The sequence below is a fragment of the Abramis brama genome (assembly GCF_963993115.1).
Source record: "Abramis brama genome assembly, chromosome: 8".
Taxonomy (NCBI): domain Eukaryota; kingdom Metazoa; phylum Chordata; class Actinopteri; order Cypriniformes; family Leuciscidae; genus Abramis; species Abramis brama.
Window position 1 is genome coordinate 11,782,264 of NC_139970.1, and position 72,056 is coordinate 11,854,319.

The window sequence follows — 72,056 nt, forward strand, 5'->3', positions numbered from 1 at the left end:
AGAGATGTTGATGTATCGGCTTAAAATATGCTTATTCTATTCTGTGTGTGGATGGAGCTTAACTTGCATCAGTTTAAAGAATGTATTTCCTTGCCTTTTATTATGATCGGACAGTATAGTATCAAGAAGGTTTGACGACCCGGGACTTGAACTCGGGTCGCCCAAAGCTAAAATAAAATTGGGAGGGCACTGACCACTAGGCTATTGAAGCTTTAATCTACAGCAATTTGATAAATATTAGAACCTCATTGTGTACGAAACATAGAGGGAACAGAATCCAATGGCAAATAGTTCAGCTGACGAAATCCGTTCCCCCACCCCAATGATGAGAGATGTTGATGTATCGGCTTAAAAAATGCTTATTCTATTCTGTGTGTGGATGGAGCTTAACTTGCATCAGTTTAAATAATGTATTTTCTGGCCTTTTATTATGATCAGACAGTATAGTATCAAGAAGGTTTGACGACCCGGGACTTGAACTCGGGTCGCCCAAAGCTAAAATAAAATTGTGAGGGCACTGACCACTAGGCTATTGAAGCTTTGATCTACAGCAATTTGATAAATATTAGAACCTCATTGTGTACGAAACATAGGGGGAACAGAATCCGACGGCAAAAAAACAGCTGTCGAAATCCATTCCCCCACCCCAATGATGAGAGATGTTGATGTATCGGCTTAAAATATGCTTATTCTATTCTGTGTGTGGATGGAGCTTAAACAGCATCAATTTGATAAATATTAGAACCTCAGTTTGTCAGAAATATGGGGGGAACAGAATCCGACGGCAAAAAAACAGCTGTCGAAATCCGTTCCCCCACCCCAATGATGAGAGATGTTGATGTATCGGCTTAAAATATGCTTATTCTATTTCGTGTGTGGATGGAGCTTAACTTGCATCAGTTTAAAGAATGTATTTCCTTGCCTTTTATTATAATTGGACAGTATAGTATCAAGAAGGTTTGACGACCCGGGACTTGAACTCGGGTCGCCCAAAGCTAAAATAAAATTAGGAGGGCATTGACCACTAGGTTATTGAAGCTTAAGTCTACAGCAATTTGATAAATATTAGAACCTCATTGTGTACGAAACATAGGGGGAACAGAATCCGATGGCAAATAGTTCAGCTGACGAAATCCGTTCCCCCACCCCAATGATGAGAGATGTTGATGTATCGGCTTGGATGGAGCTTAACTTGCATCAGTTTAAAGAATTTATTTTCTGGCCTTTTATTATGATCGGACAGTATAGTATCAAGAAAGTTTGATGACCCGGGACTTGAACTCGGTTCGCCCAAAGCTAAAATAAAAATTTGAGGGCACTGACCACTAGGCTGTTGAAGACAGCAATTTGCTACAATTTGATAAATATTAGAACCTCATTGTGTACGAAACATAGGGGGAACAGAATCCGACGGCAAAAGAACAGCTGTCGCAATCCGTTCCCCCACCGCAATGATGAGAGATGTTGATGTATCGGCTTAAAATATGCTTATTCTATTTTGTGTGTGGATGGAGCTTAACTTGCATCAGTTTAAAGAATGTATTTCCTTGCCTTTTATTATAATCGGACAGTATAGTATCAAGAAAGTTTGATGACCCGGGACTTGAACTTGGGTCGCCCAAAGCTGAAATAAAATTGTGAGGGCACTGACCACTAGGCTATTGAAGATAATGATTTACTGCAATTTGATAAATATTAGAACCTCATTGTGTACGAAACATAGGGGGAACAGAATCCGACGGCAAATAGTTCAGCTGTCGAAATCCGTTCCCCCACCCCAATGATGAGAGATGTTGATGTATCGGCTTAAAATATGCTTATTCTATTTCGTGTGTGGATGGAGCTTAACTTGCATCAGTTTAAAGAATGTATTTTCTGGCCTTTTATTATGATCGAACAGTATAGTATCAAGAAAGTTTGATGACCCGGGACTTGAACTCGGATCGCCCAAAGCTAAAATAAAAATTTGAGGGCACTGACCACTAGGCTATTGAAGACACTAATTTGCTGCAAGTTGATAAATATTAGAACCTCATTGTGTACGAAACATAGGGGGAACAGAATCCGACGGCAAAAAAACAGCTGTCGAAATCCGTTCCCCCACCGCAATGATGAGAGATGTTGATGTATCGGCTTAAAATATGCTTATTCTATTTTGTGTGTGGATGGAGCTTAACTTGCATCAGTTTAAAGAATGTATTTCCTTGCCTTTTATTATAATCGGACAGTATAGTATCAAGAAAGTTTGATGACCCGGGACTTGAACTTGGGTCGCCCAAAGCTGAAATAAAATTGTGAGGGCACTGACCACTAGGCTATTGAAGATAATGATTTACTGCAATTTGATAAATATTAGAACCTCATTGTGTACGAAACATAGGGGGAACAGAATCCGACGGCAAATAGTTCAGCTGTCGAAATCCGTTCCCCCACCCCAATGATGAGAGATGTTGATGTATCGGCTTAAAATATGCTTATTCTATTTCGTGTGTGGATGGAGCTTAACTTGCATCAGTTTAAAGAATGTATTTCCTTGCCTTTTATTATAATTGGACAGTATAGTATCAAGAAGGTTTGACGACCCGGGACTTGAACTCAGGTCGCCCAAAGCTAAAATAAAATTAGGAGGGCATTGACCACTAGGCTATTGAAGCTTAAGTCTACAGCAATTTGATAAATATTAGAACCTCATTGTGTACGAAACATAGGGGGAACAGAATCCGATGGCAAATAGTTCAGCTGACGATGTCCGTTCCCCCACCCCAATGATGAGAGATGTTGATGTATCGGCTTGAATGGAGCTTAACTTGCATCAGTTTACAGAATTTATTTTCTGGCCTTTTATTATGATCGGACAGTATAGTATCAAGAAAGTTTGATGACCCGGGACTTGAACTCGGTTCGCCCAAAGCTAAAATAAAAATTTGAGGGCACTGACCACTAGGCTATTGAAGATAATGATTTTTTGCAATTTGATAAATATTAGAACCTCATTGTGTACGAAACATAGGGGGAACAGAATCCGACGGCAAATAGTTCAGCTGTCGAAATACGTTCCCCCACCCCAATGATGAGAGATGTTGATATATCGGCTTAAAATATGTTTATTCTATTTCGTGTGTGGATGGAGCTTAACTTGCATCAGTTTAAAGAATGTATTTTCTGGCCTTTTATTATGATCGGACAGTATAGTATCAAGAAAGTTTGATGACCCGGGACTTGAACTCGGATCGCCCAAAGCTAAAATAAAAATTTGAGGGCACTGACCACTAGGCTATTGAAGACACTGATTTGCTGCAAGTTGATAAATATTAGAACCTCATTGTGTACGAAACATAGGGGAAACAGAATCCGACGGCAAAAAAACAGCTGTCGAAATCCGTTCCCCCACCCCAATGATGAGAGATGTTGATGTATCGGCTTAAAATATGCTTATTCTATTCTGTGTGTGGATGGAGCTTAAACAGCATCAATTTGATAAATATTAGAACCTCAGTTTGTCAGAAATATGGGGGGAACAGAATCCGACGGCAAAAAAACAGCTGTCGAAATCCGTTCCCCCACCCCAATGATGAGAGATGTTGATGTATCGGCTTAAAATATGCTTATTCTATTCTGTGTGTGGATGGAGCTTAACTTGCATCAGTTTAAAGAATGTTTTTCCTTGCCTTTTATTATGATCGGACAGTATAGTATCAAGAAGGTTTGACGACCCGGGACTTGAACTCGGGTCGCCCAAAGCTAAAATAAAATTGGGAGGGCACTGACCACTAGGCTATTGAAGCTTTAATCTACAGCAATTTGATAAATATTAGAACCTCATTGTGTACGAAACATAGGGGGAACAGAATCCGACGGCAAAAAAACAGCTGTCGAAATCCGTTCCCCCACCCCAATGATGAGAGATGTTGATGTATCGGCTTAAAATATGCTTATTCTATTCTGTGTGTGGATGGAGCTTAAACAGCATCAATTTGATAAATATTAGAACCTCAGTTTGTCAGAAATATGGGGGGAACAGAATCCGACGGCAAAAAAACAGCTGTCGAAATCCGTTCCCCCACCCCAATGATGAGAGATGTTGATGTATCGGCTTAAAATATGCTTATTCTATTCTGTGTGTGGATGGAGCTTAACTTGCATCAGTTTAAAGAATGTTTTTCCTTGCCTTTTATTATGATCGGACAGTATAGTATCAAGAAGGTTTGACGACCCGGGACTTGAACTCGGGTCGCCCAAAGCTAAAATAAAATTGGGAGGGCACTGACCACTAGGCTATTGAAGCTTTAATCTACAGCAATTTGATAAATATTAGAACCTCATTGTGTACGAAACATAGGGGGAACAGAATCCGATGGCAAATAGTTCAGCTGACGAAATCCGTTCCCCCACCCCAATGATGAGAGATGTTGATGTATCGGCTTAAAAAATGCTTATTCTATTCTGTGTGTGGATGGAGCTTAACTTGCATCAGTTTAAATAATGTATTTTCTGGCCTTTTATTATGATCAGACAGTATAGTATCAAGAAGGTTTGACGACCCGGGACTTGAACTCGGGTCGCCCAAAGCTAAAATAAAATTGTGAGGGCACTGACCACTAGGCTATTGAAGCTTTGATCTGCAGCAATTTGATAAATATTAGAACCTCATTGTGTACGAAACATAGGGGGAACAGAATCCGACGGCAAATAGTTCAGCTGTCGAAATCCGTTCCCCCACCCCAATGATGAGAGATGTTGATGTATCGGCTTAAAATATGCTTATTCTATTCTGTGTGTGGATGGAGCTTAACTTGCATCAGTTTAAAGAATGTATTTTCTGGCCTTTTATTATGATCGAACAGTATAGTATCAAGAAAGTTTGATGACCCGGGACTTGAACTCGGATCGCCCAAAGCTAAAATAAAATTGTGAGGGCACTGACCACTAGGCTATTGAAGCTTTGATCTACAGCAATTTGATAAATATTAGAACCTCATTGTGTACGAAACATAGGGGGAACAGAATCCGACGGCAAATAGTTCAGCTGTCGAAATACGTTCCCCCACCCCAATGATGAGAGATGTTGATGTATCGGCTTAAAATATGCTTATTCTATTCTGTGTGTGGATGGAGCTTAAACAGCATCAATTTCATAAATATTAGAACCTCAGTTTGTCAGAAATATGGGGGGAACAGAATCCGACGGCAAAAAAACAGCTGTCGAAATCCGTTCCCCCACCCCAATGATGAGAGATGTTGATGTATAAGCTTAAAATATGCTTATTCTATTTCGTGTGTGGATGGAGCTTAACTTGCATCAGTTTAAAGAATGTATTTCCTTGCCTTTTATTATAATCGGACAGTATAGTATCAAGAAAGTTTGATGACCCGGGACTTGAACTTGGGTCGCCCAAAGCTGAAATAAAATTGTGAGGGCACTGACCACTAGGCTATTGAAGATAATGATTTGCTGCAATTTGATAAATATTAGAACCTCATTGTGTACGAAACATAGGGGGAACAGAATCCGACGGCAAATAGTTCAGCTGTCGAAATCCGTTCCCCCACCCCAATGATGAGAGATGTTGATGTATCGGCTTAAAATATGCTTATTCTATTCTATGTGTGGATGGAGCTTAACTTGCATCAGTTTAAAGAATGTATTTTCTGGCCTTTTATTATGATCGGACAGTATAGTATCAAGAAAGTTTGATGACCCGGGACTTGAACTCGGTTCGCCCAAAGCTAAAATAAAAATTTGAGGGCACTGACCACTAGGCTATTGAAAAAAGTGATTTGCTGCAAGTTGATAAATATTAGAACCTCAGTTTGTCAGAAATATGGGGGGAACAGAATCCGACGGCAAAAAAACAGCTGTCGAAATCCGTTCCCCCACCCCAATGATGAGAGATGTTGATGTATCGGCTTAAAATATGCTTATTCTATTCTGTGTGTGGATGGAGCTTAACTTGCATCAGTTTAAAGAATGTATTTCCTTGCCTTTTATTATGATCGGACAGTATAGTATCAAGAAGGTTTGACGACCCGGGACTTGAACTCGGGTCGCCCAAAGCTAAAATAAAATTGGGAGGGCACTGACCACTAGGCTATTGAAGCTTTAATCTACAGCAATTTGATAAATATTAGAACCTCATTGTGTACGAAACATAGGGGGAACAGAATCCGATGGCAAATAGTTCAGCTGACGAAATCCATTCCCCCACCCCAATGATGAGAGATGTTGATGTATCGGCTTAAAAAATGCTTATTCTATTCTGTGTGTGGATGGAGCTTAAACAGCATCAATTTCATAAATATTAGAACCTCAGTTTGTCAGAAATATGGGTGGAACAGAATCCGACGGCAAAAAAACAGCTGTCGAAATCCGTTCCCCCACCGCAATGATGAGAGATGTTGATGTATCGGCTTAAAATATGCTTATTCTATTTTGTGTGTGGATGGAGCTTAACTTGCATCAGTTTACAGAATTTATTTTCTGGCCTTTTATTATGATCGGACAGTATAGTATCAAGAAAGTTTGATGACCCGGGACTTGAACTTGGGTCGCCCAAAGCTGAAATAAAATTGGGAGGGCACTGACCACTAGGCTATTGAAGCTTTAATCTACAGCAATTTGATAAATATTAGAACCTCATTGTGTACGAAACATAGGGGGAACAGAATCCGACGGCAAATAGTTCAGCTGTCGAAATCCGTTCCCCCACCCCAATGATGAGAGATGTTGATGTATCGGCTTAAAATATGCTTATTCTGCTTCGTGTGTGGATGGAGCTTAACTTGCATCAGTGTAAATAATGTATTTTCTGGCCTTTTATTATGATCGGACAGTATAGTATCAAGAAAGTTTGATGACCCGGGACTTGAACTCGGGTCGCCCAAAGCTGAAATAAAATTTTGAGGGCACTGACCACTAGGCTATTGAAGACAGTGAGTTGCTGCAAGTTGATAAATATTAGAACCTCATTGTGTACGAAACATAGGGGGAACAGAATCCGATGGCAAATAGTTCAGCTGTCAAAATCCGTTCCCCCACCCCAATGATGAGAGATGTTGATGTATCGGCTTAAAAAATGCTTATTCTATTCTGTGTGTGGATGGAGCTTAACTTGCATCAGTTTAAAGAATGTATTTCCTTGCCTTTTATTATAATCGGACAGTATAGTATCAAGAAAGTTTGATGACCCGGGACTTGAACTCGGGTCGCCCAAAGCTGAAATAAAATTTTGAGGGCACTGACCACTAGGCTATTGAAGATAATGATTTGCTGCAATTTGATAAATATTAGAACCTCATTGTGTACGAAACATAGGGGGAACAGAATCCGACGGCAAATAGTTCAGCTGTCGAAATCCGTTCCCCCACCCCAATGATGAGAGATGTTGATGTATCGGCTTAAAATATGCTTATTCTATTCTGTGTGTGGATGGAGCTTAAACAGCATCAATTTGATAAATATTAGAACCTCAGTTTGTCAGAAATATGGGGGGAACAGAATCCGACGGCAAAAAAACAGCTGTCGAAATCCGTTCCCCCACCCCAATGATGAGAGATGTTGATGTATCGGCTTAAAATATGCTTATTCTATTCTGTGTGTGGATGGAGCTTAAACAGCATCAATTTGATAAATATTAGAACCTCAGTTTGTCAGAAATATGGGGGGAACAGAATCCGACGGCAAAAAAACAGCTGTCGAAATCCGTTCCCCCACCCCAATGATGAGAGATGTTGATGTATCGGCTTAAAATATGCTTATTCTATTTCGTGTGTGGATGGAGCTTAACTTGCATCAGTTTAAAGAATGTATTTCCTTGCCTTTTATTATAATCGGACAGTATAGTATCAAGAAAGTTTGATGACCCGGGACTTGAACTCGGGTCGCCCAAAGCTGAAATAAAATTGTGAGGGCACTGACCACTAGGCTATTGAAGATAATGATTTGCTGCAAGTTGATAAATATTAGAACCTCATTGTGTACGAAACATAGGGGGAACAGAATCCGACGGCAAATAGTTCAGCTGACGAAATCCGTTCCCCCACCCCAATGATGAGAGATGTTGATGTATCGGCTTAAAATATGCTTATTCTGTTCTGTGTGTGGATGGAGCTTAACTTGCATCAGTTTAAAGAATGTATTTTCTGGCATTTTATTATGATCGGACAGTATAGTATCAAGAAAGTTTGATGACCCGGGACTTGAACTCGGATCGCCCAAAGCTAAAATAAAAATTTGAGGGCACTGACCACTAGGCTATTGAAAAAAGTGATTTGCTGCAAGTTGATAAATATTAGAACCTCAGTTTGTCAGAAATATGGGGGGAACAGAATCCGACGGCAAAAAAACAGCTGTCGAAATCCGTTCCCCCACCCCAATGATGAGAGATGTTGATGTATCGGCTTAAAATATGCTTATTCTATTCTGTGTGTGGATGGAGCTTAACTTGCATCAGTTTAAAGAATGTTTTTCCTTGCCTTTTATTATGATCGGACAGTATAGTATCAAGAAGGTTTGACGACCCGGGACTTGAACTCGGGTCGCCCAAAGCTAAAATAAAATTGGGAGGGCACTGACCACTAGGCTATTGAAGCTTTAATCTACAGCAATTTGATAAATATTAGAACCTCATTGTGTACGAAACATAGAGGGAACAGAATCCAATGGCAAATAGTTCAGCTGACGAAATCCGTTCCCCCACCCCAATGATGAGAGATGTTGATGTATCGGCTTAAAAAATGCTTATTCTATTCTGTGTGTGGATGGAGCTTAACTTGCATCAGTTTAAATAATGTATTTTCTGGCCTTTTATTATGATCAGACAGTATAGTATCAAGAAGGTTTGACGACCCGGGACTTGAACTCGGGTCGCCCAAAGCTAAAATAAAATTGTGAGGGCACTGACCACTAGGCTATTGAAGCTTTGATCTACAGCAATTTGATAAATATTAGAACCTCATTGTGTACGAAACATAGGGGGAACAGAATCCGACGGCAAATAGTTCAGCTGTCGAAATACGTTCCCCCACCCCAATGATGAGAGATGTTGATGTATCGGCTTAAAATATGCTTATTCTATTCTGTGTGTGGATGGAGCTTAAACAGCATCAATTTCATAAATATTAGAACCTCAGTTTGTCAGAAATATGGGGGGAACAGAATCCGACGGCAAAAAAACAGCTGTCGAAATCCGTTCCCCCACCCCAATGATGAGAGATGTTGATGTATAAGCTTAAAATATGCTTATTCTATTTCGTGTGTGGATGGAGCTTAACTTGCATCAGTTTAAAGAATGTATTTCCTTGCCTTTTATTATAATCGGACAGTATAGTATCAAGAAAGTTTGATGACCCGGGACTTGAACTTGGGTCGCCCAAAGCTGAAATAAAATTGTGAGGGCACTGACCACTAGGCTATTGAAGATAATGATTTGCTGCAATTTGATAAATATTAGAACCTCATTGTGTACGAAACATAGGGGGAACAGAATCCGACGGCAAATAGTTCAGCTGTCGAAATCCGTTCCCCCACCCCAATGATGAGAGATGTTGATGTATCGGCTTAAAATATGCTTATTCTATTCTATGTGTGGATGGAGCTTAACTTGCATCAGTTTAAAGAATGTATTTTCTGGCCTTTTATTATGATCGGACAGTATAGTATCAAGAAAGTTTGATGACCCGGGACTTGAACTCGGTTCGCCCAAAGCTAAAATAAAAATTTGAGGGCACTGACCACTAGGCTATTGAAAAAAGTGATTTGCTGCAAGTTGATAAATATTAGAACCTCAGTTTGTCAGAAATATGGGGGGAACAGAATCCGACGGCAAAAAAACAGCTGTCGAAATCCGTTCCCCCACCCCAATGATGAGAGATGTTGATGTATCGGCTTAAAATATGCTTATTCTATTCTGTGTGTGGATGGAGCTTAACTTGCATCAGTTTAAAGAATGTATTTCCTTGCCTTTTATTATGATCGGACAGTATAGTATCAAGAAGGTTTGACGACCCGGGACTTGAACTCGGGTCGCCCAAAGCTAAAATAAAATTGGGAGGGCACTGACCACTAGGCTATTGAAGCTTTAATCTACAGCAATTTGATAAATATTAGAACCTCATTTTGTACGAAACATAGGGGGAACAGAATCCGATGGCAAATAGTTCAGCTGACGAAATCCGTTCCCCCACCCCAATGATGAGAGATGTTGATGTATCGGCTTAAAAAATGCTTATTCTATTTTGTGTGTGGATGGAGCTTAAACAGCATCAATTTCATAAATATTAGAACCTCAGTTTGTCAGAAATATGGGTGGAACAGAATCCGACGGCAAAAAAACAGCTGTCGAAATCCGTTCCCCCACCCCAATGATGAGAGATGTTGATGTATCGGCTTAAAATATGCTTATTCTATTTCGTGTGTGGATGGAGCTTAACTTGCATCAGTTTACACAATTTATTTTCTGGCCTTTTATTATGATCGGACAGTATAGTATCAAGAAAGTTTGATGACCCGGGACTTGAACTCGGGTCGCCCAAAGCTGAAATAAAATTTTGAGGGCACTGACCACTAGGCTATTGAAGACAGTGAGTTGCTGCAAGTTGATAAATATTAGAACCTCATTGTGTACGAAACATAGGGGGAACAGAATCCGATGGCAAATAGTTCAGCTGTCAAAATCCGTTCCCCCACCCCAATGATGAGAGATGTTGATGTATCGGCTTAAAATATGCTTGTTCTATTCTGTGTGTGGATGGAGCTTAAACAGCATCAATTTGATGAATATTAGAATCTCAGTTTGTCAGAAATATGGGGGGAACAGAATCCGATGGCAAATAGTTCAGCTGTCGAAATCCGTTCCCCCACCCCAATGATGAGAGATGTTGATGTATCGGCTTAAAAAATGCTTATTCTATTCTGTGTGTGGATGGAGCTTAACTTGCATCAGTTTAAAGAATGTATTTCCTTGCCTTTTATTATAATCGGACAGTATAGTATCAAGAAAGTTTGATGACCCGGGACTTGAACTTGGGTCGCCCAAAGCTGAAATAAAATTGTGAGGGCACTGACCACTAGGCTATTGAAGATAATGATTTGCTGCAATTTGATAAATATTAGAACCTCATTGTGTACGAAACATAGGGGGAACAGAATCCGACGGCAAATAGTTCAGCTGTCGAAATCCGTTCCCCCACCCCAATGATGAGAGATGTTGATGTATCGGCTTAAAATATGCTTATTCTATTCTGTGTGTGGATGGAGCTTAAACAGCATCAATTTGATAAATATTAGAACCTCAGTTTATCAGAAATATGGGGGGAACAGAATCCGACGGCATAAAAACAGCGGTCGAAATCCATTCCCCCACCCCAATGATGAGAGATGTTGATGTATCGGCTTAAAATATGCTTATTCTATTTCGTGTGTGGATGGAGCTTAACTTGCATCAGTTTAAAGAATGTATTTCCTTGCCTTTTATTATAATCGGACAGTATAGTATCAAGAAAGTTTGATGACCCGGGACTTGAACTCGGGTCGCCCAAAGCTGAAATAAAATTGTGAGGGCACTGACCACTAGGCTATTGAAGATAATGTTTGCTGCAAGTTGATAAATATTAGAACCTCATTGTGTACGAAACATAGGGGGAACAGAATCCGACGGCAAATAGTTCAGCTGACGAAATCCGTTCCCCCACCCCAATGATGAGAGATGTTGATGTATCGGCTTAAAATATGCTTATTCTGCTTCGTGTGTGGATGGAGCTTAACTTGCATCAGTGTAAATAATGTATTTTCTGGCCTTTTATTATGATCGGACAGTATAGTATCAAGAAAGTTTGATGACCCGGGACTTGAACTCGGGTCGGCCAAAGCTGAAATAAAATTTTGAGGGCACTGACCACTAGGCTATTGAAGACAGTGAGTTGCTGCAAGTTGATAAATATTAGAACCTCATTGTGTACGAAACATAGGGGGAACAGAATCCGATGGCAAATAGTTCAGCTGTCAAAATCCGTTCCCCCACCCCAATGATGAGAGATGTTGATGTATCGGCTTAAAATATGCTTGTTCTATTCTGTGTGTGGATGGAGCTTAAACAGCATCAATTTGATGAATATTAGAATCTCAGTTTGTCAGAAATATGGGGGGAACAGAATCCGATGGCAAATAGTTCAGCTGTCGAAATCCGTTCCCCCACCCCAATGATGAGAGATGTTGATGTATCGGCTTAAAAAATGCTTATTCTATTCTGTGTGTGGATGGAGCTTAACTTGCATCAGTTTAAAGAATGTATTTCCTTGCCTTTTATTATAATCGGACAGTATAGTATCAAGAAAGTTTGATGACCCGGGACTTGAACTTGGGTCGCCCAAAGCTGAAATAAAATTGTGAGGGCACTGACCACTAGGCTATTGAAGATAATGATTTGCTGCAATTTGATAAATATTAGAACCTCATTGTGTACGAAACATAGGGGGAACAGAATCCGATGGCAAATAGTTCAGCTGACGAAATCCGTTCCCCCACCCCAATGATGAGAGATGTTGATGTATCGGCTTAAAATATGCTTATTCTATTCTATGTGTGGATGGAGCTTAACTTGCATCAGTTTAAAGAATGTATTTTCTGGCCTTTTATTATGATCGAACAGTATAGTATCAAGACAGTTTGATGACCCGGGACTTGAACTCGGATCGCCCAAAGCTGAAATAAAATTGTGAGGGCACTGACCACTAGGCTATTGAAGACAGTGATTTGCTGCAAGTTGATAAATATTAGAACCTCATTGTGTACGAAACATAGGGGGAACAGAATCCGACGGCAAAAAAACAGCTGTCGAAATCCGTTCCCCCACCCCAATGATGAGAGATGTTGATGTATCGGCTTAAAATATGCTTATTCTATTTCATGTGTGGATGGAGCTTAACTTGCATCAGTTTAAAGAATGTATTTCCTTGCCTTTTATTATAATCGGACAGTATAGTATCAAGAAAGTTTGATGACCCGGGACTTGAACTCGGGTCGCCCAAAGCTGAAATAAAATTGTGAGGGCACTGACCACTAGGCTATTGAAGATAATGATTTGCTGCAAGTTGATAAATATTAGAACCTCATTGTGTACGAAACATAGGGGGAACAGAATCCGACGGCAAATAGTTCAGCTGACGAAATCCGTTCCCCCACCCCAATGATGAGAGATGTTGATGTATCGGCTTAAAATATGCTTATTCTGTTCTGTGTGTGGATGGAGCTTAACTTGCATCAGTTTAAATAATGTATTTTCTGGCCTTTTATTATGATCGGACAGTATAGTATCAAGAAAGTTTGATGACCCGGGACTTGAACTCGGGTCAGTCAAAGCTAAAAAAAAATTTGTGAGTGCACTGACCACTATAGTCGGGGAGCCAAAGTCTCAAAAGCTCAATAAAATGGGTTGAACCTGACATGGTCTGCCATACTTTTTATTCGTGTTTTTTCTGTTAACTTTGACCTTAAGAACCAATAATTGGAGGGTCTGCTCTGCCGGAAATATCGCAAAAAATTTTTTTTGCCCATTTTAGTGTATGCACTCCTTATTTTTTATCAGAAAAATGTACAAAAATATTTTTTTCCTCAAATCCTCAGTGGGTTGGGTAGGCTGTCAATAAATGCATTCCAGATACACAGAACACATGTGCTGACAACATCCACTGAAAAAATAACTCTTAAAACACATTTCTACATGATTTTGCATCAATTTAATGCAAAAAAATAGGCATTTTCTCACTTTTTTTCCAATATTTTCATCTTTACTTTATTGGCAATAAACTTTTCACCCAAGTTTTGACATCAGTCAATATGTCATTCTTTTCACCAAACAGAATTCTCATTCCACAGAAAAAATCATAAAAATCCAACCAAAATCAATGGATCTGTGATTATTTATTATGATGCTCAGAACCTCAGTGGAATTTTAGGTTACTCTCAAAATTCCGAAAGACATACTGGATATTTAACTGGATATATAGTTTTTAATGTCCACATTATTAAGCATCATGGCCCAGGCATCTTTTTAATTTCAATATAACCCTGTTCTCCAAATGGAAATGTGTCACACAAGGAATATAATACAGCAAAATGACTTTCATTATTTTATTGCCTCAGATGACAACTATTACAACTTTAACAGAACAAAATAATTTAACATAACTTAATTAACAGGTCCCTGTGAGGTGGGATAATCAGGAGGGTGGCACACTGAAGATACTGCTCTGGGGACAGACCTTCACCCTCACCACCTGAGGAGACAGCAAACAAGACCGGCAGGCTGGGTTTTACAGCAGCACATTAAAAGATGCACCCCTCGGCGCATCTTGCCAAAGGTGTAATAGGAAGGCATCTTCAGTTGGTGGAAGGCAACGCATGTCTCCTTTGATGCTCACAAAGAGATGGGCTCGCAGTGCATCTAGAGTACCACCAAAGTCACTCTGTCAAAGAGTGACACCATATATCGCCGTGCTGCTGTTATAACCTCTTCCTGAACATCCAGGCTTACCTCAGGGTCACTGTACCTGCACAGCGGCAGAAGGTCTGTCAGGTGTTTAATAGGAGTTGTGTAGGTGGTAAAGACCAATTTTTTGTGTGAACAAAGAAAACATCATGATCATGCGTAATAAATCATAATTCATGATGATGTACTCATCTTAGTTAATGTTTTAATTAAGGTGTTGTTCATCCATGAAGTCATGAATGAAAAACGTTGAACTCATGTTAGTTCCTGATGATTCATGAGATATTAATGCATGAATGAATGCATATTTCATGCATGAATTTATACATGAATTCATGCATGAATTTATACATGAATTCATGATAATTCATGTACCCTTACCGTAAAGTGTTACCATGCTTCCTTTATTTTCCAGCAGGATTTGCACCTGCCCACACTGCCAAAAGAACCAAAACCTGATTCAATGACCATGGTATCACTGTGTAATTACTGTGTGATTTCATGTAATATTCAAATTTTTTGAAATCCTGTTTTCGTGGGTTTTATGAGCTGGAAGCCTAAATTATATACAAATAAACAACTAAATACTTGAAATCGTTTAAGTTGTGGGCCCTGAATCTATAATCTATGGAAGTTTAACCTTTTGAATGGAATTATGGAAATAAATAAACTTTTCCATGATATTCGAATTTTTTGGAAAGGGTCTGTATATCCCGAACGTCGTCAAGGAAAATGGTTAATTATTGCCGTGTTTCAGGTTGTACCAACTTCCAAAAGTTATTAAAAACCAGGACGAGGAATGCCAGAAGTTATCAGAGGAAAGGAGGTTGGCAAAGCTCAACCAAGATCTAACTCACGTGGGAAAAATCTGGACAACATCCGGATTTGGTCGGCACATTTCTTGTCAGATATTGTGAAATGTTGATTGCAGCGGCTCATAATAAATTTTCTAGTGTAATGATAATATTTTTAATAGTAAATAGTAAAAACAACTATTACAGACCAGTCCAATCTTATTTATGGTACAATACCCATCACAATCTTTGCACATCAAGAAATCAATTGGTAATATTCCCCCCAAAATAGTATATTTCTGGCGCACACAACCATCATAAATCCATCATGGTTTTCTCAGAAATGTGAAGCTGAACAATAATAATTAGAAATGTTTCTCGAGCATCAAATCATCATATCAGAATGATTTCTGAAGGATCATGTAACACTGAAAACTGGAGTAATGATGCTGAAAATTCAGCTTTGATCACAGGAATAAATTGCATTTTAAAACATATTCAAATCGAAAACCGTTCTTTTAAATTGCAAAAGTATATTACTGTTTTTACTGTATTTTTGGTCCAATAAATGCAGTATTAGTGAGCAGAAGAGACTTCTTTCAGACACATTAACCCCAACCCTTTGAACATTATAGTGTACATCAATCATCACAAAGCATTTTGAATTTCATTTCTAAATGAGATTTTTTTTATGTTGATTTATGGAAGTTTGGGTCTGGATGTAAAGATAAAAGATATTTATATGAACTTAAGCATGAAGTTAAAAAAAAAAACCTAAATGGTGAATTGAGAACATGTGAGAACATTTCGAAAGCCTATTGGTGGCTTGTCTGCAAATCTTGTACCTCTGTGTGTATTGTGTAAATAAAACTGCCATAAGATGCATATTTACTGACATGTCAAAGTCTTTTTTCATTCAGAATTGTGTATTTTTAGCCTGGGTTTCCCCATGCTGCCTTGCGCGCAGTGCGATTTTATTCACGCCTCAGCGAGGGGACCAATCACAGAACGGGGAGGGAGCAGCAAGACAATGACGACGTCTATGCGACACAGAAGCAGTCTGTTTATATCTATGGATCCAACATGGCAGCAGACGTGAAGTTACCTTTCGATGCAGCCTTAGATAGTGATAGTGACCCATCGTCTTCTTCCTCGTCGAATTTCTGTCGCTCTACATACGTCATCTGGTATAATTGAAACGATTGGCTATGAGTTACGTACAGGCGCATTTGATAGCCCAATAAACGGCTCTGGGCATTCGTAAACCACGCCTCAAATACGAGAAAATGAGCATGTGGTTCCCAGACCACGTCTCAATGAGAAGAGGTCTGATGTTAGCCAGGCTAGTGTATTTTCACAATTCTTTTCAATTTGTTTCAGGTCATACACTGAACAAATCTGAAAAACGTATCCTCTGCCGAGATAATCCATCCACCTCACAGGTGTGGCATATCAAGATGCTGATTAGACAGCATGTTATTGCACAGGTGTGCCTTAGGCTGGCTATCAATATCACAATTCATTGGAGTGTGTGTGTGTGTGTGTGTGTATATATGTGTGTGTGTGTGTGTGTGTGTGTGCGTGTGTGTGTGTGTGTGTGTGTGCGTGTGTGTGTGAAAAAATCACAGCTTCATCGGAATGTTACGAAACTTAGTGACTTTTATGGCATTAGATATTGAGGATAAAAAAATTGAGGTCATGATCCGAGCAGGCTAAGTGGTCATAAAAAAAACAGTTCCTTTTGTGCTCTTCAGTCAAAAATGACCGACCATAGGAAATGAATGGGAAATTGACAAAAACACAAATATTCTGAGAATTTTTGTGTACAATCTACAAATCGTGCTCAACAATGAAGGGGTGACACTCTTAAACATCAAGAGTGCAAAACAGACACACCCACTCACACACACACACATACAAACACACACACACACACACACACACACACACACACACACACACACACACAGCAGCTCATTTGCATTTAAAGGGACACATAAAAACGGCGCGTTTTTGCTCACCCTCAAAAGTGACAACTTTAACATGCTATATAAAAATATCTGTGGGGTATTTTGAGCTAAAACGTCACATACACACTCTGGGGACATCAGATACTTATTTTACATCTTGTGAAAAGGCCATTATACCACGCCTTTAAGCTGTTTTCCTCATGGGGACCCAAAAATGGTTGTAGAAGGAAAAGGATTTCCGATACTGTCATCTTTGTAGGGACATTTCGTTAAAACTAAATATAAAAAAGTGTATAAAATATAAAAGTGAAACTCCTCCAATGCCAATCTGTGTGTGGGCACGAGTAGCCAGTTGTGTAATTCTTATTTTTATTAATGATTCTTATTCTTGCGGTACCATGACTTGAATAACTGCACTAATGACTTGAAAGATAATAGTTAATTATGTGATGTAATAGTGTTGTCCAGTTATGTCCTCTTCAGTGTCTGTTTAGCACCAAAAACACTCATATATCACCAGTAGATGGCGATGAGTGAGTGAGTCAATATATCACTGACAACCAAGGATGGACAAATAAACCATCATAAATAGCGTTTAACAAATGTAAACAAAATGTAAACAGTGTGAAAGATGTGCCATTTTTCTGCCTGTGATATTGTTTTCATTTAATTTGTATCTATTTTGTCTATTATTGTTTGTCACTGTTTTATATTTGTTATTGTTGCATAATAATAAATCCATATTAATAATAAAAAATACATCCAAATTAATAACAAGTCCAAACGAAAAAGCCCATTTACAATTTTCTTTAACGTTTATTACAAATATACATGCAGCATTTCAATTCAACAGATACAAATGTTAAATAAAATATAAACACGTTAAACAAAATAAACACGTTCTGAGTTTCTGTCAGGTTGGTGTTGGACTTCTGGCTTCGGGTCAAGTCTCGAGCTCGGAGCTCTCAGCAAGCATGTTATTTCCTATCCAAAACAAAGAGTATATGAACAAGTCAACTCATGAATGTTTTTTTAGAGCTAGAACAGAATTGAATTCTGTTTGGTTTACTGATTCTGTTATTTTCCTGTTTACTACAGGGATGCTGCATTAAAACAATCTGTATAGTATCAAGCGCTATATAAATGAAGGTGATTTGACTATAACAAGAACATTCCCAGCTAGCAAAAAGTCGTCTATTAGACGTTGAATAGACGTAAATCTTCAACGTCTAATTACGGTCCACTGAAGGTTGAAAATGAAAATTGAAAACATTGAAAACAGGTCAATCTTCAACGTTTACTCGATGCCTATTGACAATTGTCAATTCTCAAGTCCCAACACATCAACATGCCAAATAACATTTTAGATTAACATATGAATGAAACAAAGCTTTAAAGAGAGAATAGCTTTATTATACTTAAAACAGCACATTTTAAATAAAATATAGTGCAATAAAACACGGATTTCACATTCCAAGAGTCAACACAAAACACAACTCAGAAAATTGACACTACAAATGTTCACACACCAGCTCTCCCGGGAGCATGTTCATGTGTCTCAGCCATAGCAGCCCTGATTTCAACTTCTGTGGCAGTTTTACTCCACTTCATTACTGCAGCTGCAAAAGAAAATATATTAGATGGTGCATGAATAAACCACGTCTTACATCATTAAGGCTCCCACTACACACTGTATTTACATTTAATCAATTAACAATTGCATGGATTTGCATACCTTCCCAAAAGAAATACAATTGGTAAGCTAAATTAGATATATATATATAAACATGATTACCTTTTACCACAGAGTAAAAAATGGTATCCTGGAAGGCTTGTTTCGCACTGCTACCCCGCGCCCCTTCATGTTGAAAGAAGCCATTAGGCTGTTGGTGAAAAGCCTGAGAATACATGCACAAAATCATAGGGTGAGGTCCACGCCTACATTCTACAAATATTCCTTTATGCTTGCATTATTCCTAATGAATCATCTCTTTCCGCATTTTTGATTTTCTATGTGCTAAGAGGAGGGCAAACAGAGCAGGCAATGAGTAAAAATGTAACTGCATAATTACATTCTATATTCTGAGCATGTGACAGTTGTTTAATACCTGTCCATCACTTTATGGACGCAGTCTTTATCGTTCCTCCCTCCCACCATTGAGAGCTGGGACACCTGTACATGACACATGAAAAGACACTCAATACATTATGAATAAACCCATGGTGTTGGTAATATACTGATTGTTGCCAGATTGAGCTTAAATGGGAACTGGTCATGTTGACTCATCCATACATGTTGAGTCCATGCAAAATATTATGGGACAGTAGTACACCTCTAATACAAAGGCATGAAAATACGCCTTCACTGTGTGTCCCTCAATTACACATTCTATAAAGCTGTGCATGTTAACAGATGCACTAGAAAAGAATAATTTTGTCCAATATAGATCATTTAGACTTTTTGGAGACTGGGGGGGTCTAGTCTAATTGACATAGTTTAGTCCAATTTCTGTATAAATCTTACCCTTTGTTCCCAGAGGTTGCGGTCCTTGAGATGTGCCTCTTCTTGAGCAAACTCTTCTAAGGTTTCTAGCAACATGGACAGCAGAATTCAGGGGCTCATAGTGCCTCCCGACTCTTTTTATCTCATCTAGAATTTCAACTAGCTTTCCAAGCACTGACTTCTGGCTTTCTGTGGAAGAAAATACATTCATTTATTTTTGTCAAGTATTTTATAAATCTTACTTTATGATTATTAAAGAATGATACAAAATAATAAATATTGACCATGGACGTACTAGCTTGAGACATGGGGAATAAGCCTCTCTCGGACTGTGATGGCCTTCGAACTCCACGCTGAGGTGTGAGAGAACACCTAGATCCTGAAGAAAAATAACAATAAAAACAGCGTTGAAGCTCATTGAAATAGTTGTTAATTCTCCTACCTCACTTATTGACATTATTGCAGGAGCAGCTGTCTTTAAAAACTATGAAGAATGCAACTAATCATGGACTCACTGCCCTACCTTTTCTGCTCCCGGACTGTGATGGCCTTCGAACTCCACGCTGAGGTGTGCGAGAACCTCTAGATCCTGAAAAAAACAAACAAAAAAAGCGTTGAAGCTCATTGAAAAGTAATATTACAATAATTGAGGTTGGAGAATTGACAACTATGAAGAATGCAACTGATCATGGACATGAAGAAATTTACTAGCCAATGGCGATTCTATTGCCAAGGTGTGTGTAGAGGGTTGTAAAAAAATGTTTACTGACTTACTGGCTGACTCTGGACTAAATGCTTCTGATGATTCAGACCTTGTGGGTGAACGGTGAAGCGTTGGACGAGAACATCCAGAAACTGGATACGCGCAACTGGAAACAGGAAGGTTGAAAGACTTTGTTTTGAGCCCAGACTTAAAAATACTTTATATTCCATTTGCATTGTGAGCAAGTAAAGTAGAATAAATAAAAACATGAAATTACTGTCTGAAGATGCAGGACTCTCTGGTTGTCTAATGGCGGTGTTAGCCAGTTCTGGGGGTGCAGGTAACTGGAGCAGCATTGCATTTTGTCCTGTGGTTGTTAAAAGAAATTCCAAAACCAGAAGCATCAGCAACTTAAATGACAGAAAAACTCATATTGCCAACCATTCCCTGAAGCTTGATGACTGAATTACACCACTGGACCAGCCCAGCCATTTTACTCACCCCTATTTGAAAATTAATTTGAAAATCTCACTACAAATAATCCAGAATTGAAGACAAAAGATTATAATCCTCCTCTGCCTGTTAAACTTCCTCACACCTGAAACTGATCGAGTGAATCTCCTCAACTTCTCCAATCTGGTGTAGATGACGATCAAACCATTGATGTTCTAACATCTGCTCTAAGCTGGGGCGTTTAGTTGGATCCCGGGCTAGACACTGTCTAATCAGATCCCTGCAGTCTGTACACATTTTAATAAGGAGAGAGCTGGTTAGTCATGACCATGTGACCTGACATTTTCGCTATACGTTGAGCTATATCTAAAAATTCTGACACACTTCAACCTTTAACTTTCTGTACAAATCGTTTGCTTTATGTGTGTGTTTATCAATTTTATCATCATTATTCACTCACATTCGGATAAGTTGCTGTTCTGAAATATAACTTTGGCTTGTGTGATTTCCGTTCTATTAAGAAAAGGGAGACATGCATTCGACAACTTGTACAGCAACACTCCTAGAGACCAGACATTTGCTGGGACGGCGTGGAATCGAGGTTCTGTCAAGACTTCAGGTGGGCAGTATTTCAGAACTCCTGTAAGAAAGACATTTGCACATCGTTGAGCTTTTTTTTTAAAGCATCATCAAATAATTAGTACCTTCAGGTTTCCTCACCCCTGTATATGTTGCTCTCGTAGCCTTCACTACTAAACAGCTGACCGCAGCCAAAGTCTATCAGCTTGAGGTCTATCGTGTCTTTCTTCAACAGGAAATTCTGCGCATGAATGTCATTATGGAAAACACCACGATGGATGCAGTGTTGCACTGCCCGCACAGCCTGTATCATGACGACCCGTGAGAACCAGTCACTCCAAGGCTGACGAGTGATTGAGTCCAGCAAGCTCTCGCAGGGTTCGGGATACTCCATGACCAGAGTGAATCCTTTAGGATCTTCAAACCACTCGTACAGTTGTATGACGAAGGGGCTTATGGATTCTCGCCTCATCATCATCAGCAGCGCCACTTCTGTAACGAGAGGTTCGGGATGCCCAGGCTAGAGAGAAGAAGCAGATAGAAGGTTTGCTGGGTAAAAATCTGAAGAAAACATCATTTTGAAATGTACTATTCTATGATCTTTTTAGATGCGTTCAAAAGAGCCTTTTCAGCTCAAAGTTATTTGGTGCCTCTAGGCTTATTTGTTGATCACATTTATACCTAACGCTTCCTACGGGTGTATTAACTACAGTAATCTGCACTTAAACAACTCCACACACATTCAGGTTTTGGCCAACTTACAATATTAAGATAGCGATCGTTGTCAATCTTGCGTATCCGCTTGATGGCAACCTGCACACACAAAAACCCAGTTTCAATGACAGTAACAGTATTCAAGCACCTTGTACTAAGTATTAAACCATCTGTAAATTGTTTGAAATGTGTTTTGATGCATGCAAGAGCAAAATGTTTGTACAATTCAGTAAGATTTACCTTTTTGCCATCAAATTTGCGTATTCCCCGGAACACCCTTCCAAATCCTCCGGATCCAATCATCTTTTTCACGTTATAGAGAGACTCAAAGGACTCTGAAAAACACACAGAAAAATATGAGACAATTATTAGCTTGCTAGATCCATTGTTTTATTTAAAAAATATCAGTGCTGGTCGAGCAACAGCAAATCGGATGTTAAAATGTTAAAAACTGACTCAGTTGAAAAACTTGAAATAGCAAAATCTCTCTCTGTAGACTTTACACCGCCCAGCCTTATTTCAGTCTCACCTGTTGAGCTCTTGTTCACTGGAGAAGCCTCCACGGCACCCTGAGCAGTTCGGCCAGTTGATGTCTCTGTTGGCTCGACAGAAACTGGACCCGGCAGACACAGAGACCCTTCGAGGCTGTCGGACCTTGACAAACCCTGTTGGTTTGGGCTCTCCGATCCATCGCCACTCCACCTCCACTCGGCGCAGTACGAGCCTCGGCTGCTCAGACTCAACGGCTCGACACAGGCCTCAGAGAGGGACCAAGATGAGGATGACGCGATGCCCGGAGAAGAATCTCTGGAAGCAGTTCTCCAGGATCTGGAGCGGCCTGAGGATGGAACATTTCAGACATCAAAAACTGTTTTTTGTTTTGTTTTTTTAATAATATTAATTATCAATGTCAGTGCTGGTCACATCAAATTGTAACTTTGGTTTCACTTTATTTTGGTCCCTTTAAAGGGGACATATCATGCCAAATGCACTTTTTTAGCCCTTAAATGCATTTTGTTGTATATTTGGAGTGTTTAGAAGTACAGAAAATATGAAATTATTCTCTTCAGGTGCTTCGTTGATATCTTTATATTCTGTTTTGGTCATATTTTTCAACCTGTTCTGATTTTTCTGTTATCTATGACGTTTTTTGAACTATTACGTCACAATATTTGCAGCGGAACTGCCAAATAAGGACATTGACTTCCGGCCCAACACTTCGAGCAATCCGCCATTTTTATTTCTCGCTGCAATTTTGTAGTCCAAGCTAAAGGATGCAGAAGTTACGAGAGGGTAAGTTAAAATGTTCGGTTGTTGGATGTAGTAACCCACACGCTTCATTACACCGTTTAATGTAGATGAACTGCCGCGCTTGTGACAGGGCGCATGTTTAACTGAAAGAACGAGCAGAGAGAGAGAGAGACCCGGTCGCGCGCGCGCTCCCTCTCTTCGGAGCCAGGCGAAAGTGTAAACAAGACATCACCGTCTCCAAACTAGACGCTGTCTTGCTCTCTCTCCCTCGCACATATTAATCAAAATAAATCGACACGGTGGTAAAAGGTCGGAAGACCAAAGTTTCATGTGTAAATACAGTAACACACCATTGCGATACATCCATATGAAGACGTTGTTCTACAGGTTCGTCGTCTTCATTTTCATCTCGCTCCTGCTCCGACTCTGGCTCGAACGTGTAAGGCTGGCTGGACAAGTCTTCCGTTGTTGACGTTTTGTTAATAACGTGTGAATAAAAAGTTTCTGTGCCGCAGATAATCGTATCTCTGCTATCAAACTACAAAAATGTCCGAACGGGGTGGAGTTGAACCGAGTGTGGGCGGGGTATGAAGTGTCTCAATTGTATTTAAAGAGACCGCACCAAAACGTGTTGCTCTCAGACACACATCAGAAAAGGGGTAGAAAAGGGGCCTGTGGAGCTATAATAATGAGGAATTCAGACCCAAGCATTGCAGTTCCGCTTTATATAGACTACAAATGTATGATTTATATGTAAAAAGGAACAATTTAAAAGCATGATATGTCTCCTTTAAGACATTCTATAAGTCTATAAGTAACATTACACCTACATGTCTACTAACTCTCATTAGTAGAGTATTAGTAGACTCTACTAGAGTATTAGTAGACAGTAGACTTTCCCCTATTATAATAAATAATATTATAATGGGGGAAATAATTTTAATATTCTGTAAAAACAAGCCTTATTTTGAGTGGAAAACAAGATAATACTGTTTAAAATAATGATTTACCATTACTTGGCTTGACGCCGGAGTGATCTGGAGCAGGTGATGATGGTTCCGGAATAAAAGGCTCCACAACATCCACAGCACTACTGGAACAGCAGCAGAAAACAGCCTTCAAAGCCCTCCAGATCCTGAGGAGACAACCAGGTCTCTTCGTACGTTCTGGAGCTATTTCTGAAATGAAGAAAAAACAAATGAAAACAACTATTAGACACATCTGTAGTTGCAAAGTTACTTATAGTCGACAGAATGTTCAAAAGGGACCATCAAAATAAAGTGTTACCGTTACTTTAGTTGACAAATCAGCCATTGAAAATAGAAATAGAAACTAAGCCATTACTTCTTTATTAAAAGCATATTCTGACCTCTGCGAGAGTGTTTAGACGAAGTGGACGGACGTCCATCATCTGGGTTCCGCTTCGCCCTCGTCCCGCGAGCCTGACCTGTGGACACAGAAACAGAAAACTCAGAAGACAGAGATGTTAAATATCCAGGACGATCCTGGCTCTGGGTCGGGTCTGGCAGCGGCAGAGGTGGACAGTAACAAAGTACATTTATTTGAGCAGGGACGGACTGACAATCTGTGCGTTCTGGAAAAGTCCAGAACGGCCGTCCAACCGAGGGCCGTCGGCACAAAAAAAAAGTCTAATAAAGCAATATGAACAGCCAACAGCAGGGGCACTAATACGATCACTTATATGCTACGTGTAAAAAAAAAAGAGTCGGCCTACTAGCCACTGACTTAATAGTTTTATAAGGCTTACCTAGCTATTGCACTTTTAAATTTGCTTACATTATATTTGAATAGTTATAAGTTATAGTAGGCTTTATAGCAGTTGCGTCTGATAAACATCAAATGGGAAACGCTCAAAAAGCGGAACGAAACTTGTTTGATCTGTGCGCGGCCAAAGCAAGCAGGGCTGATCTCGATAACGCGAACATTATTACACAGAGCTGCGCGATCCACTGAGAAGCATTTCAATTCAGCGCAGAATTCTCTATTATAAACCCACAGATGACTATGTGATTTAAGTTAGTTAAAAGACAGATGAAAAAACAGGCGAAACAACAAACCAGTTAGAAAACATTTCACTCCACAACTTTACTGTAGTAAAACTGTAGTAAAACAAACTTTTTTTGGCAGAAATGTGCCTGTATATATTCATATTAAAAATGCTTTTATATATAGTCATGTTATTAAAGTTATTAAGTTGTTATTAAACGTAATGTTATTAAATGTAATCAATGCAGTAATGTTTTTGTTTAGAAGTTATGGCAGTTTATTTATTTTGCATTTATATTAATACTAAATATTTGTTTTTGATAACACATACTATAGATTTATAGAGAAAAAAAAAATCAATATATATTTTCATAATTTTTCAGGAATTGTTTAAAACTGCCTGAACCAGAACCAGATCTCAAGATATTTTATTATTTTGCATATTATGGTGAAAAGTAAAAAAAAAGTTAAAGGTAAAGTTAAAAAGCACCATGTTATATGTATAATAAATATTTTTGAGTATAACAAACAAGTAGCCCTTCTAGATTATTGTATCCCTAGAGGTAGCCCACAAAAAGGTTGGAGACCCCTGGTATATAGTAACTATATGTTTTATAATTACAAGTTTGTGTAATTTGGGGTTTCTGTGGGCAGTGACATTTCATTATTTGTATTTTATTTTCAATGCAGATGTAATGGCATTGTACAAATTTTTTGTTTTTATTTGAAGGCTGAGGCTTCATTAATAAACACAATCCCAATTATCATGATTGGTTTTGAGATGTTACTTGCTTGTCTGATAGGCTACAGTGTGTGGCATAGTATCAGGACATCCTGGCTATAGTGTCTGTAGCGCACGGCTAGGGGCGAATGGCCGGATGATGGGCCTATTTGGGAGAAAGTCCAGGGCTGTTTTTTAGCCCCAGTCTGTCCCTGTATTTGAGTACTGTACTTAAGTACACTTTTTGAGCATCTGTACTTTACTTGAGTATTATTTTTTTCTGGAAACATTTTACTTTAACTTCACTGCATTTGAAAGACGAGTATCGTACTTTTTACTCCACTACATTTCTGTCAAGGTCCTTGAGTAGAAAGTAGTTGGATTCTGACATCAATCTGATTTTCATTTTCAGCGTTGGGTTTGGTCTTCTAAATGCACATTTTGTCATTGTTTTGGAGCACACTAGCTTATAACAGTGGCTGACATATTCATACTAAAAGCCAAAAAACTTTAAATAGGGCACTATTTGAGGGAACAGCCCGAAACAGGGTGTCCGAAACTATTGTGGATGTTATTAAGAGCACTTATTCAATCTCACATTCAATCCCACTACAGGAACTGTGTTCTAGAAATAAATTTCATATTGATATGAGGGTAGGTATAGGCAGGCATAACGTTAGATTCAGAGGCACAAGGTACTGTAACTATCACAAACAACAATAATAAAACAATGTTCATTGACATTTACTTTTGATACTTAAGTACTTTTAAAAACTCTTTTCAACTTTTACTTGTAACTGAGTAATATTTGACTAGTAGTATCTGTAACTTACTTTCACTCAAGTAAGGAAATTGTGTAACTTACTTCGTCCATCTCTGGGCAGCGAATCTCCACGGTCACCAGAACCGGGTCTCCAAACCTCCTGACCAGCCGTCTGAGGGAAAGCAGCGCTCCTGGGTCTGGAGTGATCTTAGGATGGAATATTTCACAGATCACAGAGTTAGTAATATTTTAATAATAGTAATAATCAGCAATCAATGTCTGTGGCCAATTACAAATTTTTACTTCAGTTAAGTTACTCAAATTCAAAACTTTATTTCGCATGCAAGGAATCAAATACATGTGATCAAATGGGTTCTTCAAATTAATGTAGTCAGTCATTGTACAACATCATACCATAAACCATAAATGAAAAATTAAAGCACTCACCTCCTCTTTCACCCATCATTTGATCGTGAGCCATCGACATCTCCTCCAAACTGCAATAAAATCAAGAACACAAAACACAACACAACACAACAAAACACAACACAATACAATATAAATCTCCTCAGAAATACTCCCCTGAAAAAATATCAAACAAACAAATAAAAGTAACAAGTTATTCTCAGAAATTATATGACGCTTTCACAAATGTAAAGGATATATTCTCCGATGTCCTTCTAGAATAAAAGTCTCCTCTCAGAAATCCAGAAAACAGCTTCAAAGTCTCAAGTTTCGCACAGAAAATTCTCAGCAAAAGTCTGTTAAGTCGCCTCGCCCTCGTCTCTCAAACAACAGACAGCGGTCGATCGGGAATTGTGGATACATGCAGATTGCAGAATTCATAAAACGCGTCACTATAGCAACTAAAATTTGAATCACTGCAAGATTCAAGTGTAAATATAGGCAGCATTCATAACATGCGTCGCTACAGCATCTAAGATTTTAAAACACTATAAAGCACGTACAGACAGGGATCGGTTCGAGTGTAAATATATACGCAGTCAGAATTCATAACCTTCCTAGCAACTAAATTCGAATCACGCATGCACGCGCACATCGACTCTGATTTATTAAACAGTTACAAATTTAATGTTGACGTTTTCTTTTATATGATATTCATTCTTTCAGAACAGTTTTATTATTAAAACCCGTGGAAAATGCGCGCAAAAAGGCACAAGGGAGAATAAATCGGACATCATATAAATTAATTAAATTGGCCCTTTTCCGCATATATAACCACAAGGCCAATCAGCTTTCAGTATCACTAATGCGTCATCCAACCGGTTAGTAGTAGTGGTGAAGAAATCCAAATTATTGTTGAATTCTCTATTAAAATTGTTCACAATTGCTACCCAGTTAACTATAAACGTGATAAATTTGCCCCCATTAAATATCAAACTAAAACGACAGATTGCATTGTGGGTTTAACCTGATGCAGCAAAAGATTTGTTGATTACAGTGAAACTTTTTTTTTCTTTGCTTACAAAAAATAGTTATTTTTATTAAATAGTAATAGTAATAATTATTAAAGCATTGCAGTATTTCTTGACCAAAGTGCTTCTGTAATATTTAGTGTATCTATAGTGTATTCCTGGAAATGGACCCTTCAACTTTTCCATTATTATCTCACCAGTTGAACTATAATGAGCATATATATATATATATATATATATATAAAATGAACATATATAAAAACTATAATAGCATACAATGTTATAAGACTACAAATAATATTTTTACAAATCAGTTATTTCCTCCCACAAATTTCTCTCATCTTAACTATACATAATAACTTTTTGTCACCCGACTGAATTTGATCAGAAGGGATGTGTAAGCACTATTATTTGAAAAACTTCTCTGTTTTGTATTATTAAAAGCATTGTTTGACTATACAAGGGTAAATTCTACTGTGATAATTCTACTATGGTATTTACCAATTGTTCTTATGCATTATTGCAGTAGTGGTACTTCACTTTCTCTAGACTCAACTCACTGGGCCCATTTGGAGCAATCTGTGTCTATGTGCTAATATAATATACCTTGTACATCTAGCCTCTAGTCTAGAGAGAATATGGTTGTTCATATCTAAGGGCCCAAATCTAAAAAAAAAAATTGTGAGGGCACTGACCACTAGGCTATTGAAGCTTTAATCTGCAGCAATTTGATAAATATTAGAACCTCATTGTGTACGAAACAAAGAGGGAACAGAATCCGACGGCAAATAGTTCAGCTGTCGAAATCCGTTCCCCCACCCCAATGATGAGAGATGTTGATGTATCGGCTTAAAATATGCTTATGCTATTCTGTGTGTGGATGGAGCTTAAACAGCATCAATTTGATAAATATTAGAACCTCAGTTTGTCAGAAATATGGGGGGAACAGAATCCGACGGCAAAAAAACAGCTGTCGAAATCCGTTCCCCCACCCCAATGATGAGAGATGTTGATGTATCGGCTTAAAATATGCTTATTCTATTCTATGTGTGGATGGAGCTTAACTTGCATCAGTTTACAGAATTTATTATCTGGCCTTTTATTATGATCGGACAGTATAGTATCAAGAAAGTTTGATGACCCGGGACTTGAACTTGGGTCGCCCAAAGCTGAAATAAAATTGTGAGGGCACTGACCACTAGGCTATTGAAGACAGTGATTTGCTGCAATTTGATAAATATTAGAACCTCATTGTGTACGAAACATAGGGGGAACAGAATCCGACGGCAAATAGTTCAGCTGTCGAAATCCGTTCCCCCACCCCAATGATGAGAGATGTTGATGTATCGGCTTAAAATATGCTTATGCTATTCTGTGTGTGGATGGAGCTTAAACAGCATCAATTTGATAAATATTAGAACCTCAGTTTGTCAGAAATATGGGGGGAACAGAATCCGACGGCAAAAAAACAGCTGTCGAAATCCGTTCCCCCAGCCCAATGATGAGAGATGTTGATGTATCGGCTTAAAATATGCTTATTCTATTTCGTGTGTGGATGGAGCTTAACTTGCATCAGTTTAAAGAATGTATTTCCTTGCCTTTTATTATAATTGGACAGTATAGTATCAAGAAGGTTTGACGACCCGGGACTTGAACTCGGGTCGCCCAAAGCTAAAGTAAAATTAGGAGGGCATTGACCACTAGGCTATTGAAGCTTTAGTCTACAGCAATTTGATAAATATTAGAACCTCATTGTGTACGAAACATAGGGGGAACAGAATCCGATGGCAAATAGTTTAGCTGACGAAATCCGTTCCCCCACCCCAATGATGAGAGATGTTGATGTATCGGCTTAAAATATGCTTATTCTGTTTCGTGTGTGGATGGAGCTTAACTTGCTTCAGTTTACAGAATTTATTTTCTGGCCTTTTATTATGATCGGACAGTATAGTATCAAGAAAGTTTGATGACCCGGGACTTGAACTCGGTTCGCCCAAAGCTAAAATAAAAATTTGAGGGCACTGACCACTAGGCTATTGAAAAAAGTGATTTGCTGCAAGTTGATAAATATTAGAACCTCAGTTTGTCAGAAATATGGGGGGAACAGAATCCGACGGCAAAAAAACAGCTGTCGAAATCCGTTCCCCCACAGCAATGATGAGAGATGTTGATGTATCGGCTTTAAATATGCTTATTCTATTTTGTGTGTGGATGGAGCTTAACTTGCATCAGTTTAAAGAATGTATTTCCTTGCCTTTTATTATAATCGGACAGTATAGTATCAAGAAAGTTTGATGACCCGGGACTTGAACTTGGGTCGCCCAAAGCTGAAATAAAATTGTGAGGGCACTGACCACTAGGCTATTGAAGATAATGATTTGCTGCAATTTGATAAATATTAGAACCTCATTGTGTACGAAACATAGGGGGAACAGAATCCGACGGCAAATAGTTCAGCTGTCGAAATCCGTTCCCCCACCCCAATGATGAGAGATGTTGATGTATCGGCTTAAAAAATGCTTATTCTATTCTGTGTGTGGATGGAGCTTAAACAGCATCAATTTCATGTTTTTCAAAATATACAAACACTTTTAAACAGTATTCCACAATCTGAATAAAACATTATCATGTCTGTATCATAGAGATGCTTAGAAGCAATGGAAATTGGATCCAATCACAGTTTTATTAAACAAAAACTCTTAAACATATAGCAAGGAACACAGAGATGGGGCCAAGTAACAGAAACAGATGCAACTCAATACAATACAATACCACTGTACAAATAGAGTACAATGAACAAATCTTCAGGTTTGCTGTAACATGGCCCTATTCAATACATATTCACCCCCATCACCATGATTAAATACTAATTGATCTTTTAGCAATGCTCAAAATAATTTCAACTCAACTTTAACAGCTTTGTCTATTGTTGAGAAAATGGTGTGTATGTCGCTCCACTGAAAATATAGACTTGTTTTGCAGCATTCTGGTGAGCATGAACGTGACTGGCCTATTCCAGAGTGAGACTCATCGCTGCTTTGACACGTACCACACATCGGGTGTTGTGCCATCCCAGTTGAAAAAGTACCAATTTTTTTTTCCCCCACCAATACCAATAAAATCTCCATTTTTTGGGTTTAGAAAAATGGCAAGTCTATGGCCGTCGAAAGCAGATAAGCACATTCGATGTATAATCTTCGTAAGGTTCCATAGCGCAGAGTTTGACTGTGTGTGTGTGTGTGACCCCTTTTCAAACACAAATCTTCCTACACGATCATCAGACATCAGAAAGTCCTGTTTCACAAAATCTTCATCTTCATGGAGAAACTCTGTCAAACTAATTTTCTGGCGTAGATAGTGAAGGTCTTCATCTGTTTAAGCTTGTTAACTGGTCAGTCCTGTTCAGCTGTTGCTGTTCTTGTCTGTGTCACACACATCTCTCTAGATGTTTCATCTCTCTAGGAGTTTTTGGAGTAGCCATTGTAACACTAGAGTTGTAGAATGTCTGTTTTATTTATTTAATTACTATCTTAAATCTTATTTAAATACCAAATTCAGGAGGCTGGGCTGTAGGTGTCAAACGTCCAAGGATGTAATGCTCTAAGGATGTGACACCTTCAGTAGTCATAAAACACCACACTTAGGGAGATTAACCTGTTTTTTTTTTTCCTTCAAACAATAGTGATAAAAGTATTTTGTTTTACACCATAGTTTGTGAAGGTCTCTGATAGACAGATGTCTTCATACCTTTGTTTTACTGTGTTTTTAAAAACATTACATAGATGTTTTATTACATTAAATATATAAGAGTTCCTTGTGCTGCATTCTATATCCACATACCACCCCAAAATTCATGGGAGCATTGTCTTATTTGAACAAGGAGAAGCTGAGAACACCTAGAGCTCACTGAAATTACAGCAGATTAGAGGAAACAGTTGTTTTTCAAAGTTGCTTTGCAAAGTGTAAGGAAAACAGACACACACACACACGCACACACACAACTGTGCAATCACACGGTCAACAGTTTCTAAAACAGTTTGTTTCAGTAAAAGTACAAACAAAATCAAAGTAGCATGAAAATACAATAAAATAAAATCCCCCCCCCCCCCCCCCCAAATGTCTCCAAACTGTTACATGTTACAATGAAACTTTGAAACAATGGAACTTTGGAACAATGAAACACACTACAATGAAAACGTTGTGACTTGTGAGAACACTAACACTGTTAAACATGCAGGACAATAACTGTTCCAATTCAACTCTGATGTGACTGAGCTTGTTTCACATGTAAAATGATCACAGTAATAAACAGTTCACATGCATTTGCTAGCTAACTATTGAAATTTACAGTATGCTAAAACATTTTGGTATTCTGCTGTTGAGAACTACAACTGCATGTTTTCATTAAAAAGGAGAACAAAATGTTGAGCCATAAAACACAAGTTCTGTTTTCTGTATCAAACCTAAAAGACAGACGCCTAAAACACTGGTGTCATAGTATTGGTGTGGACAGAATAATAAAAAAAGGCATGAATCATCCCACCTTTCACTTAAAGTTACTACTTATCAACTGTAATTCATTTACTTAACAGTTGTTTAGAGACATAGACAAAAGAACTGTGTATCTATGACTGTGCGGTGAAATGCAGAGTTTTAAGTGTAATAGTTCTAAAAGTTTGAAGTGTAATGGTTGAATAACAGAAAAAGGACATAACTCACTTTTCATGTTGGGTCGGTGTGTCTTGCGATCCCACAGCGTAGACAGACCAGAAAGATGTCCTAAAAGAAATTTGTTTAGTCTCAACCAGTGTCATGTAGAAGGACTGACATTTAATTCTCAAAATGCTGCATTTGTTCATGTTTTCATTCTTCCTATGAACATATTTGACCACGCTCAGAGAGTAGTACAAAAGACTGTACAAAAACAGAGAAACTAATTGTAAAGCGTGACATAGTTTAGTGGAAAAATATCATTTTACATACTGTATCAACATAAACGAGGAATTCTGTATTCTTTATGGCTAATTGTCTCTTTTCCTATATGCCTTACACAAATTGACCTTGAATTTACTTTTGTGCAAACATAATTCCTGTATAACGATTATGTTTGAATGTTATCTATAGTCTTTACAAGGACGTGCAACTTTATAGTTCTTAATGTGTTTGCATTACAACAGTGTGGCATAGTTCCTCTAACAAATCTGACAGAAGAGCAAAAAAATAAAAAATGACAAAGATTTTTAGCACATATAGTAACTTTATTTGAGTCAAAGAAGATGGTGATAACAATTGAAAAACTATAATCTTTAATGTTAAGCGGGTTGTTGAAATAAACTATTCTGCGGACGTTAAACAACTTAATATAATATTAAGTATAATATAATATAATATGAAATACTGATTTGTCAAAAAGAGAAAGTTCAGTCATATATTTAAAAAGCCTCTTAAATGAAAGGCCTGCGTTCATCACACACATTTTCCCATGTGTGGAATAGCATGAACTAACATCGGTTTCACCTAAAACTAAACACAGACCAACAAACAAAGAAATGTGAACAGTGTCATCTCAATAAGGTGACTAAATCTAGTGGAGTAATAAAAAGTCATTTGTGAAACCATATTTACAAACGTTTAACAAACTTACAAATTGTTCATCATTTGAGTTTTCTACATTCTGTATGCATCATAAATGATGTTTGTATGGCGTAACTTATTTTCTTAGTGATTTGGGGTCTTGAATTTACATGGTGAATTTCTACACACGTCATTTTTTTATTTTATCTGCGGGGTTTGCCAGCCTCAATCTTAAATGAATGTGCAGCTCTCAGTGCAATAGTCAGATGTGATTCAGTTGTAACAGATTAAGTGTAAAACAGTATAACTTACTTTTCGTGTTGATGCTTTGTGTAATCCGAAATCATAGATCGCTGTAAAGTTGCACTAAAAGAAATATCAATTTAGTCAAACACTCTCAAGCAGAAAGACTTTCACTTAAATTCTTAATTTGCATTTTTTCCTATAAACACTGAATGTTGACAGTTCTCAAAGAAGAGTCCAACAAACAAAATAGTGCTATCTGAATAAAGTGACTAACACTAGTGGAGTGATAAAAACATCACTTACGAAACAAAATTTACAAACTTTCACAATTGCTCACGAATGGATTTTGTGTATTTATTATAAATGTTACTTTTCAATGTATGCTGAGCCCTCTTTTCTTACTGATTTGGTCGTTTGAATTTTACAGGTATTTCGGACACACATACAGTAACTCCTGTATAAAGATTATGTTTGTATGTTATTCACGAGTGTGAAACTTTGCATCACAGTGGTGTGACACACCCCTGACAAAATATGTTGGCGTGTAAAAATACACACAAAGAGTTTAGCACAACTATTTACACACACACACACACACACACACACACAAATATCTAACTATATATTGTGGCGCTTTAATAGAACCTTGATATTACCCAATATTCTTTTTAAGCTCATCTCTTTAATTTTGTGCTGGATGTTGAAGGGCTAGTGACTTCCATGATATTTTCTAGCATGAAGCTTTGTCTGGATCACTCAACACAAAGTTTTGTGTTCTGACCTCACAAAGATTTACCGTAAGATTAGATTTCTTGAATATTGCATGTTTGCACTGTACACTGAAACATGGAATCAACATGTATCCCTTGTGGTTGTTACACACCAGGTATGATTTGAAATGTAGGTTTGTCAAAAGAAAAAAGGTTCGGTCATACATTTAAAAAGTTTTCTAAGTGAAAATTGTGTTTTACTCATGTGAGGAAACTGTTCGGCTACAGTTCTAATAAAAGATGCTGGTCATCAGTCTGTTTTAAAAAATAAAATAAAGTAAAAGTTTTATTTAAAGAAAAGAGACAACTTTCATTGCTTTTTGTGGCGAATTTTTTTTTATTTTATAAATGTTTGAATGTTTCAAATCCCTATGCGTTTTATTTTACTCAGAATATGTAATTTGTTGTTTTGCAACACACACACACACACACACACACACGCACGCACACACACACACACACACTATGGGCTGGGTTAAAAACTAAAACATTTTCTGCAAAAAATACTAAAATAACAAAAGTAACAAACAAATTTATATACACTAAAAAGATGTTTTTGTGTGCGAGCCCAGAGAATCATCAGAAAGCTTTTGATGAAGTGTCATTCTTTAAACATCTAGCCTAAGCAACTGTCGTATAACCATTAACAAACCCATTTAGGATGCACTCTTCTCCCGCCAGTTCCACTCGTAAACACCTTCACTGTGTGTTAGATAAATGTTTAGATTTTTTGTATTTTTTAACACTGATCCTATTGGCGTCAGGAAACAGATACAGATGTTCTAGAAAACAACAACAACAACACCTTTTCTTATTGAGAAGAATATAGTATGGGGTGTGTGGGTATAGGACTCTTTGGCTTGATGAACGTGTCGTCTTAGGCATTAACATAAACTTATAGTTCAGGTACTACTGATCCTACTGAGATGCTCACACACACACACACACACACACACACACACACACACACACACACACACACACAGTTGTTCTTAAAACATCTCCAGACATATTATTTTAATGAATATAGCCAGTGTTTTGTAGATGTAATGGTATTCCTGAATGTCTTGACTCAAATATTTTGACTCAATTAACATATAGGCTACCCTATTGATCAACCAACAAAGATTTTGACACTCAGGGTGTCAACATTGCGTAATACTTGCTTGGGTGAATTTCACCCCCAACAATCAAAGGAAAATACAATCAGCAACAGTTTACCCCCAACAGACTGGAAGGAGCCAGTTACCCAGGATTCAACAAATGACCAGTCAGTTTGGCACTGTAAATCAGAGACACTGTTTTCTTGACACATGGATTACCTGTCAATCATGAGTGACAAGGGGGTCATAAATCAACCCAAAAGTGACACATGGTATATGTTAATACTACTCCCGGGACTTGAACTCGGTTCGCCCAAAGCTAAAATAAAAATTTGAGGGCACTGACCACTAGGCTATTGAAAAAAGTGATTTGCTGCAAGTTGATAAATATTAGAACCTCAGTTTGTCAGAAATATGGGGGGAACAGAATCCGACGGCAAAAAAACAGCTGTCGAAATCCGTTCCCCCACAGCAATGATGAGAGATGTTGATGTATCGGCTTAAAATATGCTTATTCTATTTTGTGTGTGGATGGAGCTTAACTTGCATCAGTTTAAAGAATGTATTTCCTTGCCTTTTATTATAATCGGACAGTATAGTATCAAGAAAGTTTGATGACCCGGGACTTGAACTTGGGTCGCCCAAAGCTGAAATAAAATTGTGAGGGCACTGACCACTAGGCTATTGAAGACAACGATTTGCTGCAATTTGATAAATATTAGAACCTCATTGTGTACGAAACATAGGGGGAACAGAATCTGACGGCAAATAGTTCAGCTGTCGAAATCCGTTCCCCCACCCCAATGATGAGAGATGTTGATGTATCGGCTTAAAATATGCTTATTCTATTTCGTGTGTGGATGGAGCTTAACTTGCATCGGTTTAAAGAATGTATTTTCTGGCCTTTTATTATGATCGAACAGTATAGTATCAAGAAAGTTTGATGACCCGGGACTTGAACTCGGATCGCCCAAAGCTAAAATAAAAATTTGAGGGCACTGACCACTAGGCTATTGAAGACAGTGATTTGCTGCAAGTTGATAAATATTAGAACCTCATTGTGTACGAAACATAGGGGGAACAGAATCCGACGGCAAAAAAACAGCTGTCGAAATCCATTCCCCCACCCCAATGATGAGAGATGTTGATGTATCGGCTTAAAATATGCTTATTCTATTCTGTGTGTGGATGGAGCTTAAACAGCATCAATTTGATAAATATTAGAACCTCAGTTTGTCAGAAATATGGGGGGAACAGAATCCGACGGCAAAAAAACAGCTGTCGAAATCCGTTCCCCCACCCCAATGATGAGAGATGTTGATGTATCGGCTTAAAATATGCTTATTCTATTTCGTGTGTGGATGGAGCTTAACTTGCATCAGTTTAAAGAATGTATTTCCTTGCCTTTTATTATAATTGGACAGTATAGTATCAAGAAGGTTTGACGACCCGGGACTTGAACTCGGGTCGCCCAAAGCTAAAATAAAATTAGGAGGGCATTGACCACTAGGTTATTGAAGCTTAAGTCTACAGCAATTTGATAAATATTAGAACCTCATTGTGTACGAAACATAGGGGGAACAGAATCCGATGGCAAATAGTTCAGCTGACGAAATCCGTTCCCCCACCCCAATGATGAGAGATGTTGATGTATCGGCTTGGATGGAGCTTAACTTGCATCAGTTTAAAGAATTTATTTTCTGGCCTTTTATTATGATCGGACAGTATAGTATCAAGAAAGTTTGATGACCCGGGACTTGAACTCGGTTCGCCCAAAGCTAAAATAAAAATTTGAGGGCACTGACCACTAGGCTGTTGAAGACAGCAATTTGCTACAATTTGATAAATATTAGAACCTCATTGTGTACGAAACATAGGGGGAACAGAATCCGACGGCAAAAGAACAGCTGTCGCAATCCGTTCCCCCACCGCAATGATGAGAGATGTTGATGTATCGGCTTAAAATATGCTTATTCTATTTTGTGTGTGGATGGAGCTTAACTTGCATCAGTTTAAAGAATGTATTTCCTTGCCTTTTATTATAATCGGACAGTATAGTATCAAGAAAGTTTGATGACCCGGGACTTGAACTTGGGTCGCCCAAAGCTGAAATAAAATTGTGAGGGCACTGACCACTAGGCTATTGAAGATAACGATTTACTGCAATTTGATAAATTTTAGAACCTCATTGTGTATGAAACATAGGGGGAACAGAATCCGACGGCAAATAGTTCAGCTGTCGAAATCCGTTCCCCCACCCCAATGATGAGAGATGTTGATGTATCGGCTTAAAATATGCTTATTCTATTTCGTGTGTGGATGGAGCTTAAACAGCATCAATTTGATAAATATTAGAACCTCAGTTTGTCAGAAATATGGGGGGAACAGAATCCGACGGCAAAAAAACAGCTGTCGAAATCCGTTCCCCCACCCCAATGATGAGAGATGTTGATGTATCGGCTTAAAATATGCTTATTCTATTTCGTGTGTGGATGGAGCTTAACTTGCATCAGTTTACAGAATTTATTTTCTGGCCTTTTATTATGATCGGACAGTATAGTATCAAGAAAGTTTGATGACCCGGGACTTGAACTCGGTTCGCCCAAAGCTAAAATAAAAATTTGAGGGCACTGACCACTAGGCTATTGAAGATAATGATTTGCTGCAATTTGATAAATATTAGAACCTCATTGTGTACGAAACATAGGGGGAACAGAATCCGACGGCAAATAGTTCAGCTGTCGAAATCCGTTCCCCCACCCCAATGATGAGAGATGTTGATATATCGGCTTAAAATATGCTTATTATATTTCGTGTGTGGATGGAGCTTAACTTGCATCAGTTTAAAGAATGTATTTTCTGGCCTTTTATTATGATCGGACAGTATAGTATCAAGAAAGTTTGATGACCCGGGACTTGAACTCGGATCGCCCAAAGCTAAAATAAAAATTTGAGGGCACTGACCACTAGGCTATTGAAGACACTGATTTTCTGCAAGTTGATAAATATTAGAACCTCATTGTGTACGAAACATAGGGGAAACAGAATCCGACGGCAAAAAAACAGCTGTCGAAATCCGTTCCCCCACCCCAATGATGAGAGATGTTGATGTATCGGCTTAAAATATGCTTATTCTATTCTGTGTGTGGATGGAGCTTAAACAGCATCAATTTGATAAATATTAGAACCTCAGTTTGTCAGAAATATGGGGGGAACAGAATCCGACGGCAAAAAAACAGCTGTCGAAATCCGTTCCCCCACCCCAATGATGAGAGATGTTGATGTATCGGCTTAAAATATGCTTATTCTATTCTGTGTGTGGATGGAGCTTAACTTGCATCAGTTTAAAGAATGTTTTTCCTTGCCTTTTATTATGATCGGACAGTATAGTATCAAGAAGGTTTGACGACCCGGGACTTGAACTCGGGTCGCCCAAAGCTAAAATAAAATTGGGAGGGCACTGACCACTAGGCTATTGAATCTTTAATCTGCAGCAATTTGATAAATATTAGAACCTCATTGTGTACGAAACATAGGGGGAACAGAATCCGATGGCAAATAGTTCAGCTGACGAAATCCGTTCCCCCACCCCAATGATGAGAGATGTTGATGTATCGGCTTAAAAAATGCTTATTCTATTCTGTGTGTGGATGGAGCTTAACTTGCATCAGTTTAAATAATGTATTTTCTGGCCTTTTATTATGATCAGACAGTATAGTATCAAGAAGGTTTGACGACCCGGGACTTGAACTCGGGTCGCCCAAAGCTAAAATAAAATTGTGGGGGCACTGACCACTAGGCTATTGAAGCTTTGATCTGCAGCAATTTGATAAATATTAGAACCTCATTGTGTACGAAACATAGGGGGAACAGAATCCGACGGCAAATAGTTCAGCTGTCGAAATCCGTTCCCCCACCCCAATGATGAGAGATGTTGATGTATCGGCTTAAAATATGCTTATTCTATTCTGTGTGTGGATGGAGCTTAAACAGCATCAATTTCATAAAGATTAGAACCTCAGTTTGTCAGAAATATGGGGGGAACAGAATCCGACGGCAAAAAAACAGCTGTCGAAATCCGTTCCCCCACCCCAATGATGAGAGATGTTGATGTATAAGCTTAAAATATGCTTATTCTATTTCGTGTGTGGATGGAGCTTAACTTGCATCAGTTTAAAGAATGTATTTCCTTGCCTTTTATTATAATCGGACAGTATAGTATCAAGAAAGTTTGATGACCCGGGACTTGAACTTGGGTCGCCCAAAGCTGAAATAAAATTGTGAGGGCACTGACCACTAGGCTATTGAAGATAATGATTTGCTGCAATTTGATAAATATTAGAACCTCATTGTGTACGAAACATAGGGGGAACAGAATCCGACGGCAAATAGTTCAGCTGTCGAAATCCGTTCCCCCACCCCAATGATGAGAGATGTTGATGTATCGGCTTAAAATATGCTTATTCTATTCTATGTGTGGATGGAGCTTAACTTGCATCAGTTTAAAGAATGTATTTTCTGGCCTTTTATTATGATCGGACAGTATAGTATCAAGAAAGTTTGATGACCCGGGACTTGAACTCGGTTCGCCCAAAGCTAAAATAAAAATTTGAGGGCACTGACCACTAGGCTATTGAAAAAAGTGATTTGCTGCAAGTTGATAAATATTAGAACCTCAGTTTGTCAGAAATATGGGGGGAACAGAATCCGACGGCAAAAAAACAGCTGTCGAAATCCGTTCCCCCACCCCAATGATGAGAGATGTTGATGTATCGGCTTAAAATATGCTTATTCTATTCTGTGTGTGGATGGAGCTTAACTTGCATCAGTTTAAAGAATGTATTTCCTTGCCTTTTATTATGATCGGACAGTATAGTATCAAGAAGGTTTGACGACCCGGGACTTGAACTCGGGTCGCCCAAAGCTAAAATAAAATTGGGAGGGCACTGACCACTAGGCTATTGAAGCTTTAATCTACAGCAATTTGATAAATATTAGAACCTCATTGTGTACGAAACATAGGGGGAACAGAATCCGATGGCAAATAGTTCAGCTGACGAAATCCGTTCCCCCACCCCAATGATGAGAGATGTTGATGTATCGGCTTAAAAAATGCTTATTCTATTCTGTGTGTCGATGGAGCTTAAACAGCATCAATTTCATAAATATTAGAACTTCAGTTTGTCAGAAATATGGGTGGAACAGAATCCGACGGCAAAAAAACAGCTGTCGAAATCCGTTCCCCCACCGCAATGATGAGAGATGTTGATGTATCGGCTTAAAATATGCTTATTCTATTTCGTGTGTGGATGGAGCTTAACTTGCATCAGTTTACAGAATTTATTTTCTGGCCTTTTATTATGATCGGACAGTATAGTATCAAGAAAGTTTGATGACCCGGGACTTGAACTTGGGTCGCCCAAAGCTGAAATAAAATTGTGAGGGCACTGACCACTAGGCTATTGAAGAAAGTGATTTGGTGCAAGTTGATAAATATTAGAACCTCATTGTGTACGAAACATAGGGGGAACAGAATCCGACGGCAAATAGTTCAGCTGTCGAAATCCGTTCCCCCACCCCAATGATGAGAGATGTTGATGTATCGGCTTAAAATATGCTTATTCTGCTTCGTGTGTGGATGGAGCTTAACTTGCATCAGTTTAAAGAATGTATTTCCTTGCCTTTTATTATAATCGGACAGTATAGTATCAAGAAAGTTTGATGACCCGGGACTTGAACTTGGGTCGCCCAAAGCTGAAATAAAATTGTGAGGGCACTGACCACTAGGCTATTGAAGATAATGATTTGCTGCAAGTTGATAAATATTAGAACCTCATTGTGTACGAAACATAGGGGGAACAGAATCCGACGGCAAAAAAACAGCTGTCGAAATCCGTTCCCCCACCCCAATGATGAGAGATGTTGATGTATCGGCTTAAAATATGCTTATTCTATTCTATGTGTGGATGGAGCTTAAACAGCATCAATTTGATAAATATTAGAACCTCAGTCTATCAGAAATATGGGGGGAACAGAATCCGACGGCAAAAAAACAGCTGTCGAAATCCGTTCCCCCACCCCAATGATGAGAGATGTTGATGTATCGGCTTAAAATATGCTTATTCTATTTCGTGTGTGGATGGAGCTTAACTTGCATCAGTTTAAAGAACGTATTTCCTTGCCTTTTATTTTAATTGGACAGTATAGTATCAAGAAGGTTTGACGACCCGGGACTTGAACTTGGGTCGCCCAAAGCTGAAATAAAATTCTGAGGGCACTGACCACTAGGCTATTGAAGATAATGATTTGCTGCAAGTTGATAAATATTAGAACCCCATTGTGTACGAAACATAGGGGGAACAGAATCTGACGGCAAAAAGTTCAGCTGACGAAATCCGTTCCCCCACCCCAATGATGAGAGATGTTGATGTATCGGCTTAAAATATGCTTATTCTATTCTGTGTGTGGATGGAGCTTAAACAGCATCAATTTGATAAATATTAGAACCTCAGTCTATCAGAAATATGGGGGGAACAGAATCCGACGGCAAAAAAACAGCTGTCGAAATCCGTTCCCCCACCCCAATGATGAGAGATGTTGATGTATCGGCTTAAAATATGCTTATTCTATTTCGTGTGTGGATGGAGCTTAACTTGCATCAGTTTAAAGAACGTATTTCCTTGCCTTTTATTTTAATTGGACAGTATAGTATCAAGAAGGTTTGACGACCCGGGACTTGAACTTGGGTCGCCCAAAGCTGAAATAAAATTGTGAGGGCACTGACCACTAGGCTATTGAAGATAATGATTTGCTGCAAGTTGATAAATATTAGAACCCCATTGTGTACGAAACATAGGGGGAACAGAATCCGACGGCAAAAAGTTCAGCTGACGAAATCCGTTCCCCCACCCCAATGATGAGAGATGTTGATGTATCGGCTTAAAATATGCTTATTCTGTTCTGTGTGTGGATGGAGCTTAACTTGCATCAGTTTAAATAATGTATTTTCTGGCCTTTTATTATGATCGGACAGTATAGTATCAAGAAAGTTTGATGACCCGGGACTTGAACTCGGGTCAGTCAAAGCTAAAAAAAAATTTGTGAGTGCACTGACCACTATAGTCGGGGAGCCAAAGTCTCAAAAGCTCAATAAAATGGGTTGAACCTGACATGGTCTGCCATACTTTTTATTCGTGTTTTTTCTGTTAACTTTGACCTTAAGAACCAATAATTGGAGGGTCTGCTCTGCCGGAAATATCGCAAAAATTTTTTTTTGCCCATTTTAGTGTATGCACTCCTTATTTTTTATCAGAAAAATGTACAAAAATATTTTTTTCCTCAAATCCTCAGTGGGTTGGGTAGGCTGTCAATAAATGCATTCCAGATACACAGAACACATGTGCTGACAACATCCACTGAAAAAATAACTCTTAAAACACATTTCTACATGATTTTGCATCAATTTAATGCAAAAAAATAGGCATTTTCTCACTTTTTTTCCAATATTTTCATCTTTACTTTATTGGCAATAAACTTTTCACCCAAGTTTTGACATCAGTCAATATGTCATTCTTTTCACCAAACAGAATTCTCATTCCACAGAAAAAATCATAAAAATCCAACCAAAATCAATGGATCTGTGATTATTTATTATGATGCTCAGAACCTCAGTGGAATTTTAGGTTACTCTCAAAATTCCGAAAGACATACTGGATATTTAACTGGATATATAGTTTTTAATGTCCACATTATTAAGCATCATGGCCCAGGCATCTTTTTAATTTCAATATAACCCTGTTCTCCAAATGGAAATGTGTCACACAAGGAATATAATACAGCAAAATGACTTTCATTATTTTATTGCCTCAGATGACAACTATTACAACTTTAACAGAACAAAATAATTTAACATAACTTAATTAACAGGTCCCTGTGAGGTGGGATAATCCGGAGGGTGGCACACTGAAGATACTGCTCTGGGGACAGACCTTCACCCTTACCACCTGAGGAGACAGCAAACAAGACCGGCAGGCTGGGTTTTACAGCAGCACATTAAAAGATGCACCCCTCGGCGCATCTTGCCAAAGGTGTAATAGGAAGGCATCTTCAGTTGGTGGAAGGCAACGCATGTCTCCTTTGATGCTCACAAAGAGATGGGCTCGCAGTGCATCTAGAGTACCACCAAAGTCACTCTGTCAAAGAGTGACACCATATATCGCCGTGCTGCTGTTATAACCTCTTCCTGAACATCCAGGCTTACCTCAGGGTCACTGTACCTGCACAGCGGCAGAAGGTCTGTCAGGTGTTTAATAGGAGTTGTGTAGGTGGTAAAGACCAATTTTTTGTGTGAACAAAGAAAACATCATGATCATGCGTAATAAATCATAATTCATGATGATGTACTCATCTTAGTTAATGTTTTAATTAAGGTGTTGTTCATCCATGAAGTCATGAATGAAAAACGTTGAACTCATGTTAGTTCCTGATGATTCATGAGATATTAATGCATGAATGAATGCATATTTCATGCATGAATTTATACATGAATTCATGCATGAATTTATACATGAATTCATGATAATTCATGTACCCTTACCGTAAAGTGTTACCATGCTTCCTTTATTTTCCAGCAGGATTTGCACCTGCCCACACTGCCAAAAGAACCAAAACCTGATTCAATGACCATGGTATCACTGTGTAATTACTGTGTGATTTCATGTAATATTCAAATTTTTTGAAATCCTGTTTTCGTGGGTTTTATGAGCTGGAAGCCTAAATTATATACAAATAAACAACTAAATACTTGAAATCGTTTAAGTTGTGGGCCCTGAATCTATAATCTATGGAAGTTTAACCTTTTGAATGGAATTATGGAAATAAATAAACTTTTCCATGATATTCTAATTTTTTGGAAAGGGTCTGTATATCCCGAACGTCGTCAAGGAAAATGGTTAATTATTGCCGTGTTTCAGGTTGTACCAACTTCCAAAAGTTATTAAAAACCAGGACGAGGAATGCCAGAAGTTATCAGAGGAAAGGAGGTTGGCAAAGCTCAACCAAGATCTAACTCACGTGGGAAAAATCTGGACAACATCCGGATTTGGTCGGCACATTTCTTGTCAGATATTGTGAAATGTTGATTGCAGCGGCTCATAATAAATTTTCTAGTGTAATGATAATATTTTTAATAGTAAATAGTAAAAACAACTATTACAGACAAGTCCAATCTTATTTATGGTACAATACCCATCACAATCTTTGCACATCAAGAAATCAATTGGTAATATTCCCCCCAAAATAGTATATTTCTGGCGCACACAACCATCATAAATCCATCATGGTTTTCTCAGAAATGTGAAGCTGAACAATAATAATTAGAAATGTTTCTCGAGCATCAAATCATCATATCAGAATGATTTCTGAAGGATCATGTGACACTGAAAACTGGAGTAATGATGCTGAAAATTCAGCTTTGATCACAGGAATAAATTGCATTTTAAAACATATTCAAATCGAAAACCGTTCTTTTAAATTGCAAAAGTATATTACTGTTTTTACTGTATTTTTGGTCCAATAAATGCAGTATTAGTGAGCAGAAGAGACTTCTTTCAGACACATTAACCCCAACCCTTTGAACATTATAGTGTACATCAATCATCACAAAGCATTTTGAATTTCATTTCTAAATGAGATTTTTTTTATGTTGATTTATGGAAGTTTGGGTCTGGATGTAAAGATAAAAGATATTTATATGAACTTAAGCATGAAGTTAAAAAAAAAAACCTAAATGGTGAATTGAGAACATGTGAGAACATTTCGAAAGCCTATTGGTGGCTTGTCTGCAAATCTTGTACCTCTGTGTGTATTGTGTAAATAAAACTGCCATAAGATGCATATTTACTGACATGTCAAAGTCTTTTTTCATTCAGAATTGTGTATTTTTAGCCTGGGTTTCCCCATGCTGCCTTGCGCGCAGTGCGATTTTATTCACGCCTCAGCGAGGGGACCAATCACAGAACGGGGAGGGAGCAGCAAGACAATGACGACGTCTATGCGACACAGAAGCAGTCTGTTTATATCTATGGATCCAACATGGCAGCAGACGTGAAGTTACCTTTCGATGCAGCCTTAGATAGTGATAGTGACCCATCGTCTTCTTCCTCGTCGAATTTCTGTCGCTCTACATACGTCATCTGGTATAATTGAAACGATTGGCTATGAGTTACGTACAGGCGCATTTGATAGCCCAATAAACGGCTCTGGGCATTCGTAAACCACGCCTCAAATACGAGAAAATGAGCATGTGGTTCCCAGACCACGTCTCAATGAGAAGAGGTCTGACGTTAGCCAGGCTAGTGTATTTTCACAATTCTTTTCAATTTGTTTCAGGTCATACACTGAACAAATCTGAAAAACGTATCCTCTGCCGAGATAATCCATCCACCTCACAGGTGTGGCATATCAAGATGCTGATTAGACAGCATGTTATTGCACAGGTGTGCCTTAGGCTGGCTATCAATATCACAATTCATTGGAGTGTGTGTGTGTGTGTGTGTGTATATATGTGTGTGTGTGTGTGTGTGTGTGTGCGTGTGTGTGTGTGTGTGTGTGTGTGTGTGTGCGTGTGTGTGTGAAAAAATCACAGCTTCATCGGAATGTTACGAAACTTAGTGACTTTTATGGCATTAGATATTGAGGATAAAAAAATTGAGGTCATGATCCGAGCAGGCTAAGTGGTCGTAAAAAAAACAGTTCCTTTTGTGCTCTTCAGTCAAAAATGACCGACCATAGGAAATGAATGGGAAATTGACAAAAACACAAATATTCTGAGAATTTTTGTGTACAATCTACAAATCGTGCTCAACAATGAAGGGGTGACACTCTTAAACATCAAGAGTGCAAAACAGACACACCCACTCACACACACACACATACAAACACACACACACACACACACACACACACACACACACACACACACACACACACACACACACACACACACACACACACAGCAGCTCATTTGCATTTAAAGGGACACATAAAAACGGCGCGTTTTTGCTCACCCTCAAAAGTGACAACTTTAACATGCTATATAAAAATATCTGTGGGGTATTTTGAGCTAAAACGTCACATACACACTCTGGGGACATCAGATACTTATTTTACATCTTGTGAAAAGGCCATTATACCACGCCTTTAAGCTGTTTTCCTCATGGGGACCCAAAAATGGTTGTAGAAGGAAAAGGATTTCCGATACTGTCATCTTTGTAGGGACATTTCGTTAAAACTAAATATAAAAAAGTGTATAAAATATAAAAGTGAAACTCCTCCAATGCCAATCTGTGTGTGGGCACGAGTAGCCAGTTGTGTAACTCTTATTTTTATTAATATGATTCTTATTCTTGCGGTACCATGACTTGAATAACTGCAATAATGACCTGAAAGATAATAGTTAATTATGTGATGTAATAGTGTTGTCCAGTTATGTCCTCTTCAGTGTCTGTTTAGCACCAAAAACACTCATATTTCACCAGTAGATGGCGATGAGTGAGTGAGTCAATATATCACTGACAACCAAGGATGGACAAATAAACCATCATAAATAGCGTTTAACAAATGTAAACAAAATGTAAACAGTGTGAAAGATGTGCCATTTTTCTGCCTGTGATATTGTTTTCATTTAATTTGTATCTATTTTGTCTATTATTGTTTGTCACTGTTTTATATTTGTTATTGTTGCATAATAATAAATCCATATTAATAATAAAAAATACATCCAAATTAATAACAAGTCCAAACGAAAAAGCCCATTTACAATTTTCTTTAACGTTTATTACAAATATACATGCAGCATTTCAATTCAACAGATACAAATGTTAAATAAAATATAAACACGTTAAACAAAATAAACACGTTCTGAGTTTCTGTCAGGTTGGTGTTGGACTTCTGGCTTCGGGTCAAGTCTCGAGCTCGGAGCTCTCAGCAAGCATGTTATTTCCTATCCAAAACAAAGAGTATATGAACAAGTCAACTCATGAATGTTTTTTTAGAGCTAGAACAGAATTGAATTCTGTTTGGTTTACTGATTCTGTTATTTTCCTGTTTACTACAGGGATGCTGCATTAAAACAATCTGTATAGTATCAAGCGCTATATAAATGAAGGTGATTTGACTATAACAAGAACATTCCCAGCTAGCAAAAAGTCGTCTATTAGACGTTGAATAGACGTAAATCTTCAACGTCTAATTACGGTCCACTGAAGGTTGAAAATGAAAATTGAAAACATTGAAAACAGGTCAATCTTCAACGTTTACTCGATGCCTATTGACAATTGTCAATTCTCAAGTCCCAACACATCAACATGCCAAATAACATTTTAGATTAACATATGAATGAAACAAAGCTTTAAAGAGAGAATAGCTTTATTATACTTAAAACAGCACATTTTAAATAAAATATAGTGCAATAAAACACGGATTTCACATTCCAAGAGTCAACACAAAACACAACTCAGAAAATTGACACTACAAATGTTCACACACCAGCTCTCCCGGGAGCATGTTCATGTGTCTCAGCCATAGCAGCCCTGATTTCAACTTCTGTGGCAGTTTTACTCCACTTCATTACTGCAGCTGCAAAAGAAAATATATTAGATGGTGCATGAATAAACCACGTCTTACATCATTAAGGCTCCCACTACACACTGTATTTACATTTAATCAATTAACAATTGCATGGATTTGCATACCTTCCCAAAAGAAATACAATTGGTAAGCTAAATTAGATATATATATATAAACATGATTACCTTTTACCACAGAGTAAAAAATGGTATCCTGGAAGGCTTGTTTCGCACTGCTACCCCGCGCCCCTTCATGTTGAAAGAAGCCATTAGGCTGTTGGTGAAAAGCCTGAGAATACATGCACAAAATCATAGGGTGAGGTCCACGCCTACATTCTACAAATATTCCTTTATGCTTGCATTATTCCTAATGAATCATCTCTTTCCGCATTTTTGATTTTCTATGTGCTAAGAGGAGGGCAAACAGAGCAGGCAATGAGTAAAAATGTAACTGCATAATTACATTCTATATTCTGAGCATGTGACAGTTGTTTAATACCTGTCCATCACTTTATGGACGCAGTCTTTATCATTCCTCCCTCCCACCATTGAGAGCTGGGACACCTGTACATGACACATGAAAAGACACTCAATACATTATGAATAAACCCATGGTGTTGGTAATATACTGATTGTTGCCAGATTGAGCTTAAATGGGAACTGGTCATGTTGACTCATCCATACATGTTGAGTCCATGCAAAATATTATGGGACAGTAGTACACCTCTAATACAAAGGCATGAAAATACGCCTTCACTGTGTGTCCCTCAATTACACATTCTATAAAGCTGTGCATGTTAACAGATGCACTAGAAAAGAATAATTTTGTCCAATATAGATCATTTAGACTTTTTGGAGACTGGGGGGGTCTAGTCTAATTGACATAGTTTAGTCCAATTTCTGTATAAATCTTACCCTTTGTTCCCAGAGGTTGCGGTCCTTGAGATGTGCCTCTTCTTGAGCAAACTCTTCTAAGGTTTCTAGCAACATGGACAGCAGAATTCAGGGGCTCATAGTGCCTCCCGACTCTTTTTATCTCATCTAGAATTTCAACTAGCTTTCCAAGCACTGACTTCTGGCTTTCTGTGGAAGAAAATACATTCATTTATTTTTGTCAAGTATTTTATAAATCTTACTTTATGATTATTAAAGAATGATACAAAATAATAAATATTGACCATGGACGTACTAGCTTGAGACATGGGGAATAAGCCTCTCTCGGACTGTGATGGCCTTCGAACTCCACGCTGAGGTGTGAGAGAACACCTAGATCCTGAAGAAAAATAACAATAAAAACAGCGTTGAAGCTCATTGAAATAGTTGTTAATTCTCCTACCTCACTTATTGACATTATTGCAGGAGCAGCTGTCTTTAAAAACTATGAAGAATGCAACTAATCATGGACTCACTGCCCTACCTTTTCTGCTCCCGGACTGTGATGGCCTTCGAACTCCACGCTGAGGTGTGCGAGAACCTCTAGATCCTGAAAAAAACAAACAAAAAAAGCGTTGAAGCTCATTGAAAAGTAATATTACAATAATTGAGGTTGGAGAATTGACAACTATGAAGAATGCAACTGATCATGGACATGAAGAAATTTACTAGCCAATGGCGATTCTATTGCCAAGGTGTGTGTAGAGGGTTGTAAAAAAATGTTTACTGACTTACTGGCTGACTCTGGACTAAATGCTTCTGATGATTCAGACCTTGTGGGTGAACGGTGAAGCGTTGGACGAGAACATCCAGAAACTGGATACGCGCAACTGGAAACAGGAAGGTTGAAAGACTTTGTTTTGAGCCCAGACTTAAAAATACTTTATATTCCATTTGCATTGTGAGCAAGTAAAGTAGAATAAATAAAAACATGAAATTACTGTCTGAAGATGCAGGACTCTCTGGTTGTCTAATGGCGGTGTTAGCCAGTTCTGGGGGTGCAGGTAACTGGAGCAGCATTGCATTTTGTCCTGTGGTTGTTAAAAGAAATTCCAAAACCAGAAGCATCAGCAACTTAAATGACAGAAAAACTCATATTGCCAACCATTCCCTGAAGCTTGATGACTGAATTACACCACTGGACCAGCCCAGCCATTTTACTCACCCCTATTTGAAAATTAATTTGAAAATCTCACTACAAATAATCCAGAATTGAAGACAAAAGATTATAATCCTCCTCTGCCTGTTAAACTTCCTCACACCTGAAACTGATCGAGTGAATCTCCTCAACTTCTCCAATCTGGTGTAGATGACGATCAAACCATTGATGTTCTAACATCTGCTCTAAGCTGGGGCGTTTAGTTGGATCCCGGGCTAGACACTGTCTAATCAGATCCCTGCAGTCTGTACACATTTTAATAAGGAGAGAGCTGGTTAGTCATGACCATGTGACCTGACATTTTCGCTATACGTTGAGCTATATCTAAAAATTCTGACACACTTCAACCTTTAACTTTCTGTACAAATCGTTTGCTTTATGTGTGTGTTTATCAATTTTATCATCATTATTCACTCACATTCGGATAAGTTGCTGTTCTGAAATATAACTTTGGCTTGTGTGATTTCCGTTCTATTAAGAAAAGGGAGACATGCATTCGACAACTTGTACAGCAACACTCCTAGAGACCAGACATTTGCTGGGACGGCGTGGAATCGAGGTTCTGTCAAGACTTCAGGTGGGCAGTATTTCAGAACTCCTGTAAGAAAGACATTTGCACATCGTTGAGCTTTTTTTTTAAAGCATCATCAAATAATTAGTACCTTCAGGTTTCCTCACCCCTGTATATGTTGCTCTCGTAGCCTTCACTACTAAACAGCTGACCGCAGCCAAAGTCTATCAGCTTGAGGTCTATCGTGTCTTTCTTCAACAGGAAATTCTGCGCATGAATGTCATTATGGAAAACACCACGATGGATGCAGTGTTGCACTGCCCGCACAGCCTGTATCATGACGACCCGTGAGAACCAGTCACTCCAAGGCTGACGAGTGATTGAGTCCAGCAAGCTCTCGCAGGGTTCGGGATACTCCATGACCAGAGTGAATCCTTTAGGATCTTCAAACCACTCGTACAGTTGTATGACGAAGGGGCTTATGGATTCTCGCCTCATCATCATCAGCAGCGCCACTTCTGTAACGAGAGGTTCGGGATGCCCAGGCTAGAGAGAAGAAGCAGATAGAAGGTTTGCTGGGTAAAAATCTGAAGAAAACATCATTTTGAAATGTACTATTCTATGATCTTTTTAGATGCGTTCAAAAGAGCCTTTTCAGCTCAAAGTTATTTGGTGCCTCTAGGCTTATTTGTTGATCACATTTATACCTAACGCTTCCTACGGGTGTATTAACTACAGTAATCTGCACTTAAACAACTCCACACACATTCAGGTTTTGGCCAACTTACAATATTAAGATAGCGATCGTTGTCAATCTTGCGTATCCGCTTGATGGCAACCTGCACACACAAAAACCCAGTTTCAATGACAGTAACAGTATTCAAGCACCTTGTACTAAGTATTAAACCATCTGTAAATTGTTTGAAATGTGTTTTGATGCATGCAAGAGCAAAATGTTTGTACAATTCAGTAAGATTTACCTTTTTGCCATCAAATTTGCGTATTCCCCGGAACACCCTTCCAAATCCTCCGGATCCAATCATCTTTTTCACGTTATAGAGAGACTCAAAGGACTCTGAAAAACACACAGAAAAATATGAGACAATTATTAGCTTGCTAGATCCATTGTTTTATTTAAAAAATATCAGTGCTGGTCGAGCAACAGCAAATCGGATGTTAAAATGTTAAAAACTGACTCAGTTGAAAAACTTGAAATAGCAAAATCTCTCTCTGTAGACTTTACACCGCCCAGCCTTATTTCAGTCTCACCTGTTGAGCTCTTGTTCACTGGAGAAGCCTCCACGGCACCCTGAGCAGTTCGGCCAGTTGATGTCTCTGTTGGCTCGACAGAAACTGGACCCGGCAGACACAGAGACCCTTCGAGGCTGTCGGACCTTGACAAACCCTGTTGGTTTGGGCTCTCCGATCCATCGCCACTCCACCTCCACTCGGCGCAGTACGAGCCTCGGCTGCTCAGACTCAACGGCTCGACACAGGCCTCAGAGAGGGACCAAGATGAGGATGACGCGATGCCCGGAGAAGAATCTCTGGAAGCAGTTCTCCAGGATCTGGAGCGGCCTGAGGATGGAACATTTCAGACATCAAAAACTGTTTTTTGTTTTGTTTTTTTAATAATATTAATTATCAATGTCAGTGCTGGTCACATCAAATTGTAACTTTGGTTTCACTTTATTTTGGTCCCTTTAAAGGGGACATATCATGCCAAATGCACTTTTTTAGCCCTTAAATGCATTTTGTTGTATATTTGGAGTGTTTAGAAGTACAGAAAATATGAAATTATTCTCTTCAGGTGCTTCGTTGATATCTTTATATTCTGTTTTGGTCATATTTTTCAACCTGTTCTGATTTTTCTGTTATCTATGACGTTTTTTGAACTATTACGTCACAATATTTGCAGCGGAACTGCCAAATAAGGACATTGACTTCCGGCCCAACACTTCGAGCAATCCGCCATTTTTATTTCTCGCTGCAATTTTGTAGTCCAAGCTAAAGGATGCAGAAGTTACGAGAGGGTAAGTTAAAATGTTCGGTTGTTGGATGTAGTAACCCACACGCTTCATTACACCGTTTAATGTAGATGAACTGCCGCGCTTGTGACAGGGCGCATGTTTAACTGAAAGAACGAGCAGAGAGAGAGAGAGACCCGGTCGCGCGCGCGCTCCCTCTCTTCGGAGCCAGGCGAAAGTGTAAACAAGACATCACCGTCTCCAAACTAGACGCTGTCTTGCTCTCTCTCCCTCGCACATATTAATCAAAATAAATCGACACGGTGGTAAAAGGTCGGAAGACCAAAGTTTCATGTGTAAATACAGTAACACACCATTGCGATACATCCATATGAAGACGTTGTTCTACAGGTTCGTCGTCTTCATTTTCATCTCGCTCCTGCTCCGACTCTGGCTCGAACGTGTAAGGCTGGCTGGACAAGTCTTCCGTTGTTGACGTTTTGTTAATAACGTGTGAATAAAAAGTTTCTGTGCCGCAGATAATCGTATCTCTGCTATCAAACTACAAAAATGTCCGAACGGGGTGGAGTTGAACCGAGTGTGGGCGGGGTATGAAGTGTCTCAATTGTATTTAAAGAGACCGCACCAAAACGTGTTGCTCTCAGACACACATCAGAAAAGGGGTAGAAAAGGGGCCTGTGGAGCTATAATAATGAGGAATTCAGACCCAAGCATTGCAGTTCCGCTTTATATAGACTACAAATGTATGATTTATATGTAAAAAGGAACAATTTAAAAGCATGATATGTCTCCTTTAAGACATTCTATAAGTCTATAAGTAACATTACACCTACATGTCTACTAACTCTCATTAGTAGAGTATTAGTAGACTCTACTAGAGTATTAGTAGACAGTAGACTTTCCCCTATTATAATAAATAATATTATAATGGGGGAAATAATTTTAATATTCTGTAAAAACAAGCCTTATTTTGAGTGGAAAACAAGATAATACTGTTTAAAATAATGATTTACCATTACTTGGCTTGACGCCGGAGTGATCTGGAGCAGGTGATGATGGTTCCGGAATAAAAGGCTCCACAACATCCACAGCACTACTGGAACAGCAGCAGAAAACAGCCTTCAAAGCCCTCCAGATCCTGAGGAGACAACCAGGTCTCTTCGTACGTTCTGGAGCTATTTCTGAAATGAAGAAAAAACAAATGAAAACAACTATTAGACACATCTGTAGTTGCAAAGTTACTTATAGTCGACAGAATGTTCAAAAGGGACCATCAAAATAAAGTGTTACCGTTACTTTAGTTGACAAATCAGCCATTGAAAATAGAAATAGAAACTAAGCCATTACTTCTTTATTAAAAGCATATTCTGACCTCTGCGAGAGTGTTTAGACGAAGTGGACGGACGTCCATCATCTGGGTTCCGCTTCGCCCTCGTCCCGCGAGCCTGACCTGTGGACACAGAAACAGAAAACTCAGAAGACAGAGATGTTAAATATCCAGGACGATCCTGGCTCTGGGTCGGGTCTGGCAGCGGCAGAGGTGGACAGTAACAAAGTACATTTATTTGAGCAGGGACGGACTGACAATCTGTGCGTTCTGGAAAAGTCCAGAACGGCCGTCCAACCGAGGGCCGTCGGCACAAAAAAAAAGTCTAATAAAGCAATATGAACAGCCAACAGCAGGGGCACTAATACGATCACTTATATGCTACGTGTAAAAAAAAAAGAGTCGGCCTACTAGCCACTGACTTAATAGTTTTATAAGGCTTACCTAGCTATTGCACTTTTAAATTTGCTTACATTATATTTGAATAGTTATAAGTTATAGTAGGCTTTATAGCAGTTGCGTCTGATAAACATCAAATGGGAAACGCTCAAAAAGCGGAACGAAACTTGTTTGATCTGTGCGCGGCCAAAGCAAGCAGGGCTGATCTCGATAACGCGAACATTATTACACAGAGCTGCGCGATCCACTGAGAAGCATTTCAATTCAGCGCAGAATTCTCTATTATAAACCCACAGATGACTATGTGATTTAAGTTAGTTAAAAGACAGATGAAAAAACAGGCGAAACAACAAACCAGTTAGAAAACATTTCACTCCACAACTTTACTGTAGTAAAACTGTAGTAAAACAAACTTTTTTTGGCAGAAATGTGCCTGTATATATTCATATTAAAAATGCTTTTATATATAGTCATGTTATTAAAGTTATTAAGTTGTTATTAAACGTAATGTTATTAAATGTAATCAATGCAGTAATGTTTTTGTTTAGAAGTTATGGCAGTTTATTTATTTTGCATTTATATTAATACTAAATATTTGTTTTTGATAACACATACTATAGATTTATAGAGAAAAAAAAAATCAATATATATTTTCATAATTTTTCAGGAATTGTTTAAAACTGCCTGAACCAGAACCAGATCTCAAGATATTTTATTATTTTGCATATTATGGTGAAAAGTAAAAAAAAAGTTAAAGGTAAAGTTAAAAAGCACCATGTTATATGTATAATAAATATTTTTGAGTATAACAAACAAGTAGCCCTTCTAGATTATTGTATCCCTAGAGGTAGCCCACAAAAAGGTTGGAGACCCCTGGTATATAGTAACTATATGTTTTATAATTACAAGTTTGTGTAATTTGGGGTTTCTGTGGGCAGTGACATTTCATTATTTGTATTTTATTTTCAATGCAGATGTAATGGCATTGTACAAATTTTTTGTTTTTATTTGAAGGCTGAGGCTTCATTAATAAACACAATCCCAATTATCATGATTGGTTTTGAGATGTTACTTGCTTGTCTGATAGGCTACAGTGTGTGGCATAGTATCAGGACATCCTGGCTATAGTGTCTGTAGCGCACGGCTAGGGGCGAATGGCCGGATGATGGGCCTATTTGGGAGAAAGTCCAGGGCTGTTTTTTAGCCCCAGTCTGTCCCTGTATTTGAGTACTGTACTTAAGTACACTTTTTGAGCATCTGTACTTTACTTGAGTATTATTTTTTTCTGGAAACATTTTACTTTAACTTCACTGCATTTGAAAGACGAGTATCGTACTTTTTACTCCACTACATTTCTGTCAAGGTCCTTGAGTAGAAAGTAGTTGGATTCTGACATCAATCTGATTTTCATTTTCAGCGTTGGGTTTGGTCTTCTAAATGCACATTTTGTCATTGTTTTGGAGCACACTAGCTTATAACAGTGGCTGACATATTCATACTAAAAGCCAAAAAACTTTAAATAGGGCACTATTTGAGGGAACAGCCCGAAACAGGGTGTCCGAAACTATTGTGGATGTTATTAAGAGCACTTATTCAATCTCACATTCAATCCCACTACAGGAACTGTGTTCTAGAAATAAATTTCATATTGATATGAGGGTAGGTATAGGCAGGCATAACGTTAGATTCAGAGGCACAAGGTACTGTAACTATCACAAACAACAATAATAAAACAATGTTCATTGACATTTACTTTTGATACTTAAGTACTTTTAAAAACTCTTTTCAACTTTTACTTGTAACTGAGTAATATTTGACTAGTAGTATCTGTAACTTACTTTCACTCAAGTAAGGAAATTGTGTAACTTACTTCGTCCATCTCTGGGCAGCGAATCTCCACGGTCACCAGAACCGGGTCTCCAAACCTCCTGACCAGCCGTCTGAGGGAAAGCAGCGCTCCTGGGTCTGGAGTGATCTTAGGATGGAATATTTCACAGATCACAGAGTTAGTAATATTTTAATAATAGTAATAATCAGCAATCAATGTCTGTGGCCAATTACAAATTTTTACTTCAGTTAAGTTACTCAAATTCAAAACTTTATTTCGCATGCAAGGAATCAAATACATGTGATCAAATGGGTTCTTCAAATTAATGTAGTCAGTCATTGTACAACATCATACCATAAACCATAAATGAAAAATTAAAGCACTCACCTCCTCTTTCACCCATCATTTGATCGTGAGCCATCGACATCTCCTCCAAACTGCAATAAAATCAAGAACACAAAACACAACACAACACAACAAAACACAACACAATACAATATAAATCTCCTCAGAAATACTCCCCTGAAAAAATATCAAACAAACAAATAAAAGTAACAAGTTATTCTCAGAAATTATATGACGCTTTCACAAATGTAAAGGATATATTCTCCGATGTCCTTCTAGAATAAAAGTCTCCTCTCAGAAATCCAGAAAACAGCTTCAAAGTCTCAAGTTTCGCACAGAAAATTCTCAGCAAAAGTCTGTTAAGTCGCCTCGCCCTCGTCTCTCAAACAACAGACAGCGGTCGATCGGGAATTGTGGATACATGCAGATTGCAGAATTCATAAAACGCGTCACTATAGCAACTAAAATTTGAATCACTGCAAGATTCAAGTGTAAATATAGGCAGCATTCATAACATGCGTCGCTACAGCATCTAAGATTTTAAAACACTATAAAGCACGTACAGACAGGGATCGGTTCGAGTGTAAATATATACGCAGTCAGAATTCATAACCTTCCTAGCAACTAAATTCGAATCACGCATGCACGCGCACATCGACTCTGATTTATTAAACAGTTACAAATTTAATGTTGACGTTTTCTTTTATATGATATTCATTCTTTCAGAACAGTTTTATTATTAAAACCCGTGGAAAATGCGCGCAAAAAGGCACAAGGGAGAATAAATCGGACATCATATAAATTAATTAAATTGGCCCTTTTCCGCATATATAACCACAAGGCCAATCAGCTTTCAGTATCACTAATGCGTCATCCAACCGGTTAGTAGTAGTGGTGAAGAAATCCAAATTATTGTTGAATTCTCTATTAAAATTGTTCACAATTGCTACCCAGTTAACTATAAACGTGATAAATTTGCCCCCATTAAATATCAAACTAAAACGACAGATTGCATTGTGGGTTTAACCTGATGCAGCAAAAGATTTGTTGATTACAGTGAAACTTTTTTTTTCTTTGCTTACAAAAAATAGTTATTTTTATTAAATAGTAATAGTAATAATTATTAAAGCATTGCAGTATTTCTTGACCAAAGTGCTTCTGTAATATTTAGTGTATCTATAGTGTATTCCTGGAAATGGACCCTTCAACTTTTCCATTATTATCTCACCAGTTGAACTATAATGAGCATATATATATATATATATATATATATAAAATGAACATATATAAAAACTATAATAGCATACAATGTTATAAGACTACAAATAATATTTTTACAAATCAGTTATTTCCTCCCACAAATTTCTCTCATCTTAACTATACATAATAACTTTTTGTCACCCGACTGAATTTGATCAGAAGGGATGTGTAAGCACTATTATTTGAAAAACTTCTCTGTTTTGTATTATTAAAAGCATTGTTTGACTATACAAGGGTAAATTCTACTGTGATAATTCTACTATGGTATTTACCAATTGTTCTTATGCATTATTGCAGTAGTGGTACTTCACTTTCTCTAGACTCAACTCACTGGGCCCATTTGGAGCAATCTGTGTCTATGTGCTAATATAATATACCTTGTACATCTAGCCTCTAGTCTAGAGAGAATATGGTTGTTCATATCTAAGGGCCCAAATCTAAAAAAAAAAATTGTGAGGGCACTGACCACTAGGCTATTGAAGCTTTAATCTGCAGCAATTTGATAAATATTAGAACCTCATTGTGTACGAAACAAAGAGGGAACAGAATCCGACGGCAAATAGTTCAGCTGTCGAAATCCGTTCCCCCACCCCAATGATGAGAGATGTTGATGTATCGGCTTAAAATATGCTTATGCTATTCTGTGTGTGGATGGAGCTTAAACAGCATCAATTTGATAAATATTAGAACCTCAGTTTGTCAGAAATATGGGGGGAACAGAATCCGACGGCAAAAAAACAGCTGTCGAAATCCGTTCCCCCACCCCAATGATGAGAGATGTTGATGTATCGGCTTAAAATATGCTTATTCTATTCTATGTGTGGATGGAGCTTAACTTGCATCAGTTTACAGAATTTATTATCTGGCCTTTTATTATGATCGGACAGTATAGTATCAAGAAAGTTTGATGACCCGGGACTTGAACTTGGGTCGCCCAAAGCTGAAATAAAATTGTGAGGGCACTGACCACTAGGCTATTGAAGACAGTGATTTGCTGCAATTTGATAAATATTAGAACCTCATTGTGTACGAAACATAGGGGGAACAGAATCCGACGGCAAATAGTTCAGCTGTCGAAATCCGTTCCCCCACCCCAATGATGAGAGATGTTGATGTATCGGCTTAAAATATGCTTATGCTATTCTGTGTGTGGATGGAGCTTAAACAGCATCAATTTGATAAATATTAGAACCTCAGTTTGTCAGAAATATGGGGGGAACAGAATCCGACGGCAAAAAAACAGCTGTCGAAATCCGTTCCCCCAGCCCAATGATGAGAGATGTTGATGTATCGGCTTAAAATATGCTTATTCTATTTCGTGTGTGGATGGAGCTTAACTTGCATCAGTTTAAAGAATGTATTTCCTTGCCTTTTATTATAATTGGACAGTATAGTATCAAGAAGGTTTGACGACCCGGGACTTGAACTCGGGTCGCCCAAAGCTAAAGTAAAATTAGGAGGGCATTGACCACTAGGCTATTGAAGCTTTAGTCTACAGCAATTTGATAAATATTAGAACCTCATTGTGTACGAAACATAGGGGGAACAGAATCCGATGGCAAATAGTTTAGCTGACGAAATCCGTTCCCCCACCCCAATGATGAGAGATGTTGATGTATCGGCTTAAAATATGCTTATTCTGTTTCGTGTGTGGATGGAGCTTAACTTGCTTCAGTTTACAGAATTTATTTTCTGGCCTTTTATTATGATCGGACAGTATAGTATCAAGAAAGTTTGATGACCCGGGACTTGAACTTGGGTCGCCCAAAGCTGAAATAAAATTGTGAGGGCACTGACCACTAGGCTATTGAAGATAATGATTTGCTGCAATTTGATAAATATTAGAACCTCATTGTGTACGAAACATAGGGGGAACAGAATCCGACGGCAAATAGTTCAGCTGTCGAAATCCGTTCCCCCACCCCAATGATGAGAGATGTTGATGTATCGGCTTAAAAAATGCTTATTCTATTCTGTGTGTGGATGGAGCTTAAACAGCATCAATTTCATGTTTTTCAAAATATACAAACACTTTTAAACAGTATTCCACAATCTGAATAAAACATTATCATGTCTGTATCATAGAGATGCTTAGAAGCAATGGAAATTGGATCCAATCACAGTTTTATTAAACAAAAACTCTTAAACATATAGCAAGGAACACAGAGATGGGGCCAAGTAACAGAAACAGATGCAACTCAATACAATACAATACCACTGTACAAATAGAGTACAATGAACAAATCTTCAGGTTTGCTGTAACATGGCCCTATTCAATACATATTCACCCCCATCACCATGATTAAATACTAATTGATCTTTTAGCAATGCTCAAAATAATTTCAACTCAACTTTAACAGCTTTGTCTATTGTTGAGAAAATGGTGTGTATGTCGCTCCACTGAAAATATAGACTTGTTTTGCAGCATTCTGGTGAGCATGAACGTGACTGGCCTATTCCAGAGTGAGACTCATCGCTGCTTTGACACGTACCACACATCGGGTGTTGTGCCATCCCAGTTGAAAAAGTACCAATTTTTTTTTCCCCCACCAATACCAATAAAATCTCCATTTTTTGGGTTTAGAAAAATGGCAAGTCTATGGCCGTCGAAAGCAGATAAGCACATTCGATGTATAATCTTCGTAAGGTTCCATAGCGCAGAGTTTGACTGTGTGTGTGTGTGTGACCCCTTTTCAAACACAAATCTTCCTACACGATCATCAGACATCAGAAAGTCCTGTTTCACAAAATCTTCATCTTCATGGAGAAACTCTGTCAAACTAATTTTCTGGCGTAGATAGTGAAGGTCTTCATCTGTTTAAGCTTGTTAACTGGTCAGTCCTGTTCAGCTGTTGCTGTTCTTGTCTGTGTCACACACATCTCTCTAGATGTTTCATCTCTCTAGGAGTTTTTGGAGTAGCCATTGTAACACTAGAGTTGTAGAATGTCTGTTTTATTTATTTAATTACTATCTTAAATCTTATTTAAATACCAAATTCAGGAGGCTGGGCTGTAGGTGTCAAACGTCCAAGGATGTAATGCTCTAAGGATGTGACACCTTCAGTAGTCATAAAACACCACACTTAGGGAGATTAACCTGTTTTTTTTTTTCCTTCAAACAATAGTGATAAAAGTATTTTGTTTTACACCATAGTTTGTGAAGGTCTCTGATAGACAGATGTCTTCATACCTTTGTTTTACTGTGTTTTTAAAAACATTACATAGATGTTTTATTACATTAAATATATAAGAGTTCCTTGTGCTGCATTCTATATCCACATACCACCCCAAAATTCATGGGAGCATTGTCTTATTTGAACAAGGAGAAGCTGAGAACACCTAGAGCTCACTGAAATTACAGCAGATTAGAGGAAACAGTTGTTTTTCAAAGTTGCTTTGCAAAGTGTAAGGAAAACAGACACACACACACACGCACACACACAACTGTGCAATCACACGGTCAACAGTTTCTAAAACAGTTTGTTTCAGTAAAAGTACAAACAAAATCAAAGTAGCATGAAAATACAATAAAATAAAATCCCCCCCCCCCCCCCCCCCCAAATGTCTCCAAACTGTTACATGTTACAATGAAACTTTGAAACAATGGAACTTTGGAACAATGAAACACACTACAATGAAAACGTTGTGACTTGTGAGAACACTAACACTGTTAAACATGCAGGACAATAACTGTTCCAATTCAACTCTGATGTGACTGAGCTTGTTTCACATGTAAAATGATCACAGTAATAAACAGTTCACATGCATTTGCTAGCTAACTATTGAAATTTACAGTATGCTAAAACATTTTGGTATTCTGCTGTTGAGAACTACAACTGCATGTTTTCATTAAAAAGGAGAACAAAATGTTGAGCCATAAAACACAAGTTCTGTTTTCTGTATCAAACCTAAAAGACAGACGCCTAAAACACTGGTGTCATAGTATTGGTGTGGACAGAATAATAAAAAAAGGCATGAATCATCCCACCTTTCACTTAAAGTTACTACTTATCAACTGTAATTCATTTACTTAACAGTTGTTTAGAGACATAGACAAAAGAACTGTGTATCTATGACTGTGCGGTGAAATGCAGAGTTTTAAGTGTAATAGTTCTAAAAGTTTGAAGTGTAATGGTTGAATAACAGAAAAAGGACATAACTCACTTTTCATGTTGGGTCGGTGTGTCTTGCGATCCCACAGCGTAGACAGACCAGAAAGATGTCCTAAAAGAAATTTGTTTAGTCTCAACCAGTGTCATGTAGAAGGACTGACATTTAATTCTCAAAATGCTGCATTTGTTCATGTTTTCATTCTTCCTATGAACATATTTGACCACGCTCAGAGAGTAGTACAAAAGACTGTACAAAAACAGAGAAACTAATTGTAAAGCGTGACATAGTTTAGTGGAAAAATATCATTTTACATACTGTATCAACATAAACGAGGAATTCTGTATTCTTTATGGCTAATTGTCTCTTTTCCTATATGCCTTACACAAATTGACCTTGAATTTACTTTTGTGCAAACATAATTCCTGTATAACGATTATGTTTGAATGTTATCTATAGTCTTTACAAGGACGTGCAACTTTATAGTTCTTAATGTGTTTGCATTACAACAGTGTGGCATAGTTCCTCTAACAAATCTGACAGAAGAGCAAAAAAATAAAAAATGACAAAGATTTTTAGCACATATAGTAACTTTATTTGAGTCAAAGAAGATGGTGATAACAATTGAAAAACTATAATCTTTAATGTTAAGCGGGTTGTTGAAATAAACTATTCTGCGGACGTTAAACAACTTAATATAATATTAAGTATAATATAATATAATATGAAATACTGATTTGTCAAAAAGAGAAAGTTCAGTCATATATTTAAAAAGCCTCTTAAATGAAAGGCCTGCGTTCATCACACACATTTTCCCATGTGTGGAATAGCATGAACTAACATCGGTTTCACCTAAAACTAAACACAGACCAACAAACAAAGAAATGTGAACAGTGTCATCTCAATAAGGTGACTAAATCTAGTGGAGTAATAAAAAGTCATTTGTGAAACCATATTTACAAACGTTTAACAAACTTACAAATTGTTCATCATTTGAGTTTTCTACATTCTGTATGCATCATAAATGATGTTTGTATGGCGTAACTTATTTTCTTAGTGATTTGGGGTCTTGAATTTACATGGTGAATTTCTACACACGTCATTTTTTTATTTTATCTGCGGGGTTTGCCAGCCTCAATCTTAAATGAATGTGCAGCTCTCAGTGCAATAGTCAGATGTGATTCAGTTGTAACAGATTAAGTGTAAAACAGTATAACTTACTTTTCGTGTTGATGCTTTGTGTAATCCGAAATCATAGATCGCTGTAAAGTTGCACTAAAAGAAATATCAATTTAGTCAAACACTCTCAAGCAGAAAGACTTTCACTTAAATTCTTAATTTGCATTTTTTCCTATAAACACTGAATGTTGACAGTTCTCAAAGAAGAGTCCAACAAACAAAATAGTGCTATCTGAATAAAGTGACTAACACTAGTGGAGTGATAAAAACATCACTTACGAAACAAAATTTACAAACTTTCACAATTGCTCACGAATGGATTTTGTGTATTTATTATAAATGTTACTTTTCAATGTATGCTGAGCCCTCTTTTCTTACTGATTTGGTCGTTTGAATTTTACAGGTATTTCGGACACACATACAGTAACTCCTGTATAAAGATTATGTTTGTATGTTATTCACGAGTGTGAAACTTTGCATCACAGTGGTGTGACACACCCCTGACAAAATATGTTGGCGTGTAAAAATACACACAAAGAGTTTAGCACAACTATTTACACACACACACACACACACACACACACAAATATCTAACTATATATTGTGGCGCTTTAATAGAACCTTGATATTACCCAATATTCTTTTTAAGCTCATCTCTTTAATTTTGTGCTGGATGTTGAAGGGCTAGTGACTTCCATGATATTTTCTAGCATGAAGCTTTGTCTGGATCACTCAACACAAAGTTTTGTGTTCTGACCTCACAAAGATTTACCGTAAGATTAGATTTCTTGAATATTGCATGTTTGCACTGTACACTGAAACATGGAATCAACATGTATCCCTTGTGGTTGTTACACACCAGGTATGATTTGAAATGTAGGTTTGTCAAAAGAAAAAAGGTTCGGTCATACATTTAAAAAGTTTTCTAAGTGAAAATTGTGTTTTACTCATGTGAGGAAACTGTTCGGCTACAGTTCTAATAAAAGATGCTGGTCATCAGTCTGTTTTAAAAAATAAAATAAAGTAAAAGTTTTATTTAAAGAAAAGAGACAACTTTCATTGCTTTTTGTGGCGAATTTTTTTTTATTTTATAAATGTTTGAATGTTTCAAATCCCTATGCGTTTTATTTTACTCAGAATATGTAATTTGTTGTTTTGCAACACACACACACACACACACACACACGCACGCACACACACACACACACACTATGGGCTGGGTTAAAAACTAAAACATTTTCTGCAAAAAATACTAAAATAACAAAAGTAACAAACAAATTTATATACACTAAAAAGATGTTTTTGTGTGCGAGCCCAGAGAATCATCAGAAAGCTTTTGATGAAGTGTCATTCTTTAAACATCTAGCCTAAGCAACTGTCGTATAACCATTAACAAACCCATTTAGGATGCACTCTTCTCCCGCCAGTTCCACTCGTAAACACCTTCACTGTGTGTTAGATAAATGTTTAGATTTTTTGTATTTTTTAACACTGATCCTATTGGCGTCAGGAAACAGATACAGATGTTCTAGAAAACAACAACAACAACACCTTTTCTTATTGAGAAGAATATAGTATGGGGTGTGTGGGTATAGGACTCTTTGGCTTGATGAACGTGTCGTCTTAGGCATTAACATAAACTTATAGTTCAGGTACTACTGATCCTACTGAGATGCTCACACACACACACACACACACACACACACACACACACACACACACACACACACAGTTGTTCTTAAAACATCTCCAGACATATTATTTTAATGAATATAGCCAGTGTTTTGTAGATGTAATGGTATTCCTGAATGTCTTGACTCAAATATTTTGACTCAATTAACATATAGGCTACCCTATTGATCAACCAACAAAGATTTTGACACTCAGGGTGTCAACATTGCGTAATACTTGCTTGGGTGAATTTCACCCCCAACAATCAAAGGAAAATACAATCAGCAACAGTTTACCCCCAACAGACTGGAAGGAGCCAGTTACCCAGGATTCAACAAATGACCAGTCAGTTTGGCACTGTAAATCAGAGACACTGTTTTCTTGACACATGGATTACCTGTCAATCATGAGTGACAAGGGGGTCATAAATCAACCCAAAAGTGACACATGGTATATGTTAATACTACTCCCGGGACTTGAACTCGGTTCGCCCAAAGCTAAAATAAAAATTTGAGGGCACTGACCACTAGGCTATTGAAAAAAGTGATTTGCTGCAAGTTGATAAATATTAGAACCTCAGTTTGTCAGAAATATGGGGGGAACAGAATCCGACGGCAAAAAAACAGCTGTCGAAATCCGTTCCCCCACAGCAATGATGAGAGATGTTGATGTATCGGCTTAAAATATGCTTATTCTATTTTGTGTGTGGATGGAGCTTAACTTGCATCAGTTTAAAGAATGTATTTCCTTGCCTTTTATTATAATCGGACAGTATAGTATCAAGAAAGTTTGATGACCCGGGACTTGAACTTGGGTCGCCCAAAGCTGAAATAAAATTGTGAGGGCACTGACCACTAGGCTATTGAAGACAACGATTTGCTGCAATTTGATAAATATTAGAACCTCATTGTGTACGAAACATAGGGGGAACAGAATCTGACGGCAAATAGTTCAGCTGTCGAAATCCGTTCCCCCACCCCAATGATGAGAGATGTTGATGTATCGGCTTAAAATATGCTTATTCTATTTCGTGTGTGGATGGAGCTTAACTTGCATCGGTTTAAAGAATGTATTTTCTGGCCTTTTATTATGATCGAACAGTATAGTATCAAGAAAGTTTGATGACCCGGGACTTGAACTCGGATCGCCCAAAGCTAAAATAAAAATTTGAGGGCACTGACCACTAGGCTATTGAAGACAGTGATTTGCTGCAAGTTGATAAATATTAGAACCTCATTGTGTACGAAACATAGGGGGAACAGAATCCGACGGCAAAAAAACAGCTGTCGAAATCCATTCCCCCACCCCAATGATGAGAGATGTTGATGTATCGGCTTAAAATATGCTTATTCTATTCTGTGTGTGGATGGAGCTTAAACAGCATCAATTTGATAAATATTAGAACCTCAGTTTGTCAGAAATATGGGGGGAACAGAATCCGACGGCAAAAAAACAGCTGTCGAAATCCGTTCCCCCACCCCAATGATGAGAGATGTTGATGTATCGGCTTAAAATATGCTTATTCTATTTCGTGTGTGGATGGAGCTTAACTTGCATCAGTTTAAAGAATGTATTTCCTTGCCTTTTATTATAATTGGACAGTATAGTATCAAGAAGGTTTGACGACCCGGGACTTGAACTCGGGTCGCCCAAAGCTAAAATAAAATTAGGAGGGCATTGACCACTAGGTTATTGAAGCTTAAGTCTACAGCAATTTGATAAATATTAGAACCTCATTGTGTACGAAACATAGGGGGAACAGAATCCGATGGCAAATAGTTCAGCTGACGAAATCCGTTCCCCCACCCCAATGATGAGAGATGTTGATGTATCGGCTTGGATGGAGCTTAACTTGCATCAGTTTAAAGAATTTATTTTCTGGCCTTTTATTATGATCGGACAGTATAGTATCAAGAAAGTTTGATGACCCGGGACTTGAACTCGGTTCGCCCAAAGCTAAAATAAAAATTTGAGGGCACTGACCACTAGGCTGTTGAAGACAGCAATTTGCTACAATTTGATAAATATTAGAACCTCATTGTGTACGAAACATAGGGGGAACAGAATCCGACGGCAAAAGAACAGCTGTCGCAATCCGTTCCCCCACCGCAATGATGAGAGATGTTGATGTATCGGCTTAAAATATGCTTATTCTATTTTGTGTGTGGATGGAGCTTAACTTGCATCAGTTTAAAGAATGTATTTCCTTGCCTTTTATTATAATCGGACAGTATAGTATCAAGAAAGTTTGATGACCCGGGACTTGAACTTGGGTCGCCCAAAGCTGAAATAAAATTGTGAGGGCACTGACCACTAGGCTATTGAAGATAACGATTTACTGCAATTTGATAAATTTTAGAACCTCATTGTGTATGAAACATAGGGGGAACAGAATCCGACGGCAAATAGTTCAGCTGTCGAAATCCGTTCCCCCACCCCAATGATGAGAGATGTTGATGTATCGGCTTAAAATATGCTTATTCTATTTCGTGTGTGGATGGAGCTTAAACAGCATCAATTTGATAAATATTAGAACCTCAGTTTGTCAGAAATATGGGGGGAACAGAATCCGACGGCAAAAAAACAGCTGTCGAAATCCGTTCCCCCACCCCAATGATGAGAGATGTTGATGTATCGGCTTAAAATATGCTTATTCTATTTCGTGTGTGGATGGAGCTTAACTTGCATCAGTTTACAGAATTTATTTTCTGGCCTTTTATTATGATCGGACAGTATAGTATCAAGAAAGTTTGATGACCCGGGACTTGAACTCGGTTCGCCCAAAGCTAAAATAAAAATTTGAGGGCACTGACCACTAGGCTATTGAAGATAATGATTTGCTGCAATTTGATAAATATTAGAACCTCATTGTGTACGAAACATAGGGGGAACAGAATCCGACGGCAAATAGTTCAGCTGTCGAAATCCGTTCCCCCACCCCAATGATGAGAGATGTTGATATATCGGCTTAAAATATGCTTATTATATTTCGTGTGTGGATGGAGCTTAACTTGCATCAGTTTAAAGAATGTATTTTCTGGCCTTTTATTATGATCGGACAGTATAGTATCAAGAAAGTTTGATGACCCGGGACTTGAACTCGGATCGCCCAAAGCTAAAATAAAAATTTGAGGGCACTGACCACTAGGCTATTGAAGACACTGATTTTCTGCAAGTTGATAAATATTAGAACCTCATTGTGTACGAAACATAGGGGAAACAGAATCCGACGGCAAAAAAACAGCTGTCGAAATCCGTTCCCCCACCCCAATGATGAGAGATGTTGATGTATCGGCTTAAAATATGCTTATTCTATTCTGTGTGTGGATGGAGCTTAAACAGCATCAATTTGATAAATATTAGAACCTCAGTTTGTCAGAAATATGGGGGGAACAGAATCCGACGGCAAAAAAACAGCTGTCGAAATCCGTTCCCCCACCCCAATGATGAGAGATGTTGATGTATCGGCTTAAAATATGCTTATTCTATTCTGTGTGTGGATGGAGCTTAACTTGCATCAGTTTAAAGAATGTTTTTCCTTGCCTTTTATTATGATCGGACAGTATAGTATCAAGAAGGTTTGACGACCCGGGACTTGAACTCGGGTCGCCCAAAGCTAAAATAAAATTGGGAGGGCACTGACCACTAGGCTATTGAATCTTTAATCTGCAGCAATTTGATAAATATTAGAACCTCATTGTGTACGAAACATAGGGGGAACAGAATCCGATGGCAAATAGTTCAGCTGACGAAATCCGTTCCCCCACCCCAATGATGAGAGATGTTGATGTATCGGCTTAAAAAATGCTTATTCTATTCTGTGTGTGGATGGAGCTTAACTTGCATCAGTTTAAATAATGTATTTTCTGGCCTTTTATTATGATCAGACAGTATAGTATCAAGAAGGTTTGACGACCCGGGACTTGAACTCGGGTCGCCCAAAGCTAAAATAAAATTGTGGGGGCACTGACCACTAGGCTATTGAAGCTTTGATCTGCAGCAATTTGATAAATATTAGAACCTCATTGTGTACGAAACATAGGGGGAACAGAATCCGACGGCAAATAGTTCAGCTGTCGAAATCCGTTCCCCCACCCCAATGATGAGAGATGTTGATGTATCGGCTTAAAATATGCTTATTCTATTCTGTGTGTGGATGGAGCTTAAACAGCATCAATTTCATAAAGATTAGAACCTCAGTTTGTCAGAAATATGGGGGGAACAGAATCCGACGGCAAAAAAACAGCTGTCGAAATCCGTTCCCCCACCCCAATGATGAGAGATGTTGATGTATAAGCTTAAAATATGCTTATTCTATTTCGTGTGTGGATGGAGCTTAACTTGCATCAGTTTAAAGAATGTATTTCCTTGCCTTTTATTATAATCGGACAGTATAGTATCAAGAAAGTTTGATGACCCGGGACTTGAACTTGGGTCGCCCAAAGCTGAAATAAAATTGTGAGGGCACTGACCACTAGGCTATTGAAGATAATGATTTGCTGCAATTTGATAAATATTAGAACCTCATTGTGTACGAAACATAGGGGGAACAGAATCCGACGGCAAATAGTTCAGCTGTCGAAATCCGTTCCCCCACCCCAATGATGAGAGATGTTGATGTATCGGCTTAAAATATGCTTATTCTATTCTATGTGTGGATGGAGCTTAACTTGCATCAGTTTAAAGAATGTATTTTCTGGCCTTTTATTATGATCGGACAGTATAGTATCAAGAAAGTTTGATGACCCGGGACTTGAACTCGGTTCGCCCAAAGCTAAAATAAAAATTTGAGGGCACTGACCACTAGGCTATTGAAAAAAGTGATTTGCTGCAAGTTGATAAATATTAGAACCTCAGTTTGTCAGAAATATGGGGGGAACAGAATCCGACGGCAAAAAAACAGCTGTCGAAATCCGTTCCCCCACCCCAATGATGAGAGATGTTGATGTATCGGCTTAAAATATGCTTATTCTATTCTGTGTGTGGATGGAGCTTAACTTGCATCAGTTTAAAGAATGTATTTCCTTGCCTTTTATTATGATCGGACAGTATAGTATCAAGAAGGTTTGACGACCCGGGACTTGAACTCGGGTCGCCCAAAGCTAAAATAAAATTGGGAGGGCACTGACCACTAGGCTATTGAAGCTTTAATCTACAGCAATTTGATAAATATTAGAACCTCATTGTGTACGAAACATAGGGGGAACAGAATCCGATGGCAAATAGTTCAGCTGACGAAATCCGTTCCCCCACCCCAATGATGAGAGATGTTGATGTATCGGCTTAAAAAATGCTTATTCTATTCTGTGTGTCGATGGAGCTTAAACAGCATCAATTTCATAAATATTAGAACTTCAGTTTGTCAGAAATATGGGTGGAACAGAATCCGACGGCAAAAAAACAGCTGTCGAAATCCGTTCCCCCACCGCAATGATGAGAGATGTTGATGTATCGGCTTAAAATATGCTTATTCTATTTCGTGTGTGGATGGAGCTTAACTTGCATCAGTTTACAGAATTTATTTTCTGGCCTTTTATTATGATCGGACAGTATAGTATCAAGAAAGTTTGATGACCCGGGACTTGAACTTGGGTCGCCCAAAGCTGAAATAAAATTGTGAGGGCACTGACCACTAGGCTATTGAAGAAAGTGATTTGGTGCAAGTTGATAAATATTAGAACCTCATTGTGTACGAAACATAGGGGGAACAGAATCCGACGGCAAATAGTTCAGCTGTCGAAATCCGTTCCCCCACCCCAATGATGAGAGATGTTGATGTATCGGCTTAAAATATGCTTATTCTGCTTCGTGTGTGGATGGAGCTTAACTTGCATCAGTTTAAAGAATGTATTTCCTTGCCTTTTATTATAATCGGACAGTATAGTATCAAGAAAGTTTGATGACCCGGGACTTGAACTTGGGTCGCCCAAAGCTGAAATAAAATTGTGAGGGCACTGACCACTAGGCTATTGAAGATAATGATTTGCTGCAAGTTGATAAATATTAGAACCTCATTGTGTACGAAACATAGGGGGAACAGAATCCGACGGCAAAAAAACAGCTGTCGAAATCCGTTCCCCCACCCCAATGATGAGAGATGTTGATGTATCGGCTTAAAATATGCTTATTCTATTCTATGTGTGGATGGAGCTTAAACAGCATCAATTTGATAAATATTAGAACCTCAGTCTATCAGAAATATGGGGGGAACAGAATCCGACGGCAAAAAAACAGCTGTCGAAATCCGTTCCCCCACCCCAATGATGAGAGATGTTGATGTATCGGCTTAAAATATGCTTATTCTATTTCGTGTGTGGATGGAGCTTAACTTGCATCAGTTTAAAGAACGTATTTCCTTGCCTTTTATTTTAATTGGACAGTATAGTATCAAGAAGGTTTGACGACCCGGGACTTGAACTTGGGTCGCCCAAAGCTGAAATAAAATTCTGAGGGCACTGACCACTAGGCTATTGAAGATAATGATTTGCTGCAAGTTGATAAATATTAGAACCCCATTGTGTACGAAACATAGGGGGAACAGAATCTGACGGCAAAAAGTTCAGCTGACGAAATCCGTTCCCCCACCCCAATGATGAGAGATGTTGATGTATCGGCTTAAAATATGCTTATTCTATTCTGTGTGTGGATGG

The 72,056-nt window shown here is 38.2% G+C and overlaps 2 protein-coding genes and 1 long non-coding RNA gene across 3 annotated transcripts; all 3 read right to left on the reverse strand.

Annotated features, from left to right (window-relative positions):
- Positions 1–18,043: 18,043 nt before the first annotated feature.
- LOC311088920 lies at positions 18,044–19,148 on the reverse strand. Its single transcript, XR_014607584.1, has 3 exons — positions 19,043–19,148; positions 18,777–18,866; positions 18,044–18,231 (listed from the first exon to the last, which is right to left on the reverse strand). It is a non-coding gene; the product is annotated as an uncharacterized lncRNA (long non-coding RNA).
- Positions 19,149–20,040: 892 nt separating this feature from the next.
- LOC311087838 (uncharacterized protein) lies at positions 20,041–50,649 on the reverse strand (the record flags this gene model as incomplete). The annotated part of the gene is made up of 19 exons (XM_084121308.1): positions 20,041–20,339; positions 20,525–20,619; positions 20,731–20,820; positions 21,367–21,546; positions 21,627–22,005; positions 22,248–22,298; positions 22,440–22,534; positions 22,729–23,037; positions 24,461–24,628; positions 24,820–24,897; positions 27,044–27,148; positions 27,389–27,438; positions 49,196–49,260; positions 49,612–49,676; positions 49,770–49,779; positions 49,886–49,969; positions 50,114–50,179; positions 50,365–50,459; positions 50,571–50,649. Coding segments are annotated over 17 exons (1,881 nt in total). The 3' UTR covers positions 20,041–20,339; positions 20,525–20,619; positions 20,731–20,818.
- On the reverse strand, positions 47,884–56,117 carry LOC311087839 (serine/threonine-protein kinase pim-2-like; the record flags this gene model as incomplete). Its single annotated transcript, XM_084121309.1, has 16 exons — positions 47,884–48,071; positions 48,617–48,706; positions 48,883–48,985; positions 49,196–49,260; positions 49,612–49,779; positions 49,886–50,179; positions 50,365–50,459; positions 50,571–50,660; positions 51,207–51,386; positions 51,467–51,845; positions 52,088–52,138; positions 52,280–52,374; positions 52,569–52,877; positions 54,301–54,468; positions 54,660–54,737; positions 56,090–56,117. Coding segments are annotated over 9 exons (1,290 nt in total). The 3' UTR covers positions 47,884–48,071; positions 48,617–48,706; positions 48,883–48,985; positions 49,196–49,260; positions 49,612–49,779; positions 49,886–50,179; positions 50,365–50,459; positions 50,571–50,658.
- Between the last annotated feature and the right edge of the window lie 15,939 nt (positions 56,118–72,056).